The 72,089-nt window shown below is 32.0% G+C and overlaps 1 protein-coding gene across 1 annotated transcript; it reads right to left on the bottom strand.

The window, feature by feature from the left end:
* Nucleotides 1-34,570: 34,570 nt before the first annotated feature.
* LOC143043220 (carbonic anhydrase-related protein 10-like) lies at nt 34,571-66,030 on the bottom strand. The gene is made up of 11 exons (XM_076215632.1): nt 65,524-66,030; nt 49,931-49,972; nt 46,675-46,814; nt 45,621-45,812; nt 43,309-43,404; nt 42,247-42,313; nt 41,119-41,145; nt 40,709-40,857; nt 39,354-39,464; nt 35,802-35,841; nt 34,571-35,252 (listed from the first exon to the last, which is right to left on the bottom strand). The coding sequence occupies exons 1-11, from the start codon at nt 65,567-65,569 to the stop codon at nt 35,230-35,232; spliced, it is 933 nt and encodes a 310-aa protein (XP_076071747.1). The 5' UTR covers nt 65,570-66,030; the 3' UTR covers nt 34,571-35,229.
* Between the last annotated feature and the right edge of the window lie 6,059 nt (nt 66,031-72,089).

The following is a 72,089-nucleotide window of genomic DNA, read 5'->3' as shown; positions in this document are numbered from 1 at the left end:
CATTTCGACAATACATGTCTCTTCAGTGATGCTCGTGGCCAAAATATTTGAAATCCAAAGCTTATAAAAAAAAAAAGATGAAGAGCTATAATACAAAAGGTCCAAAAAGTATAGCCAAATCCGTATAAAGTGTAGCACTGAAGATGTAAATTCAAGCGCTGTAGATGTAAAGTCTATCGCTAGAAATGTAAAATCGTGTTTTATAGTGTGTTGCAAATAAGGATGCAAGAAAAGCCTCGGTCACATCTTACCGGATATCTCGAACGCACGCCTAACGGAAAACCTTTTTTCCATCCGTTCATGTCCGTTAGACGTCCGTTCTTATTCGTAAGACGTCCGTCCATATCCGTTGCATGTCCGTTAAGCGTACGTTTTATCCGTCGACGTCCGTTCTGTCCGGTCGAAAATTTTGAGCATATTCAAAACGTTGAACGGACGTCCAACGGATAAAATGTCCATTGAACGTCCGTTAGGCGTCCATTTTGTACGGTACTCGTCCGTTTCGTTTCCATTTTGTATACGTTACGTGTCCGTTATACATCTGTTGGTGGTCTGGATGATAAACTCACCAACGGACTTCTACCGGACGTATAACGGATAAAACGGATGTTGAACGAATGAGATCGGACTTCTACCGGACGTATAACGGATAAGGTAGCAATACACAGTTAGGAGTTTAGTTTCGCATTTTGGCCCCTGTGGATTTTTAAAATAGGAAAGTTATTGTGTAATAAAATTCATTTTTAGACAGATGAGTGCTAATTTAGCCTTCAAAGATGGTTTATAAGTTCATCAAGATTATTTTTTACATGTTTATGGGCTGTTTTCTGTTTGACAATCCGTATTTTCATAGCTAGACCGGCCATCGGTCCAGAAATTAATGTACTGTTTACAAACACTCTTTTTCTACGCGAAGTTTTTGACGCAATTTTACAAAAAAATGAGATGAAAGACATATGATTATCATTGGATTGGCTGAATGATATATGTACACAGTTTCAGAAAAGGTATTACTTCAAGCGATTGAAATTCTACTTTTAGCCAAATTTTGGGGAAATATATGACATCTTTCCCCCCCCCTTTTTGCAATATTTTATAACAAATAAATGCAGATTGTTGCCATGGATACACCAAAAAGAAATTATATTTTTCCATTTTATATATTGGATATAAAATCTATGGAAGATTCTGATTACATACATATGCCCATATATAACACAAACAGTAAGCTTGATATTGCAAGAAAGCAATGAAAAGGGGATGGTAAAATTCATAAGGGCAAATTTTAGTATTTTTCCCTAACTGTTTATTGCTACCTAAAACGGATGATCAACGGATCTGAAACGGATATATGCCAATTGAAATTTTCGTCAGAAATGCCAATTATTGGTATGTCAGATTTCTTAAGGTTCATGAATTCTTATTATTCATAATCAACCTTAAAGTAAGGGCGATTCTTCACAATCAAGCAGCTCTTATTTCAGACGCTGACCTTATGCGGTATTTTGAAGAATAAACCAAAAACAGTTACACCTAAACATTTTGAATATTTATGCGATGTACATGTATTATTATTGTTGCCTTTTATTTTTCCGTATATATTGTTCATCCGTTTTATCCGGTACGCTTCCGTTAGGTGTGCGTTTTATGCGGTACTCTTCCGTTGGATGTACGTTCGACATCCGTTCTGTCCGGTACGTTTCCGTTTCTCGTACTTTGCATATCCGGTATGTGTCCGTAAGGCATCTGTTACACGTCCGCTGTATTCGGTCAGTACATCAACGGACTCCCAACGGATTACAATTCTGTCAACGGACAACTTTTATTTTCATTCGTTAGACGTCCGTTCGTGCTTCGGTCACACCTTACCGGATAGCACGAACGGACGCCTAACGGATGAAAAAAAAAAGATGTCCAATGTATATACGGATGGTATGCTGCTTTCACGAAAAAATACTTTGGGTAGCACTTTACCAAAGAGAATAAGCCTTCTGCAAATCTCTTCGATCATAAGCTTAAGTTTTATAAAAATGTCCATGAACCAGAGTTTGAATGGTGTCGAAACTTTTATATTGACTGCTTTATTTGAATGAACGAATCAGTACATTGCTTTAAAATTAATGCACTTATATAATAGAATCGAAGAGTACATCGATAGAGTATGGTTATTAAATTGGGTATGTTGTAAAGGTTAGATGAAATTGTCTACGTTTTTGTATTCTTCTGTAATGTTTACTGTTTTCAGAGTGTTTTTTTGTTTTCTTTTTTAGCCATGGCTTAGTCAGTTTATTTTCGACTTGTGGGTTTTTATGTCCTCTGGGTATCCTTTGCCTGTTTTTTAGTTATGATTTTTTTAAAAGTAAATGAAATAGCGGATAAATGGTTTATTTTTAAATAAATTGTTACCTATGTCAAATTCAAAACATTGCCAGTGTTTATCTTATGAAAGCACCAAATGTTAGACATGTCTACCGAAACAAAAACATATTCCAATAAAATCGTTATCACGATATGATCGATTTTTTAATATCTTGATGCATTATAAGCATTTCCAAAATTATTTGATTTCATAATATTAATCCACACATTATGCTATCTTATAATATTATTGATTTTTATAATATATCTTAAATTATGGTGTACCATAATATTCGTTATGGTGTAATGTAACTAGCACTTTACCAAAGAAAATAAGCCTTCTTCAAAACTCTTCAATCATTAGCTTTAGTTTTTCAAAGATGACGAGAGTTTGAATGGTGTCGATAGAGTATGTTTATTAAATGTGGTATTTTGTAGATGATAAATGATAGTTATGGATTAACCGTTTTACAGATGATATCGGATATGTCCCTTATTTCATAACTAAAATCCCCTTTCCTTTTCACGTATATGACATACCGAATTAAAGTATTTACCGGGTTTGTAATAACATGAGCAACACGACGGGTGCCACATGTGGATCAGGATCAGCATACCCTTCCGGAGCACCTGATATCATCCACAGTTTTCGTTGGGGTTCGTGTTGCTCAGTTTTTACCTTTCTGTGTTGTGTATTGGGTTCTATTATTTGAATGTTTGTCTTTTCTTTTTTAGCCATAGCCTTGTCAGTTTATTTTCGATCTATAAGTTTGACTGTCCCTCTGGAATCTGTCGCCCATCTTTCACAGCGAGTGGTTACATGGTTTTAGTATTTTGTAAGCGCGACATTTTTGTAAACTTAATAGGAAGTAACATTCATATTATGTAATATATTATTGTATTAGTTTAAAGCAATTCAATGGGACGTCATATATCTTATATGAATTTACTCGTCTAAACTTAAATTGGAGAAAAACAGCTTCCTTACGACAAATCACGATAATACCATACCAACCCGGCTTTTTACTAGTCTTAAATGTTGACCAGGATTCAAGTCTTGCTAGTTCACAAAGTGTCAGTCTGTTGTCTGCTCTCTGGCTGGAGTGTTGTCTCTTTTAAATATATTCCCTATTTCGATCTCAATTTTATGTAATTAGACATGACGTCCTACTCGGACATATTATTGTGAATCCGGAGCAATAAGTCATTACTCTCAATAAAAAAATACTACTTAATTCGGAAATTAAGGAATACAGGTGTTATAGTTTTAGAATATTAGCCGAGATAATAGAACAATTTTTAAACCTTTATACAACATTTCTCGTAGCTTTTATATTATATTTTATTGTTTGAATCAACTGATTTACCATTCAATGAATTGCGATTAACACGTAGTGATTGATATTTGTTTGGAGTGTTCAAATCTCTATATTATAAATATTTAATATATTTATTTATATTATTCTATATTATATTTTGACTAACAAACTTCGTGTTTTGACTAGTATGATGTGTAAAGAAGTCAACGAATAAATTTGGATAAATAGAAATAGAATATTTTTTTTTTATTTTAATATTATATATTAACAAACAAAAATAAAAGTCTATTATAAATGTCGTCATGTATAAGTCATCATCCACATTTCATACAGTACTTATATCTTAATTTATTTCCAAAAGATTATTTTGGCAGGTTGCACTCCCATTAGTACGTTGTGATATAATTTCAACTAGGCATTAATATTATGAGTTCATTCTGCAATGTGTATAAATTTTCATATCAAACGTAAATTATGTCATCTGTTTCTTACCAATTAATGATACTGCTGAACTAAATAATATTGTATTACATATGACCTTGCTTCGAATTGAAATAGTTTAATATTTACAATTTATTTCTTCTGCTGTTTTTATACTTGTATATAAATTAATTTTGTGGTTCTCAAGAACCAATATGTTATTTTAATTTTTTAAGAATTTTTTTCTGCAGATATATAGAAGTGAAATGGACAATAACTGAATTTTGATATGCAACGTGTTATGTAGGAAAATAACAATGACCTTCTGCTGTTGTGTTTTTTTAATTTGGTCGGGTTGTTGTCTCTTTGACACATTCCCCATTTCCATTCTCAATTTTATATGTCAAAGTGCTGTTTTAAATACTCAGGTGTATCTATCATCAAATATTGACCGACGTCGAAATAAATATTTATTGGTAATACATCAAAATAAATATCTAATTTCTACCTGCCTATGTTTATAGATTATGATTTAAATTCTGTCTTGATGTCTCGATTTTTATTCTAAGATGTAATTTTTAATTACATGTAAGACAACACAAGAGACTTTTCTTTTACAGACACAATTTTATTTTTAAAGGATTTGAAAAGAAACATTTCAAATTTGATGGTGACAGAAAAAATACGTTGTATGCATGTGTATTCGAATTAATGTACCCACCTTACCCAATATACACAAATACACATAAGCAACATTAAAACGGTCTGCAACATAAACTGAATTTGAAACAATAACAATTGCATGTAATGAGTTTTTGTGGATCTGACCATTAATTAAATTTCGTCAAATCAAGACATATAAACACGTGAAAGTAATGTGTTTCTATACCTATTGTGTACATAGTCATTTATAATTTATAAAGACGTCTGAAGGATGTGTACTATTTTTTTATAACATTTCCCCTTGATAAAACTTATGTATTGAAAACGAGGTCAACTGACACACTTATTTTCTACATTTATTTTCTAAAACACGATTTATTCATTGTTTAAGGAACGATAATACACTTAACAAAAATATGGCTTATAAGACGACACGATTTGTCTCCCTGTACAAAATACTGATCTAGATAAAAGACATTGAAGACGAAAGCATTTTAAATATGACGCGAGAAAGGCGACAATTGTCGGATGAATATAATCAATAGATGATCATAAAAATAGCATTTCAAGATTAATAAATTACGGAACTTGTTAGCAGTACCCAAAACATTGTTTTTCGGACACATCAAATTTTATTTTTTCATGCATAATTATGAAATTCAATAATATTCAAAATTATGGACACACATAATATTACTGGAAATATTATTTAATCTCATAATATTATGGCTTTTCATAAAGCAGTCAAATTTAGCCAATTCCATAATATTATGGAGTTCGCTAAGTGCCCCGACTGAAGTCATCACAGAACAAAATGATATTATCGCGATAAATGTGTATTTCAATTAAATACAAAAGACAATGTGTTGGACGCAAGTTATCATGAATAAATTTAAAGTAAGATTGTAGCATACCATTATCCAAGGAATCGGAATTGCAGGTAGAAAATAACTAGAGGCTCTTAAGAGCCTGTGTCGCTCACCTTGGTCTATGTGCATACATGTATTAAACAGGAAAAAGATGAATTCATGACAAAATTGTGTTTGATGAAAGTGATGTGTTTGTAGATCTTACTTTACTGAACATTCTAGCTACTTACAATTTTCTCTACCTATAATAAATTTGGCACTTTAGTTACAGAGGAAAATATTTTGTCCAATTCATGTAAAAATTTCAGGGCAGATAAATATTGACTTGATAAACAATTTAAACCCTTATTAGATTTGCTCTCAATGCTTTGGTTTCAGAGTTATAAGCCTAAATCTACCTTTCCCCACTATGTTCTATTTAAAGCTATGACGGCTATCTTTGTTGGTTGGCCGGGTCACCGGACACATTTTTAAAACTAGATACTCCAATGATGATTGTGGCTTTGTTTGGTTAAATTTGTCCAGTAGTTACAGAGGAGATGATTTTTGTAAAAGATAACAAAAATTTACGAAAAATTAGTAAAAAATTACTATAGAGGGCAATAACTCCTTGAGGGGTCAACTTACCATTTGGGTCAGTAGACTTATTTGTAGATCTTACTTTGCTGAACATTATTGCTGTATAAAGTTTATCTCTATCTATAATAGTATTCAAGATAATGACATAAAAACGGTTTAATTTCCTTACAATTACCAATTCAGGGGCAGCAACCAAACAACCGGTTGTCCGATTCATCTGAAAACTTCAAAGCAGATAGATCTTTACTTGATAAACAATTTTACCCCATGTTAGATTTGCTCTAAATGCTTTGGTTTCAGAGTTATAAGCCAAAATCTACATTTTACCCCTATTATATGTTCTATTTTTAGCCATGGTGGCCATCTTGGTTGGTTGGCCGAGTCACCGGACAATCTTTTAAACTATATACTCCAATGATGATTGTGGCCAAGGTTGGTTAAATTTGGCCAAGTAGTTTCAGAGGAGAAGATTTTTGTAAAAGTTAACGATGACGACGACGGACGACGGACGCCAGATGATGAGAAAAGCTCACTTGGCCCTTTGGGCCAGGTGAGCTAAAAACCTCAAGAGAGTTTGTTTTATGCTAAATAAAAGTTGTTCTGGTTCAGTTATCTTCATATTCTTTGTTTTTGTTGCTTAGCTTTTAGCGTACACCAAAATATACAAAAAGCAAGGATGAATACGTAACTGAATTGAATTTAGACATAATTCGTTTGAAAAAAAAAAAATCTACTAATCTGCGCTAATGGTTCTATATAAACTAATCTCGCGTGACAAGATTAGGTATTATTCACTTTTACTTCTTTAGCCTTGCAACAAACTTATACAAGCTAAAAATATAAAAATAAATCACTGTTGATTACTCAAATGTATACAAATATTTAATCTTTTCAGTTGTTTCTAAAAGATAAAACATTAATTCTTAACATGAATGCAAAGACTCATTAAAATTTCAGACCTTGGTGCAAACACAGTTTACGATCTTCATCCCCATAGGATTGATTGAATAATAGCAAATGTTAAAACAACAAATGAATATTGTAAGATCAAACGAGCTGCATAGTAGATCTACTTTAAGTCGAACGACTATGTCGGTGTCTGCAGGGAAGCTATTGAACCGTATTTTCCATATGATGAAGTAAGAGTCGTTCTATCTAAAATTTTACGGACGCAATCATCAGTTGGTTTACTATAACGAAATATCGGTGTGACCACATTTTTGGTCTATTATGTCGCAGTCGAGACTCAGTGTCATTTATACTATACTTTACTCTTACATGGACACTGTGTCGTCTGATACGGCAGGTGTCCCCTCATCACCAGACATGACTAATATCTCAAACATGACTCATTTAGATCATTATACTAGCGACAAAAGTAATATTTCACATATACAGCCATGTTCAGTTCTCCTTAAAGACATTTTGGATTTTGATGACTCACAACAACACTGTAGCATTTCAAATGTGAGACCAAAGGCTGCAAAACTTGTGAAATTTTAATAACAGTTGCAATTTAACCAAGAAGTCATTTTTTACCAGAAGTTACGATAATCTCAATTGTTAATCAATAAATGTCGTCTACGGATTAGAGTGTAACCTTTGCGGATTGGTATACGTCGGTGAAATGAACGAAAGGTTAAACAAACGTATGTGCGGTCATAGATCAGACATTAACCTCAATGCTAACGACATTCTATACCAGCATTTTAATCAGCCCAATCATTCCATCGTTTCTATGACAGTTCGCATTATCGAAAAGATATACCATAGCTCTAACAATCGTAATCTTGCAACGCCTCTCCGTAGACAAAAAGAGGATTACTGGATTAGACTATTGGAAACTGCGACAACATATGGTTGCAATGACTAAATTGATGATAAAGGTATTCTATCTAATCCTTCGTGTAGATCGGTGAATGTGATGAATATTTTCAACTCTACTCCTCGACGTAGACACAGTCATGGTCATCGTCATTATGCATCACCTACTCTGCATGATGTCTCTAATAATGACTTGCTGCCATTTATACAAAAGCCATTAGGTATTCATCACATTCGCACGAAACTTTATTCATTACCCCTTTCTAAACTTAATTCTCTGTTCAATTTATGTTCGGAAACCACTGTTACAAACAATACAAAATTACAGCTATAATTTCGGATATTGCAAGTCACAGACTTTTCAAGCCAGTCCGCATTGGAAAAGATGGAAAAGAAAAAAGATCTTTCATTAGTCTTTCCTTGGCCATAAAAGGTCTCGATGGCGTCAACTTAGGCAATATCCTTCATCATAAATTAGTTCAATCGAAAATACCTCCTTATTTCAAAGATCAGTCTGTACCAATCATTTCTTATACCTATACCAAACCTATTGCAACTAAACTTTTCAATTACAAACAGGTTTTGCAGGGTCTCAATATTGACGACTTCAAGTCTAAACCTCCTGATTGCACTTGTGCTAGTTTCCAATTCATATATAATCCGGCTGGCCACGTTATTACCGGTGATCTCAACATTGTTAATAACACTTCCCTACGAAATGTGTTATCAAAAGGTCCGAAATATCGTGAGTCTAAATCCATTAATTGGAAATACAACTTTAAAATTTTGATGGATTCAGTCGAGGATTATGCAAGGCAATGGGCTAAGCGCAAGAAGGAAGACATAGACACTCTTTCAGAATGGATTAAGGCAGTGAGGTCGTTGATACAAATCAGAATTAAGAAACTGAATGGGTCTATCAATGCCCATGCTACTCAATCTTTAAAGACCCAAATGTTGCAAAACACTTATCCTACCTCCATGACAAATATGATGTTGTCCCCGCAGATAAAGCCCTAAACAACATCGTTTTAGTGTGTAAAACTCATTACATTAACTGTTTGATAAACAAATTAGGTATTGACAATTCACTTGGAAACTCAACATATACCCTCACGACACTTACCAAAGAGGAAATCCTGTATAATCATATCTATGTTCCTTTGGAATTTCAACCAAAGATGAAGAACTGGATCTTCCATCACTGTATTGGATACCTAAACTACATAAGTGCCCTTACAAACAACGGTATATTGCTGGGTCTTCCAAGTGCTCCACGAAACCTCTTTCTAAATTATTAACATCTATTTTATCAGCAATCAAAGACGTGCTTCAAAGTTATTTTGAAACTGCCTATTCTAGAGGTGGCGTCAATCAGATGTGGATACTTAAAAATTCCAAAGATCATTTAGAGTACATACAATCTAACTCTCTTTCATCTTGTAATAGTATTAAAACATTTGACTTTTCTACTCTTTACATAAGTATTCAACATTCCAAACTAAAAGACAAATTGAAAAAATTGGTATTGCTTTGCTTCATAAAAAAGAATGGCCAACGTAGAAACAAGTATCTTGTCTTACGAAGGGATAAATCCTACTTTGTAAAGGATCACTCTGATTCAAACAAAAACTTCTCTGAAACTGACATTAGCAAGATGCTTGATTTCTTGATTGACAACATATTTGTTGCGTTCGGAGGACGTGTTTTTCAACAGACTGTCGGCATCCAATGGGAACAAATTGTGCCACTCTACTTGCCGACTTGTTTCTTTATTATGATGAGGCTGACTTCATGCAGGAAGAAAGATAAGAAGTTAGCGATATCCTTTAACTCTACTTTCCGCAATATAGATGATGTTCTTTCACTAAATAATTCAAAATTTGGTGACTATGTGGAACGCATCTATCCCATCGAACTAGAGACAAAGGATACTACAGATAGAGTTAGGTCGGCCTCATATCTTGACTTACATTTAGAAATTGACAATGAAGGTCGGTTGAAAACAAAACTTTAGGACAAAAGAGCTTTCCAATTGTGAACCTTCCAGTTCTTAGTAGCAACAATCCCCAGCAGCACCTGCATAAGGGGTATATATCCCTTAATTGATACGATATTCCCGTGCTTGCATTTCCTATCATGATTTTCTTTATAGAGGGTTGCTGCTCACAAGGAAGCTATCAAACCAAGAGTTCCAAATGGTGAAGTTGAAATCAGCCCTTCGTAAATTTTACGGACGCCATCACGAGTTGGTTGACCGTTATGGAATAACCATTTCACAAATGATATCGGTTATGTTCCTTACGTCGTAACTACAATCCCCTTCCCTTTCATGAATGTGACCTACAGAATTAGACTATTTACCGGATTTATTATCACATAAGCAACACGACGAGTGCCACATGTGGAGCAGAGTCTGCTTACCCTTCCGGAGCCCCTGAGATCACCCCTAGTTTTTGGGGGATCCGTGTTGCTTATTCTTTAATTTCTATGTTGTGTCGTGTGTACTATTGTTTGTCTGTTTGTCTTTTTTTCATTTTTCCGATGGCGTTGTCAGTTTATTTTCGATTTATGAGTTTGACTGTCCCTTTGGTATCTTTCGCCCCTCTTTTATTCATATAAAACATATAGAACAACGCTGTATCAATTGAGTTCGTCTTGAACACTTTTTTTTTAATTTAGCATCAATCATAAACGGTTAAAATCTAAAATAAAAATTTGATTTAATTTAAAGCCAAGAACTTCAACGAAAAACAAATGAAAATGATTAAAGTTGCAATTGCATATTAAGTTTGATACACCTGCTCTCCATATTAACGTTTGGAATAGAGTTACAATCCTTTGTATTTCGTATGCAAATAATGAAAACATTCTTTCCAAATTGAAGCCTTTTATCAGTAATGCCCAAGTCGCATTTTTGAACACAGATATATGAAAACCAATTGAAGAGACATTCGACCATAAAAAGAAAAGCAAATAATAGTTAGATCCGTCTAAGGTCGCCTTAGGGAGTTTGTGTTAATATTTTAATAGTACTGCATTGCATTAATCCTTCAACAGGATAAGAAACAAGTTAAAACTTATATTTAGTTCTCTCCTTACAAATACAATAAACATATTTATCGGTATTTTAAGAAATTTTCCTTGGATCCTACTAATTGATGATTTCTTTTCTCAGCACAGTAGAGTGATATGAAAAATCATCGGTAGAAAATACGGACGCACGTTCTTGATGTCAATGAAATTAACAACGTCGTCATCGATAAAATCGTGATAACAGTTTATCATTGGTCATCTCAACGATAATCTATAAATATTGACAGTAAATACATAAATAATACAGTTTCTGATATAGAAAATTAAAAAAAAGCAGTCACATATTCGTATGCCAAAAGATTACAAAACTTTAAAAAATAAAAAAAAAAGTAAATGGGACAGAAAAGAAAAACAAAACAAAACAATTAACCTGGATTGTTAAAATATGTTTAACTGTTTAATAAAACATTGACGTCTGTTTATGTGATTCATAAGTGTTTCTCGTTTTTCGTTTTGATATAGATTAGACCGTTGGTTTTCCCGTTTGAATGGTTTTACACTTGTATTTTTTAGGGGCCCTGTAGAGCTTGATGTTCGATGTTCGTGTTGAAGGCCGTACCTTGACCTATAATGGTTTACTTTTATATATTGTTACTTCGATTGAAAGTTTGCTCATTGGGACTCATACCACATCTTCTTTTATCTCTTGAATATTATCAAACATTTTTGAGTAAATTTCGTAATTATTTGCATCTTTTCCAAACAATCGCCTTTCAATGTCAATATGTATACGAGGTCCATGACCTGTCAATATTTTTAGCTTATTTTGTTCCTTAACCGGTGCTCTTTCAAAATGTAGTATCAATTTTAATTTCTTGATTTTTTAAATTTCACCTAAGTACATCCTTAAGATTTGTAGAATCAATAACCAGAGACATGTTTTGCTTATACCATGATTGGCATTCTAGAAAGTAATGAATGGCATCTTCAACAGGAGAACCGGAGGACAATTTTAAATTATTTACTAAATTAATCTTATTTAGTGAACATCACTCGTGCTTTAGTCTTGTATGCAGTATATTAAATTTTTTGAACCCTTCCCCATAATATGTTAGCGATCTAAAAGATTCACACTTTATTGTTCGTTTGAATTGTGGGATAGTTGTTGGTTTTTGTATATATATATTTTTTTTTAATCATTCTACTAGTAAATTCTGACAGTAGATGGTACGAACGACGTTTCAGTTATTCGTCTACATCTAGGGATGTATACATATCCTTATTTCTGAGGTTGTATCAACTGACATAAGATATAACTGGAGGTAGACAGTCGATTAAACATTGGGGACAATAGTTATAATGTATTTACTACAAAACTGTTCATTTTCGTTTCTACAACTTTCTGCTACAGTTTCCCAAACCCATTTCAAAATATAAGGAATCTAAAATAAAACTTTTTTAAGCCTTACTTCTATCTTTGCAACCTCTAGTTGATTTTTTTCTAGTAAATTTTAGTTTCCTCGGTAGATTTACATGTTCTAATGCTGACTTTGTACTATTAACTATATGCCTGGTACATTTTCCGTCTGATGAAAGTGTGACACAGAAACGTTCAGATTTTAACGCGCGTTTCGTCTACAAAAGACTCATCAGTGAAGGCTCACCATTTGTAATTAAAAACACATACTATAACAGTATCATTGTCATCTGTTTACATATACAGACACATGAGGTACAGAAAACTTTTAAATCTGGCACCTATTGTGTTTAAAATGATTTATTATTTTTAACGTGTATGGTAAATTAGCAAGATCTGAAAAAACTATTTATTTATCTATTATGAGCTGATTAACAACAAAAAATAGACAAAATCAAACAAAAAGATTGCACCATTGAAAATTTATATAATATAAAACAAATGTGTCTTATGATATTTTAATAACAGGATACCTAGACATACAAACAGCGACAACAAATTTGCCCTTAATCCCAAAATCACTTCAAATCATTATCGTCTAAAATTGTGTTATTTCTTAATGAACTGATTGCAATTTACTCAATTTCACCAGTAATGATTTGATTTCAGGTCATTATCGCAGTGCTCATCGAAGTGTTGGAAATGCTTCCCTACCAGGGATATAGAGGAGATATAGAAGCTATTTTTTTTTCAAATTACACAGTTGAAATCATGTGTGCCTTGCCTTTGAAAGTTTAATCTGAGAACAGCTATAGAAGGAGAAAACGAAGTTTAGAATATTATCTATGAAGTCGGGAAATGTCCATAAGGAATGGGGCTGCAATTTTATTTTATTTTACATTTACACGAGAGTAATGAGTCGGAATGTTCATATATGCATAATAATGAAAGATTTGACTAGTATCTTTACTTTGATTTGTAATACTATATTAACCCAATTACCATAAAACCATCTTTAAAAAGTAAATTAATAAAAATACCGAACTCCTAAGCAGAAAGTCCGTAAGCGAAAGACAAAATCAAAAGCTGAAAGATATCAAACAATAGATAACAACTATCATAATCCTGACTTGGTACACCCATTTTCTTATGTAGAAAATGGTTGATTAAAACTAGGTTTATGGTTACTTAAACCTTTCATTTGTATAACAGATCAACTTGATTTAGTAAATGCCCGTACTAATAAGATATATGACACTTGTATTTTTACTAATCCTGTTGATTGATATGTTTGGTTTTGTAATTTTTTTTTATGGAACTCTATTTTTGAATTTACCTAAAAGTTTTTCATCACATTTTCTTGGATAATTCTGCAATATACATAGGGAGAGCCGGGAATGTGTTTTCCCACAAAGAAAGAAAAACATAACAATTTATGAAAAATGATAAAATGTTAGGAAACAATTTTATAATTCAGTAATATTCCATCGCGTGACAATGTCTCATGCAAACGATTTTTAAGATCATCTTCTCTTTTCATACGACAGAAAATTTATAAACACATTTTTTACAAATTTCACTTAGTATTTTTTTTTTCTTTTTATGACACCAGAACGTACCAGTGTCGGTACAATTTATTTCAATCAGACAAATGACAATTTTAAACAACTAAGCATCTATCATTTTTGAAACCTGACAACTTTATAACATATAATACATAAAAAATGGTATAAAAAAATTATGAATAATTCTATCGCATCAAGACAAATTACAAAACAAGACACATAGCAGTTTACCTTAATAAATTGTAGATCATACAATTAATTTATACAAAGATACAGTAACAGATCATATCCTCTCTTACCCCAAAAAGAAACGGGGACGTACTGAACAGATCCCATCATAGTTAACGCAAACAAACATCAAATAAGGTTAAAAACCAAAACCAAATTGGCCATTTTAAAGTAAAACAATACTTTTAATTGGCCCCAAATTGTTTAACTCATAAACCAGGATATTGTATATTTAAAGAATACAAATATTTAGTCCCGACGCATTTAAAATACAGATATATGAAGTTATACAACGAATTTGTTCTAATTGTTACCGATACTATGAAAACCGCAAATTGTTTGACAAATAAAGCAGGAAAATGTAAATTTAAAGAGTAAACGAAATTTTTGCAACGATCATATCGTACCATTCTACCCGCTTGACAATTAACCAAATACTACTATACTTCCCGGTATAAAACGATGTATGCAACGATGTAAGCATGCTATGTGGCCCAAGAAAAAATGATACCAGATCCTCGTTTTGCTCAGTTCTAAGTTTTCTGTTTTTGATAGTTTGCAGCTGATCTTTCCGTCCTTTTTTCTTATGTTATTTTCAGCCTTTTTATTGACAAAATAATAATACATGTACTAAAGACATTGACAGCACAAAATTCTGTGCAAAAATGCAAAGATATGAAAACATGTCAACTTCTCTGAGTTTGCATATGATTAATAATAAGAATTGATCATATAGAACAACAATGCTTGCAAAAGAGATCAATAGATAATAAGTTTACTGAATAAATTTAGAAAAGTTATAAAATAACTAGATAAAATTACACTTAAAATTTTGTAACGTTATATTAACAGCATCAGCAACATAAGGGACAATGTTAGTTGATACAATTGAGATGCATCCTTTGTTTTAGATATTCATCTAATATGTACACATCATATTGAATCTTTTTACAAACTAAATGCATGTTATATTGTAAGACAATAATAGATTATTCCATATCACAAAGCATAAGACATTTTAATGATACCAATGTTAGCGCTTCACCAGAGGTATAAATAATAAACAATCTAATTACAAAATCAACGGACTAGAAACACTTAACTATCGTATAAAATACGCCATATTTGTACTGCAAAATGTGCTTTGAATTATCTTCAATATCTTTCATATATCTTCAAACGCCGTCTTCATATCCCATAGATTGTATTATTCTATATGGTCTAAGGACTCAGGAAATAAAAGGTATCGCTTTAATTGTTTTACGTGTTCCCTAACATGAGTTATAAATGTACATATATGAATAAATGAATATAAAAAAAAAAATGAAAACTGTACAAAATTCTCAAATATATAATAATTATTTGTTTACCCCCGGATAAAAGAATGTTTTTTTTTTTCAATAAGGCAACATTGTTCAAAGTCATAAATCGATTGATAGAAAACAAATCCGGGTTACAAACTAAAACTGAGAGAAACACATCAAATATTAGTGCAAAACAACGAAACAACAGAAACACTAAAAGAGGGACGAAAGATACCAAAGGGACAGTCAAACTCATAAATCTAAAACAAACTGACAACGCCATGGCTAAAAATGAAAAAGACAAACAAACAACAGCACACACCACACAACATAGAAAACTAAAGAATAAACAACACGAACCCCACCAAAAAACTAGGGGTGATCTCAGGTGCTCCGGAAGGGTAAGCAAATGCTGCTCCACATGTGGCACCCATCGTGTTGCTTATGTGATAACAAATCCGGTAAATAGTCTAATTCTGTAGGTCACATTCATGAAAGGGAAGGGGATTGTAGTTACGACGTAAGGAACATATCCGATATCATTTGTGAAACGGTTATTCCATAACGGTCAACCAACTCGTGATGGCGTCCGTAAAATTTACGAAGGGATGATTTCAACTTCACCATTTGGAACTCTTGGTTTAATAGCTTCCTTGTGAGCAGCAACCCTCTATCAAGAAAATCATGATAGGAAATGCAAGCACGGGAATATCGTATCAATTGGGAGATATAAACCCCGTATGCACGTGCTGCTGGAATGTTGCTACTTAGAAATGGAAAGTTCACAATTGGAAAGCTGAAATCATCTCTTTTGTCGTAAAGTTTTGTTTTCAACCAACCCTCATTGTCAATTTCTAGATGTAAGTCAAGATATGAGGCCGACTTAACTGTATCTGTAGTATCCTTTATCTCTAGCTCGATTGGATAGATGCGTTCCACATAGTCACCAAATTTTGAATTATTTAGTGAAAGAACATCATAATGCAACAAAAAAAAAAAAAAAAAAAAAAACAAAGACAATAACAAATATTGCCATCTTCCTAACTTTGTATAGGACATTTGAAGAGAAATGGTGGAATTAGCCTGGTTTTGTGGCTAGCCAAGCCTCCTGTTCAAACTAACTGTTATTATCTATTTTGATTAACCAGCCTGAATATTTGCATTTGTCAAATGCTATTTCCACAGATTAAATAGATAAATCTTTTATTTATGAAAACTTTCAGCGTCAAGTGCACATCGTTAGTAATTAAATGTATTTGATATCATAAGATAGTTGCAGCAATTTAGTTCGTGAATTATTTGTGTGCCACACGGTTGTCAAAATTAAACAATAGTTCCAAGAGGGTGGTACCAGGAGATGCTTAGTCGAATGCTTAATGTGATCGTCGATATCCACGGGTAAACAAAGTAGATTCATATCCCAAAGAAAAACACACACATCGCATAACTGCAAGTGCATATCACAAAGACAATGTAATATACGATTACTTAAAGTAACCGAAGCAAATAGGATATATATGATATGTGACTAATTCATTTCAGTAAAACATACAATTACAAATTAACATACAAGTGTACGCTAATTGTCAACTAATGTTGAAATCATCCCTTTGTAAATTTTACGGACGCCATCACGAGTTGGTTGACCGTTATGGAATAACCGTTTCACAAATGATATCGGATATGTTCCTTACGTCGTAACTACAACCCCCTTCCCTTTCATGAATGTGACCTACCGAATTAGACTATTTACCGGATTTGTTATCACATAAGCAACACGACGGGTTCCACATGTGGAGCAGGATCTGCTTACCCTTCCGGAGCACCTGAGATCACCCCTAGTTTTTTGGTGGGGTTCGTGTTGTTTATTCTTTAGTTTTCTATGTTGTGTGGTGTGTGCTGTTGTTTGTTTGTCTTTTTCATTTTTAGCCATAGCGTTGTCAGTTTGTTTTAGATTTATGAGTTTGACTGTCCCTTTGGTATCTTTCGTCCCTCTTTTAATGCAAATATAATGTATAATGTCGACATTCCGATGGAACAGTATGACTTACAAACATAGCGAGACCGATTGAGTCGATAGATATGTTTCATCTGTTGTATTCACGTCGTCTTATTATCATTAAAGACATTACCAATTCCGAAACATTTTCTGGACCTTCACGTGGTAGAAATAACATAATTGGTACCACTGGTATATCAGTGCAGTTTGCGGTATAGTTTTTTGCTTGGGAATTAAGTATTATTTGTATGTTGGTCATTTGCCTCTTAATCATGTCGTTGTTTTGTTATGTCAGTATTTGATAGATTTCTTTTCCAGATTTAAAACAAAATTTGATATCACAACCCAGCTCAATACACAATTATAGCGTGATCGAACAACACGGCCAGAAATCACCTTTAAATTGTAGCCAACAAAGACAAAATTCAATAATAAAATTTAACAATATTTATTATACAAAAGTTTGCAAGAAGTATTATACATATATTACTGTCAACTTAACTGTCAAAATATGAGGCCAATCTTTATCTGTATCCTGAAATCTTCTCGGGAATCCAATCAGAATATTACGTCCACTACTAAGGTCACAATCTAGTATAATGTTGTTTATAGAATAAAAGTGTCAATCCAAATGTCTATGATCTCTTAGTCTGAAAGTTTAACTTAAGTGTCTGTTTATATATAGATGTCACGGAAATCTCTAAAACACTCTAGAAATGGAAAGTCCTAGAATACTACAACGGAAGTTTCCAGAAAAATGTAGAAGTTTAAATATCGCATATTTTACTAGGATCATTCTGGAATCGTTATGTAAGTCAAATGGAAAGTTGAAATCATTCCATCAGTATCTGTGATTGTTCCAGTGATTTCTTAACTGCACAGTTACAAGATTATTTTGTAAACAGCTATCAGGCCACACAATACAAATTAGGCCAATTTAAATTAATACAATAATTACAATATAATAACAATAGCAAAAGTTCTACCTAACCCGGGGTTAAGGGTCGTTTTAGATTGGCAATGCTGAGTTTTAGGACTATAATTTATTGAAGGTGTCACAGTGTACAATATAAATATATAACAACTTTAGGGTTAATAGTTTGATAACAATCAGTTTTATGAACAATAATGTTAAATAACGTTCATAAAAAAAATCATATTTTTCAAATATCATTTAAATGCAGTTTCTTATTTTGAAATGGCTTAATATTTTATTGATCTGATTTATGATATAAAATTATATGAATAAAAAAAGTCTTACTTAAATAAACTCGGATTAAACGATCTAAAGAAATATTTATTGTGTTAATAAAATATATCTCATCTTTTCATCATCAAATATGAACTTGGATTATACCTTGTTAGCTAGAGCAAAAGTTATAATTCCATTAGTTCAATAAAATATGAATACGGCTTCCACCTCATCAAATTATTTCAAAGGCAAAATTTACAAAATGTATATGAAAAGACTCTCATTTAGAAGACTAGTAAAATCATTAACGCATAATCATTTTCTGTTTTTATCGATATTTTGAATTGTATTTCCTACATCACGTGGAATAACCAATACAACACCTACATTTTCAAAAAGAAGCTATTAAATTAAGACTTCCTTTACTCATTTCTTTTCTCAGCTTTATTCCAAGTGGTGAATTTGGACCCCCCCTTTCGTAAATTTTACAGACGCCACCACGATCTGGTTGACTGTAATAGAATATCTGTTACTCATGACGACGGATATGTTCCAATTGTAACATCTACAAACTGGTCCCCTTTTCCACAAATGTTACCTACAGAATGAAACGTAGCAACGGGTTTGTAATAGCATGCACAAAACGATTAGTAAAACATGTGGAGCACCTGAGATCACACCCGTTTATTGATGGGTTTAGTGTAGCTTATAAAAAAACTGTTTACAAAACTTTTGAATTTTTGAAATACTAATGCTTTTCTACCTCAGGAATAGATTACCTTAGCTGTATTTTGTTTTTGGTTTCAAATTAACACAACCAATATCAAAAGTCTATTCGTCTGCCAATTTCGAGTTAGTTTTTGGATTCATCATCACGGGATAACGACTCCCTCTCTATTACTCTGGTAGTATCTTTGCAACTCCTATCATACATGGCAAAGATCTAAGATAGAATAAGATCTTTATTAGGTACACCATGTAGATTTTAGTCATAAAGGTATTCAATGTGTTGTACATGTGTTGCAAATGTTTTGTTATGAGTTTTCTGTTAGGGAAGCACGAATTTGATAACCTTGTCCTTTAATCTATTTAAAGAGGCTTAACTGGCTTATAACACAAAGAAATATATTTCCAAAGATTTTAGAACCATGAGTGCAAAAGCCTTAACTGTTCTGTCATTGTAAACTTGCCCATTAATATTTGTGCAATAACAACATATGTTATTGCCACTATAAGATCCCTCTAATGGATACAGTATATTTTTTTTGCTTTTCTTAACTTTTATTTCTTTAGATGGAAGCATATCAATCACGTCTATTGAACATGTCTAAAATACATTTGAATTGAAACAACGAAAACATTAGGCTTTTAGATACAGTGCAAACTAGTTTTGTATTTCAACAAAGCATCATTTAAAATCTCCAAATTGAAAGACGGGATTTTCCTTCTTTTAAGTCATTGCTTTCTAGACAATGATGAAGTAGTTACATTTGTATTTGTATATATATATATTATTCATAGCGATTTGACAGTATGGAAAATATGTATTCTTGTTTTGTTCTCGGATTTTATATGTTTTATTATTATCTCCTTATTAAATGATGTCTCGAAATTCAATTGACACAATGTGTCACTTCCTCAAACACTTTATGCTAATACATAAGAAAAAAATGCTATGAGCCCAGTCTCCGTGTTGAAGACCTTACTTTGACCTATAATGGTTAACTTTTATAAAATGTGACTTGAATGAAGAGTGGTTTCATTGGAACCTATACCACATCTTCTTATATCTATTAATTCTGTGAACCTGTACTATATTATAACTGTTTTATACAGCACAATGATGTGATCTGTTAATGCCAAAGATTTCTGTAAAATCATCAGTTCAACCAAAATATCGATCAATCAAATTAGATGGTTTGAATGCATATAACCTAAAAGATTTTATTATTTTGAAATTGATAAACAAAATAAAAATAACACGATAACATAACATTTTTCAATTCAATTAAAGCAAAATTTTATTAAGAAAAGAAAAAACAAACATAAACGGTACCAATTGTCTGCACCAGATGCGTGTTTCGGTAGTCAATATCTCTTCAGTGATGCTCAAGGCAAAATATTTGAAAATACAAAGCTTATTTAAAAAAAGATAAGTGGAGGGGTAGACACATGAGGTGTATCAATATCTCAACTCACTAGCGACATGTTTACACAAAGATAATGGTTAGATGTTACTTCACGTGATAGAGTGAGATGTCAGATATGAAATCTTGTGTATAAATAAAATTTCGATTCCTGAGTATTTCATTTCAAAATGTCATATTCAAAAACGTTATAAACTACAAAGGATGATTGTTTGACTTAAAATGTTAATTAACCAATTTATAATGGTCTTGTAAACCTGTGTTTAGACAATGTTAATGCGATCAGTGAGTAATTCGTTTCCGTCAAATGCGAATATTGATAAGCCTTATGAAAAGAATACCTAAAGGTTCTTTCCATTAGTGCAAGCCTTATTTTCAATTGATCTATGTGTTTGTATATGGTTCTTGACATGTCTTAATGTACATGTTCTCAACCAAAAGAATATTTTACCAGTACCATCACTCAAGTAAACAAGATTAATTCTAATTACAAAATATTAGTTTTTCCTGTAAAAGGAAATGTATTAATTTCAACGATGTAATCAAGTCTAGTTAAAATCTTATTTTTTTCTTCAATAAACGTAATCCTGCAAAATAAAGAGATGGAAGTGTTTCGTCATAATTTGGATAAAGAAAGTACAATTTTGACCAATTTTCAAAACCTTGTATTCGGTTGCAACTGAAAATGAAAAAAAGTTATTTCGAATCTTTAAATATTGATGTATAGCAAGTTAATTGCTGATTTATGAATTTTACAAACATTAGTTTAGTTAACGTTGGTAAATGTTAATTTTCATTTCTAACTTTGATAGAGTTATGGTATTAGTGGGGATTTTACTGCTAGTGCATTATCTTAACATTCTTCAGTTTAATTACTGTTGAAGTCAAGTCACATTTTCGTTTGTTTTCTTTAACTATCAATTGTTATTGTTTTAATTGACAGCGTGATTTATGGTTACTATATTTGAAATCAAAACTATACTAATAAGAAGTACCACTTCATTTCAAACTTATAAATCGCAAACTGTCTGGAATGTTACGTAACAATTTTGACGTTCTTTAATCAGTATTCACTCGTACATTTGTTGACTATAGAATCTAAATCCTAGATTTACAAATTGCTTTTCTTGCTAATACGGGAGGTCAAGCTTATTATTGGATAGTTTTGCGTAGACTTGCCACCACAGTCATGTTAATATTGATAAATTGTAACCTTATGGCCAATGGTAAATTTGCCGTAACTTGATAACTCTCTGCTGTCAAATTAAGATGTAGTCCAATCTAAAGAAATGATGTTCCTTTTCAGTGCTTGGGATATTTATTGCAATAGCAAATATTAAATGTGTAGATTAATTTCATACTTGAGGCAAACACAGCGCCGTTACATAGAATTAGGGCTAAGGTTACGTTTTCTCATAACTCAGACGCACAAATAATATTTTCGCTTATTGATTTTAGCTTTATCTCTTTCTATAATTCCTCACTATTTACTTTGCTTATTAGACCTTTGGATCGATTTATATCCGAATAATTTTCTATGCAATTAGATCGTTGATAAATTAGATATTGAAATCAAAACCTTAACAATTTTATTCCTTTCAGTTTCCTCAATGTTTGTACAGAAGTTTGAGAGCAAGACAATTGTTGGAACAGTAATCGAACAACAACACATTATAGTTAAAAACAAAGGAGTGCACAATTTCTTGTTTAGTTCCTTCTTTCAACTGAAATTTAGCTACGAAAAATTCATAAAAATAAATAGTTTTTGCCATTTGTGCTTTTTTTTTTTATTTCAAGAAACAGGCTTCCATATTAGAATTTATATTGTTACAGTAGAACAGTTTGTATATATCTCAATAGTAACTAGGTGATTTGAAAAGAGAGGATTACCAAAATGTTTTACACTTAGTCAGCTGTTTTTTGTGCCTTTCCGTAGATAGTAAACCTATCAGTGGATTAGTGCCCAGGGTATGATAGAAAGAGGCACCATTTTTTCATTTTCTGTTCATCTCTTAGCAAATTTCTGTTAAGTGGATTTAGATGCAGTTGTGGATTTATCAACCTGAATTTTAGACATTTCTACCTTTGGATGTAAAGTTTAGTTTTATAGATATATGCCAGAACAGATATTTAACATGTATTTCAATGATCATTGAACACAGAAATTTGACAGTACGAACATAGTATGTCTTTGGGTGTTTCTGATGAAAGTAAACCCAGAAAAGCACTTCGGACGCAAGACATGATTTAACGTGTTGTTTTCAATTTTTTACTGACATGGGGTCTACTCAATAGTACATGTATTTGTTTTGAAGCACAACATTTAAGAAGTTTAAAAACGTTAATGTGATACGCTATCATTTTAAAAACGGTTGCTCATACACATTTTACCTTCATGCAATATTGTTATTTTCAGTCAAATATTTCATCTATATGATATTTACATTCTATGACATTACTGATCATGAGGGACCGAATTAAAGAATTTGGTCCACTCATTGATAGAATTTTAGAATTTTGAAAGTATGTGTACATGTTATTGTTAATTATTTTCATGGTGAAAAAGATTGTCTCAATACTTCGCCATTAAATTGTTATCGAACACAATAGAACATTTATTGACAGTTATGTACAATTATGTTAGTAGGCCTACGATTCATACTTCGATTGAAAAGACTTAGATTTATAACTAAAAACATGAGTGACACAGAAAACGTATAATGATTGCCTTAAAAATTTCCATTAATGTGTAATTTTTTGGTGCTTGAGATAGGTCACCTTTAATCCGTCTTCGTTCCGTAATAGTTCATATATCGTTATTTTATATAAGCTCTTCAAATATTGTTTCCAGTAAAGAAAATCAATACTTTTAATCTTGAATCTTATGTTTTTGTTAATGAAGTAAGAGAGTCTAAGAGTCTCTTACGTAAATTAATTGAGGTCCGTTTATATTGCTGCAGTATATACTGATGATCGAGTTTGTGTTTATAATCGTCCAGCAGTATTTATTGTTGATTGAATATGCAAAATATGCTGAATGTAGGTTATTAAGTCTGGAGTGAATGATACTTGAATGCAAATATATGAAACAGAAATTTTGGAAGCATCATCGTTTAATTGCTTGGATGCGTCATTTGATGATAAATTTCAAAGTAATATCATCCAAAATAACGAATTTATTTAGCTCTGATATCTCTGGAGACGGTTATTTTGTTAGTATACGGTTAATTTAAATAGATAATCAATAAATAAGAAAATTAAGAAACATACCGAACTCAAAGGAAAATTCAAATCTAAAAGTATGTTATTAAATGGCAAAATCGGATGCCCAAAACATTAATTCGATGGATTTTTCGGTTTTTGGTGCTGTTAATTACGCTAACCTTTGCTGATGTCACGAATTTGTGCGTACTACTTTCACTACGTTTTTTTACAATTTCAATTGTACAACATTTAAGAAATTGGATAATCAAATAACACTTTCACACTTGTCTAAGTTAGCTATAAATCAAAATTTAAACCATATGTATTTCCTTCGAAAATGTGTGTACCTAGTCATGAACATGACGGTACTCTTTCAGTCGTTATGTTTGTCGATATAGTCGACTAATTGCTTTTTGACTATTTTCCCAGGATTAATTGACCAAATCCTCTTTTTGAGTTTACCCTTGAATTATTGTTACCGATGTTTTTGTTCATATTTCAGTTGGTAGTAAGCTAATATTGCCAAAAAAACACAATATGACCGAACACGAATTTCTTGCATGGTGGAGCTTCTAAGTGCAAGATTTTAACAAGTTTCATCTTAATATTTTCCATAATATAAAAAATAAAGCAACTGTGTTAGCTTGGAGTTTCTTCTACCTAACGTTTTTCTATTGATGTTCAATGCTTCAGGCTCCTGTCTTATAATACCAAAATCGATACAATCGAACCAAATGAGAAAAAAAATCGGCAACAGTTGCGTAAAAACAAGCGTAAAAGGAATAGATTTCCAATTTTTGCATTATCATTAAATAACGTTGTATTCGGTATACCATGTCACAGTACAAAATAATTAGTAACAGCTTAATGGATTTACGACTATTTGACAGTGGTTTACTTCTGTTGCCTTTATTGTATGCTACAGAAGCAAAGAGCTCATTTAAAAAAATGCATGATTCTTTAAATGGGAAAGTAGGAAAATACAACACAACAAAACTTATTTATGAACGTATAATTCGCGGGAAAAGAAATAAACCAATGAGTATCGATTAGAATGAAATTATGTAAATAAGAAACAATATTGTATAACTAAAAGCTTTGGCTCAGGATACCTTTAATAAAAGTGATGAAAGTGTATTTCCTGAAAAGGAATTATCACTTACACAAAACGTACTTTTCAGAAGTAAAAATCTTATATCTGATTTACCTAATCATTGTAAGATATTGTTATCCACGGGAATGAGTAATCAAGAAACTAAATTTGTCATCATTTGTCATTATCACTGCTAAGAATGCATTAGATAAGACCGATCAACAATTAGATTGTATTCATTAAGGGCAAAACTGCAGGATGTGTTATCCTTCCTTTTTAGCGGTTCATTGTTTTTCGACATCCAGTGTACGAACTTACTGTGTAAAGTACTAAATGCCCTTTGTCCAGACCTGTACAAGTATTCCAATAAAGATGTTGTTACAATTATTTGAGTTATTTTAGATATTTAACTGCAAAACTGACTGCAACAAAATCATATGACACCATGGCCAGTAAAAATAATCAAACAAATCATGTTGCATATAAAACTCTGGAAAATTCAAAATTATTTTCTTCTACTTCTACATGCACATGTCTGAACACGGCAAGTTGGGTTTTCTATTTTAGTATCTTATCTAATCATTAGAAAAAGACGGATTAGTAATATAAGATCTTGAGTGTCAACACCACGCCGATGTCTTTAACCCGATACATAAACCCCACACATATATTTATAATGAGTATATTGATAATATTGTTAAAATTAATTTATGAAAAAATACAAATTTCTCTGATTATAGCACTACACTGTCTTTTGAATTACATATAAACTGTGTATGGCTCTCGATATTTGATTAATTAGAGTTAAAAATGCATGAAGACACTTAAAAATCTAGACATCCGGCCTTGGTTATCTAAGAGGATATAGGATTACTTCGGGGTTACAAATATGGTGCAAAAAGATGCCATTTTGATTATTTTAATTTTCAGGTTCCTTAAACTACACTGTTTATTAGATATTAACCAATACAACGTTATTCTTAAATAATTTCAACTTTTCGATGATGTGAAAACGGCCTGATTTTCCTATTTTCATATGAAAGTGTTGTAATCTATATATTGATAAGCCTCTTTTATACGATGAGCAATAAATAACACCATGAAAAGAACATGTCAATCTGTCGGGTTCATAAATGTTTTGATTTGACAGTTGAGCTATTAACTAATGGTAAATAGGCAGCTGACCAGAAGGTTAAAATACATCAATAAGCGAACTAATGAAAACAGTTTGTATAAAAATATTTGATTACGAAAATGACTTACTTCATGTTACAAGAATCTGATTTTCAAATTGAACGTTGAATGTTACCGAGTCTCTGTAAATGCAACAATCAATGTACAAAATATATATTCTTATGTTAGAAATAAAATATACAATTTTCCTGTATTTCAATTTAAAAAAAAACTATTAAAGGAAGAAAAAAAATACAAAACATTCAAAAATAAAACATTGTATAACCCTGTTTTATTGTAGTTTCTTGTTTGTGACGCTTACTTTTATACCGATCGAAGATCAAATGAGTAATTCGAGATTACAATTGTTTAACAGTGGCGGATCCAGAACTTTTCCTACGGGGGGCCCGCTGACTGACCTAAAAGGGGGGTGCCGCTCCAGTCATGCTTCAATGATTCCCTATATAATCAACCAATTTTTTCCCACGAAAGGGGGAGCCCGGGCCCCCCAGGGTGTATAACACCATTAGTTTAACACTATAGTTCTACCTTTCCATGATTGGTCATTGGTTTTCTAATTCTTTTCTTCAGTTTTTTTTTTCCTTTTGTGGTATTTCACTTAAGATAATTTACAACTTTTGTAGACATCTAACAACTGAGTCCTTGACATGCAACATATATACTTCGCTTATATTTGACTCTTTGGATACTTTTTGATTTACTCCTTTTCAACTTAATAAATAATATCATAACTAAATTAATTCAGATGATAACTTGCAATTGACTATTATTGCTATAGGACAGTTGCTAAAAATCAAAATTAAATGGCTAGTCCTTTCAAGCAGCTAAATAGATCCTCATTTTAGTTGGGTCTTAATTGCCATATATTCATGAATGAAAAAGGATATCGCGTAAACACAAATACAATTTATTATAGTATTTTTCTGTGTTTTTCTGTTCGGTATTTGAAATGTTTTTGTTTATCCATATTCTGTCGATTTACGATTGAAATACTCCTTTTTTATATTAATAAGGTTTCATTAAGATATGAAATATTAATAAGGAACAGAAACGTATCTGAGGAAACAAAACATAATTCCGGTCTCACGCTTTACCGATTATTTAACTAAGTTTTGTACTTTACGACTCTATAGATATTTTTTATGTGTTCACATGTATGGTTAGCCTTTTTAAATAGTGGTTTTGACATGTCCATATATATCTGATGAATAGGTTTTGTACCGGTTCATTCTATCACTTGGTCGGTATTTGTGATAAACTATTAAAATTGATGTTCTTGCAGTTCAGTGTTTGTCTATGGTTCATGTATGTCATATTTGTTTTTCGTAAAACAATTGTTTTGTTACAAACTAGGCCGTTTGTTGTCTGGTTTGAATTGCTTCATATTTTCATATAGGGCTTTTTTTAGCTGACCATACGGTATGGGTTTTCCCATTGCTGAAGGCCGTGCGGTTGCGTATAATTTCTTATCAACTTCATGCGAATAGTTTTCTCATTGACAATATTGATTCCACGATCCAAAATATGATGACTCCTGATCCACCAAGTAAAGTTATTTTATCCACATAAGGATTATTTTGTTGGAATAATTTACTTTTCTGTTATCGTCTAGATCGATGATACCTCTTCTTATTGACCAATAGTTTCCAAGCGTTTTTTATTTGATTTTGCTTAATGATCTTGGGCTTTATTTTTCAAAATGTGAATTTTAAAATTAATGAATTTTTCAATCTCTTAAGCATTGATGAGAATACAGCCTTTTAACTCTTTTAATTACGGACAATAAAAAGTGGCCACAGTCTAAACTATCGTGATTGAAATTGATAATATTTAAACATAATAACTAAGCCTTGAAATCAGGAAACATATTTTGGCAGATCATCTTTTTGAACAGATACATCAATTAAAGTACACAAAGTTGTGTTAACTATATTAGACACGATATCAATTTATAAGTAATTGTCGATACTTTCATAAATTACTTCATCCTTCTTTATTTATTTCATCTAATTTTCACAAGTTTTTTTTCGGTCACTTTGATTGTTTTTATATATGTTTTTAATTTTAGTTGTTTAAAATAACATTTCTTATTACAAATGGATTTCATAACAAAGTTAAAAAATACTTCAGAATGTAAAACAAATACCTTGACATAAATAGTATGGAATATTTAAGCTTTTATCACGCAGGTTATAGTTAGACCAGTACAACCTGAAAAGGTTAAATAAGTGTAAAACAGTTTCGATGATAAAAATGTACCACTTAACTATAACCAAGTAACTCTCCGATTGTGACGTCGTGTCTAAATTATCTAGTTTAATATAAAATTGGAAATTACCAAACGCTTAACAATAACTTTAACAGATTATTGAATTACCCCCTTTCAAATTTGGTTTTATTTTTAATTTTGTATACGTAAGTTACTTCTATTCTTAATTTTGGATGGGTTCTTTTTGTGTTGCTTTGTTTTATTGTGTTTTCGTATGATTTCTTTCCTTAATATTTCTTTGTATTCATTTCAAGTATTGTTTTACAGTTGTTGATTTCACCTTTTTTTTTGCTTGATAGTAAAATTTTTTTGTATAAAATGGTCGATTTCTTGTTCACATAAGTATTTCTTACATATGTACTCACACATCGAACATTTTATCAGGTAAGTTTTATGGAAATTTCTGTAAACTGATGGACAATTATTGTTTTACTCATCATTGTTATTATAATGGATTTTTATGCAACTGTCATACCATTGACAGGTTAGCTAACTATTAAACCAGATTTAATCCACCGTTTCTACATAAAAAATGCCAGTACCAAGTACTCACATATCGAACATTTTATCAGGTAAGTTTTATGGAAATTTCTGTAAACTGATGGACAATACTTTTTTACACATCATTGTTAAATAATAAGAAATAAGAAATATGATAGTTGTGACCATTGGTTTTATGTGTATGAGCTTTTCATTTTGACATTTGTTGAAGGTCTTCCCGTTTTTGATTTTCACCGGAGATCGGCATCTTTGTTATTTTATTTTTTATATACGTTACAATCTTATATTGAAACTTGATTCTCTGCACAATTACATTTGTTGTATTTTCTGTTTTTTTTTTTTTTTCTGATGCACTTTCGTACTATTCTTTTAATTTCAATATATTCTTATTTGATATCTCCTAATCTGAGCATACTTGATGTAACAGTACATTGTCTAGTTTTGAATGCAAACAGAGATCTTATACAACATCTTAAGCTGATTATCTTTATTTGGAAATAATCAGTATAATATGTCATTTGATGTTATATTTTGTTTCCATTTCATATGTTACGTTTCATAAGATCCAATCTTGTTTGACTGGATTATAAGTTCTTAGATTCTACTTCTCCAGTCATGCAATATTCACGAATAAACCATCAAGTAAACATTATACGCACGACAAAAATAGACAAACAATGTACCAAAGTTTCAGGTCATTTTGAAAGAAAAAAACAAAATCTTTTTTCACGCAAATGACAGATAATTGCAATAAATGATATATGTTTTTGTAAAATAATTTTATCGTTAGTATTTATAGCGGATACGGCTGTACATAGATTCACTTGATTGTATTCTGATAGCATTGAAACAACGTCATTCAACTCAACTCTTAGACGGTTTCCCCCCTACTGCATTGCAAGCCTCGTGAACGTCAACAACTTATTTTTAATGCGAAATTGAGGTAAAGACCTGATACAATTAGGTTTATAATTACCTCAAGTAACCTTCTGTAGGTTAAGTTTATGTGAGGTTTGTAATTATAACTGCAACTCCAAGTAAATACAAAAAGGCAGACACAATACCGACATTGATATGTTGGTTTGTCTGAAGCTGAGAACGACTTTTTTACAATCTGATCTATCCTTGGAAAAAAATACATTATTGTTCTTTAGGGAAATGAAATCGTAGCAGTGACAACTAAATTGGTAGCTGACACTTCTACATTTATACATTGTCTTGGATTTTTACAAGTAAATTAACTGGAAAGACTGACAAAATGTCTCTTTATCGTTTCCAACGTGTAAGACATGTTTTCTATCTCCTTTAAATCAATTAGATTTGCAAAGCCATGTAGAATAACTATACGCTGCCAATCGTGCATCACCAATATAGTCTAGGAGTCTTGGGGAATAAGTAATAGTTGTCATGTTTATAATCTTGAAGTAATCTATATACATATTATAAGACACTGAACCATTAGCTGTTGAGAACAATCTGTGAATGAAATTGGCATATTTTAGAAAGCTCATACTGTTGAAATTTGTTGCTTTAACACGTTTTAATGAATAAAGCGTTTGGAACTCCACATGATTGTAATGCTTCTAAAACTCACAATCAATGTATATGATTAGATATTATATTTGAATGAAACCACTGTAATTTACTTCTTTTCATCGTTAATGATTAAATTTTAGTTTGTTTCAAGAACAAATTTAGAAAAAAAGCGTTTTCTTTGATTCCTTTCGATAATTTTGGTTTTTTTTTCTATTTCCAATCTGAAAATATTCCCTCTTTACTCCTAAGACAGACTTGATTTGTGCTTATAGAAAAGAAGAAAAATAATAATGGTAAAGTTCGTTTATTTCATATAAGAAATAACGCCTATGTCCTGTCACTGAATAACTTCTACGTCATAGAATCTTTAAATATTTGTCAATAAAGACATAACTGACAAGAGTGTATGTTTCTACTAAAACCATACACGCTTCACAGTCGATCAGTCCACATTTTTTTAACATTTGAAAATGCCTGTACCAAGTCAGGTATGACAGTTGTTGTCCATTCGTTTGATGTGTTTTGTCATTTAGTTTTGCCATGTGATTAGGGATTTTCCGATTAAATTTTCCTCGGAGTTCAGTATTTTTGTGAATTTACTGTATCTATAGGTTACACTTCAGTAATATAAACAATGCAATTTCCCATATGAACTCTTTTTACTACTTACACTGTACAAGTTTACTATGATGTTTAGAAAAAAATACCTCCTAGAATGAAAAAAAAACCCAAAGATGCGCTTCTTTTTATTCAAAGGACAAACATGGGGCTGTTTGACATACTTCTATATTTAATTGCCTCAAACATGTAAAAGTTTAAATATACTCAAATCCGTAACCACCGTTCATTTAACTTTGATCTTACTTAGAATTCAATTAGACCGCTATCCATAAAAACAACAGTTAAACAGGTGTTCAAAAGACGCAAAATTCGATTGAGACCAAAACGAAATCCGGGTTACAAGCTTAAACCGAGGGATACATATAAACAATAAGAGGAAAACAAATAAACAACAAGAACACTGAAGTGCAACAAAAAACTAACACCAACTAGTCCATTTGTATTTTTACAGGTAACACAAGTTGTGTCTCTAAGAGATGAAGCCTAAATATCATATCTGGAAACCAGCAGGTTAAAAAAACAAATATCTATGAATTATCAATTTCTCCCCAGAAGAGTTGTGGCCTGTAAAACATATGTACTTAGTAATTACAAAGTACAATCTTTAGCTACCATAAAAGTGGTATTATCTGTACTTCGCTGATTTTGTCTTTTTCTGATAGGAGCATTATGACGGTCAATGGATTTGCATTATCGGTAAAAGATTTGGACATAGGCAAATTATCATTGCTCCCAATTCAAATCCACCTAAAGTTGCTTTAATTCAAGAATATTTAGCTTGAACTATATCCAATACATAAGGTAAATTAACGTACAAGTAATCTCTTAAGCAACGGTTACTCTTTATACAAAGGATGCAGGCGAACCCCTATCCCGCACATAACAACGTGATAACAAAATTATTTTCTACATTTGAAAATGTTTGTACCAAGTCAGGTATATGACAGTTGTTGTCCATTCATTTGATGTGTTTTATCCTTTGATTTTGTCACTTGATTAGCGACCTTCCGTTTTGAATTTACCTCGGAGTTCAGTATTTTTGTGATTATACTTTTTACAAAACTTCAAACAAAATTTTAAAAAAAAAATAAGAAAGTCTATAAAAAAAACAAAACCCAAAACAACATCAACCAAAGGAACGATTGGAAAAACTATCATTGTTGAACTAAAGGAAGGGAATTAATCTTCTGTATGGAACGTATCAAATCGTCTGAAAGGTAATTGTCCTTAAATGAATATCACTAATTCGCATTATACACCTGACTGCAGTGTTTAGCTAACGATACGGCTTTTTAAAATCTTATTTCGTCTAGAAATTTTAAACCCAATTGTTTAACTATTTTTTTTTAAATCTAAGTAAACCAAATTCGATCGGAACTCATGACGTGTTAAAAGTAAAATAAAGAATAATTCTTTCATACATTTGACAGGAATTAAACGAGTTTTTATTCCCTACAATTGGTACATGTATATGTAATTAAAATTCCATTTGTAAATCTGTGATGGACTGAATTTGCAAAAACTTCATTTTTTATTCCCATGCACCCCTTTATAAATATAAAAGTATTTACTGTGGAAAAACTATATTTGATATCGATGCAGATCTCAAATTATCTTAACGTGTTGACCTATCTTACGAACAATTAGGGTACTCTGTTTCTACGATGATCGTGAACATTGTTTTTGTTACATACTTTCCATACATGTATCCTTTTCCAGACATGCTGATATCTTTTTGAATCAACGTGTGGCTCATTTATTCCATATCTTCATTTACAAAATTTTCTTTCTTCCCTGTGAACTCCTGTTATGACGTCAAGAAAGCATGCATCTTTTTAAAGGCAATTGGAACAGAAGGGTTAGGTTTGTCTGTATATCAAAAACACAGATGCTACCATAAACTCTCGTGCAATACGATATTAAACAACATTCGACGGTTGAATTTTAAATCTGAAACAGACTAATCTATGCCATACACAATCTTCTGAGCATATATTACCAATGCTATTTCAACTGATCGGGCGGAGCTTACGTTTTGATTGGCATAAGGACAATCTATTTGAAAATGTGTGTGATAAGGACGATTGCCGTTATAATTATTATTGATTTCTAATCACCTATTAGTGTCATCAAAGGAATTTACAAAAGAATGACTGGACACTTCATTGATGAGTTTATCCTAAAACACCTATCTATAGATGGACTGGTGTATTATAAGCAGAGCGGTCTAGCCTCGCCCAATCAAGTAAAATTAATAGAGTAATAATAGAAGTGTAATTAGTGTTCAAAAAGGTATAAAAAAACTACAAATTATCATAATAAAATAAAACAAAATTAAAATTGTGAATTTCATCTTAAATTTTGAAACTTTTGAAACAATGTTGGGCATATTTTGTTTTAGTATGCTGATCTCAGTTAGATATAGTGCTTTTCAGCAATACAAACCTTTTTCACTGAAATTGTTTTTTAAATTGGTATCGGAATTACGTTGTATGCTTTTACACTGTTAAATATTGAAATTAACTTATGAGATATACTGCTTTATTCAATTAGAAAACTGTTTCACGAGTTGAACTTGATTTTGACGTATATACTTTTGTGTATTTATATGGATTTTGTTTAATTAAACACGGTTATTATTACATTCAACTGTTATTGATTATGCAGTATTCTTTCACCGGATGTATTGATGTTCACATAACTAGAAACTTATCAAAATATGTCTTAACAATTTTCCACATTGTCATACAAAAGTGTTTGCTACTTTTGGCTGAAATTATCATTTTTAAAATTAGAAAAACATGATTTAATAAAACAAAACTGGAGGAGATAAATGTTTAAGAGAGAAATAAGAAAACAAAAATGGAGAATATTCTATGAAGTTCTATAAAAAAGAAGATGTGGTATGATTGCCAATGAGACAACTATCCACAAAAGACCAAAATGACACAGACATTAACAACTATAGGTCACTGTACAACAATGAGCAAAGCCCATACCGCATAATCAGCTATAAAAGGCCCAGATAAGACAATGTAAAACAATCAATCAGTCAATATATCAATCAATATACTACGAATACCAATGGAAATCCTCTGGATGTATCACTCCTTTAAAAGGAAGCAACATTAAATCAATTCGGACATGTTGTGCATCGGACGTTCGATTTCCCCTTTAATATTAATACACACACTGTGTCTCTAAATAACAATGAAATAAGTAACAATTATACTTTATTGTTTTCAAACAACTTTATGAATGATTGGTTAAGTATACATTTTAAAGTTATATTTTAGCTTGAATATATAAAACTCTGTTAAAAACAATACAACGCGTACAAGATATACAGTATGTAACAATTTGTTGTTTAAAATTGAAATATTAACTTTTCATAATGCAAATCGCAAACATTAGCATGATTAGTCTTTGTTACTTTATTGATATACAAATACATGCACATATTGGCTATGATATTTTGAACTTATACAGTTTGTTTTGTCCAATAAAAGTAACACATCGGTCAAATCAAAATAAACATCATCTTAAAGTGTCTGAACCCGCACACAAATGTTGTACAAAAACTATATTTAGATTCAGATGATAGATGAGTATATACCTATTGTTCATCACTTAATGTACAAAAATGAACGACACTAGCGGATGTTCTAAATCTTAATTAAAATTTTACTTTTCATCACATTATTTTGTCATATTCACTAAATATCATTTATGTGTTTTATCATCACATTTAGTCAGACTTGGAAGACTACAAAAACTTCTTGTATAACAAATTCGTGTACCATTTTATAATAGCTAGTGTTGACTCCGGTATGATTCTGACTTCTTAATGAAAGCACCTATTGTTGTGAAGCTTATTCTCCATGTTCAGTGTCAGCTGTCAAGGAAAGAATTTACTGAAAAACAAAGCTGTAAGTCTACACATTTATCACCTAGACATTTTCGTTATGAATACATTTTGGAAACGTGGTTAACAATTTGAAACGTACCTGAAACCATACAGAAACTTCTTAGCAAGAAAAAAAAAGAAGCTAGTAATACCCTTTATCTCTACTTTCCACTATATAGATGATATTCACTCAGTAACTAATTAAAATTTGGTGACTATGTTGAACGCATCTATCCCATCGAACTAGAGAGAAAGGATACTATAGATACAGTTAAGTCGGCCTCATATCTTGACTTACACCTAGAAGTTGACAATAAGGGTAGATTGAAAACGAATATTTACGACAAAATAGACAATGTCAGCTTCCAAATGGTGAATTTTCCATTTCTCTGTATTTATCTGTTTGACTTTTTCTTTTTTAACCATGGCGTGTCAGTTTATTTGCTATCTATGCTTTGAAATTTTTTTAATAGAGGTTTAATAAATTAATTGTAAAGTGTAAACCTTTTTTGTTAATCAACTGAATATTACTTAAATCTCTTTTCTCAATTCTCACCTTTGTAATTCACTTTTCTCTCCATTGAGCAAAATCGAGACTGTAAAAATAAAAATAATAATTCTTACGTGTAAATTGTAGCAGAAGACGGCATGTATCTGTTGCCATGTGTCATAACTGTTATTCGATTAATATTATAAGCATACATTCAGTTGGTCAGCTTTCTCTGGGTTTATATTGTTTAACATTTTGGTATTCGAGGCATTTTATAATTGCTAATTGGTATGGACTTGATAAAGGTCGTACAATGACCTATATCTGAAAACGTATTTAACCTTTGACTCATTTTGTATGTAGTTGACACATTTGTTATCATACATCATATTCTTTTTCTTAAATTTTCATCCATGATAAACTAGATTTTTTTTTCGTACGTGTATTATATACTTTTTGTTCATTTTTTGTCTCCTGGTAAAATGTTTGTATTCTTGTCTTTCACTTTTTTAATGTGCTTCTTCTATATGCATTGATGTGTTTCTTTGTTTCCTTTTTTTTTTATTTTATACTGATTAAAAATATAACACAATAACGACTGCTATAATCATTTTTAGCTTTCATATCTGTTTATTTTGTTCACACATCCTTGTCAATATAATGGAATTTTATGCAACTGTCATACAAGTGAATGGGTTTGCTAGCTATAAAACCAGTTTTCATCTTTCATTTTCTGCATAAGAAAATGTTTGTACCAAGTTAGGAATATGACAGGTGTTATTCATGCGTTTGAGCTTTTAATTTTGCCATTTGACGACGGACTTTCCATTTTAAATATTCCTCCGAGTTCGTTATTTTTGTCTTATTTTATGACTAAATATTTTCTGTTTCCTCAATGGCTAAAAGCATAGGAAATCTTTTTGGTAAAACGTTATATTCACTGCGTCAAGAATCACGAGAGGTTAGTATAAGATTTGGAACAACGTCCGTGTACCCAAATATAGATTTTCCCAGGCAACGTCAATGTCGTAGGTTTATGACGTCATGTAAATTCCTGGTTTGTTTTCTCTTTTCTTCTTGGGTTCAGTGTATTTTTTCTTGTTTTTGATGTATTTGTTTTTAGTAAACTTTTTGGAAAATCATTGTATCAATCTCATTAAATAAAAGTCAATAATTGTATAATAATACTTTTTACATAATATACAACAAGAATGAAATAAATACCAAATTGATAAACAAAACGCATTATTGGAAGAAAATAAGAAAAAACAATGGTAAAAAAAGATGAAAAGTTCAAAATCAATCAACAATACTGAGGGCAGAAAAATTTGATGATAAATTATTCAGTGATTTCATAATGAGGAAATTAAAGATGATAACAGTAATATAATAGGAACTCCTCCTCATACTCTCACGTGTAAAATCAGTGAGTTCCTACTGTTAACCAGATTATTCAACTAAATACTAGTGGTTCTTTGCATTTGACTGCGATATAGCCATGACATTAAATGTGAGTTTTACTTCAATCTAGAAATAGAAACTGAACAGTTTAATTTTATCAACTCATTAATATATTGTGTTTTAAATCCTGTATCTAAGGCTCTGTTTTTGCATCCATAAATTACTAATTGCCATTTAGTAATGTCTTGATGGAACATAAACACGGTTTATCTGTTTTCCCAAGAGAGGTTAAACTTTTAAGATTTTGAAAGAATCCATGTTTAATTCACATTCGTTTATCAGGTCATGTAAATAAGTAGCTGAATGTCAAGTTAAAGAAATTCATACAGTTGGTTTCCACAAAGATATCTTTATCAATTTTAGAAAATCTTACATTGAAAAATATTCTTCTTTAGAATGAAAAAGTAAGAGTTGATTTTGAATGAAATATCTTTAAACCTAATCGTAAATGTATCATTTTCATTATTCAAAAATTCTGAACTACGTGAAAAATTCAATCGGAAAGTCCCTAATCACATGGCAAAATCAAATGACAAAACACATAAAAGAAAACGAATGGTCAACAATTGTTATATTCCTGACTTGGTACAAGAATTTTCAAATGTAGAAAATGGTGGATTGAACTTGTTTTTTTAGCGCTAAACCAGTCACTTGTACGACAGTCTCATCAAATTCCGTTATATCTACAACGATGAGATATATATTCATTCATCATTAAGAACGCCTTTGATACTGAAAATGAATGTAACATTTTTGAAATGCGGTGAGCCAAACGAAAAGACCCATTTAAAGTAAAATTCTAGCTACAAAACCAGTTGCACCTTTCCTAAGTGAGGAGCCCGGTGTTCGGTGGTTGTCGTTTGTTGGTGTGGTTTATTTACTGTTTAGTTCACGCATCATTGTGGGGCCCATTATAGCTTGGCTCTGTGTTGAAGGTCGTACTTTAATCTATATATTTTTTACTCTTTTAACATTTGTTCATTGTATTTTGCATGGAGAGTTGTCTCATTGGCACTCATACAACATCCTATTTATATTCATTCACCTTTTAATGTATGGAAAATGCATGTACCAATTAAGGAATGTGACGTTAATTTTCCATTGTTTGATATGATTGGCCTTTTGATTTTGACATTTTATAAGAACTTTCACTTTCAACTGTGAATTTTGCCTGGAACTTGGTATTTTTTAATTCTACTTTTTACACTTGTACGAAATTAGTCCGCCATTATTCAAAATCAAACAGATTTCCAACAAAAAGTGCATCACAATTTAATACATTGACGCAATTATTAAAAACGTGATTGTTTTGTGACGTCAAAAAGTTATTAGGTGACAGATCTAGGGTACGTCCAAGAAATTTCAGTACAAAAGTTTGTAAATACATGTATGTCTAATTCAGCAATTAAACTTCATCACGTATGCTAAAGCTTAGAACTGGAAAACCAATAACAATAGAGATTAGAGTGAGCTATAATATTTCAGACATGAAGCTACAAACATCAAGATGAAATTGAGAATGAAAATTGGGAATATGTCAAATAGACAACAACCCGACCAAAGATTAGATAACGGCCAAATGCAACCAACAGATTTTCAACGGAGTGGGATAATAGTGCTCCCGGAGGTGGGCCTGAGCTGACCCCTTCATAAAAATGTATTCTAGTTCAGTGAAAAGGGACGTCATACTAAACTCCAAAACATATAAATGAACTAAAATAGTCAAGATTTATTTAGTATTTTTTTTTCAGTAGTGTGATTCTCTTCTGTGTAAAATTCGTATCACTGAAGAGTTTTACAACTATCCAAATATTTATCAACTCAATACAAAACGTTCAGCTTCTTTTTAATAATGATTGCGTGTTAGTTAGGTAAAGTCGTTTTCCATTACACGAACGTTTGTTTGACTAGCTCAAAATGGGACAATTGATAACGACACTGCATAGAAGCAAAGATCAGACTTTTGATGGTCGAGATTTATCATGCATGTTTAACCGTAAAAATAGAAGAATGAACATACATCTGTAGTATTTCAACGATTTAATCGAACAACTGTAATAATGGCCATAACAAAATAAAAGCAATAAAAACATCTCTGGTGAAGAAACCATGTAACTTAACCAATTAATGAACATAACAAGCTTTCTTTAATCTTACCTTTGATTTAAAATTTATATTCGTTCGAACAGCTCTCTGATTAATGGACTGAACTGGTCGTGTGTTTTTATAATTCCAATCACCTTTACCATGTGTTCGTAATAAGTCAAGCTGAAAGATAAACCTGTCTACTGACTACTGGTGGATGCAACTTCATAAAATGATTAGTATAAAATGTTGTCGCTATTTTCGTCTCGACATTTCACTCTTAAATAATCAATTCGAAGATGCAATGTCATTTTCCAGTTATTTTGTTTATCAAGTGTTTTTAAAATATGTCAGAAACACTTTTCAATCAAGAATAAATAGTAATAGAAAAAAAGTTAATGCTATGAGTTATCTTTTCAAATGAAACAAAACACGATGATACTTGTGCTTTTTTATGTAGGCAAAATGTTCTGATAAAAACTATCTGTGTATAGATATAAGAAGATGTGATCTGAGTGCCAATGCGACAACTTTCCATCCAAGTCACAATTTGTAAAAGTAAACCATTATAGGTCAAAGTAAGGCCTTCAATAAGAAGCTTTGGCTCACATCAAACAGCAAGCTATAAAGGGCCCCAAAATAACTATTGTAAATCCATTCAAACAGGGATGAGTCCATGTATGATAAACATAAAAATGAATTATAGAATGAATTACAAATAACTATCAGGATATGTAAAATGAATTAAATGTGTCTTGTCAGGAGTTAAAGTGAAATAGAAAGTTTAAACGACAGCTTTATCGCGGCATTTTTTCTGTCATTAAATATAAATATCTAATTAAATAAATATTATCGTTATTATTTTTCTGCACTATACGACGATAAAATTTAAGAATTTCATTTTTATTATAACTGAGAATGAGATAACAAATCACTAGAGACAAATGATCGAGGATCGTAACAATAGGTATATAGCAGCAATGCATAGCCTCAACAACAAGCAAACTGTTTTTAATATTCTAAACTTCTATGTATAAAATGCACCTGTATGGCAAAATTATAATGATTCAAAATGAAATTTCAAGTTGGCAACGACCTAAATTATGCTAAAACAACATTCGAAAGCACCTCGACTTTATTACTTCCCAGTATGTTTCTTTATGATATTGCATGTATACTGGTATATTGTATATTATCCATGAGACTTACCTGGTTTTCTGAGACATATACTGGTTTATTGTATATTATCCATGTGACATACTTTACTTTCTGATACATATACTGGTTTATAATATATTATCTATGTGACATACCTGGTTTTCTGATGCATATACTGGTTTATTGTATATTATCACTTTAACATAAATATTTATACCTGGTTTTCTGATGCATATACTGTTTTTTTGTATATTATCCATGTGACATACCTGGTTTTCTGAGACATATACTGGTTTATTGTATATTATCCATGTGACAGTCTCCTGACAGCCAGGCTGAGTAAATGAGCCCTCGTATGTAATATATTGATCTGTATTTGGTAGGAGGTGAGATAGATCCCAAGAACTTATAAATTGCTCTAAAAAGTAATAAATATTCTATAGTTAGGAACATGAATAATTTGACACATTAAAGGCTAAAAATTTTGTTGGATTTAATTTCTTTACCTTTGAAACGTAGAATAAGTATGATTGAACAAAACATATGTCACAAAAATACTGCAGAATATTTGTGCATGGAAGATTTTATACTTGTTTAGAATTTAAACACGAGGAACATATTATTTCGATGATATTTTCATACTTTTAGCAAGATATATATTAGAATAACTCTAACTTACCGTAAACTGTGTTCATATCTTTGTAATCTGAAATATTTAAGTAATAAGATTAAAAAAATCCCAGTGTTTACATACTTTAAATTTGTATGACAGTATTTAAGATGAAGTGGCTTTAGAATTTAGACGCTTTACTTGAAAGTCGCTTCCAGTTGGTCCAATAGATGATTTATTAACTTGTATATAGAATGCTGTATATGATAACACTGTTTGGATGCAAAGTTAAGACGTTTAGACAATTCAAATTTTTAACATGTAACGTTATGCATCTCCAGACTAGTTCATTTACATCAAACAGTATTACATGGAAACTGGCGGTTTTATTTATAAAAAGTAAAATCACAAAAATACTGAATTCCGAGGAAAGTTCCTGACTTGGTACAGGCATTTTCAAATGTAGAAAATGGTGGATTGAACCTGGTTTTATAGCGCTAAACCGCTCACTTGTACGACAGTCGCATCAAATTTAATAATATTGATAATGATGCGGGAACAAAACAAACAGACACAATAGGTAAAAATGTCACAAATAAAGGTAAAAAGTCTATATCGGTAGGTCACATTCGTGAAAAGGGAACGGGATTGTAGTTACGACATAAGGAACATATCCAATATCATCTATATAACAGATATTCCATAACGGTCAACCAACTCGTGATGGAGTCCGTGAAATTTACGAAGTGATGATTTCAGCTTCCCAATGTTATCGCTATTGGGAAGCTGAAATCATCTCTTTTGTCGTAAAGTTTTGTTTTCAGCCGACCGTTTTTTCTATAATAAACAGGTATGTAGCACCAAAGAGCTACTAGTTAGTCATACATGATCATACATGCTTCACAATGTTAATATCCTTAATATCTAGAAAATAAAAGATCATAAAACAAAATGTATTACTAAGATACCAACCTTATCCCAGATCCTATTACACCATAATCATGCGACAAATTTATAACTCCAGCTAATTCTATTTTAGTCTCTGTAGCATCATAATAAATAACTAACGCATTATTAAATTTATTCTATATACTTATTGTTCTTAATAATCATGAATCAGTGTCCTAAGAAATTCTCTACCTTAACTTCTGTTATATGTCAAGAAACATTTTAAGGCAGAGGAATCGAAAATTTTACCTGTTTTTCTCATGCCAGGGAGATGATCTACAATTTCGTCCATTGCATAGTTAGGTTTGCTTCCAATCTACAACAAAACAATTAGTGCATGTACATGACTATGTTATTAAAGAAGAGTGGCGAAAGTTACCAGAGGGACATTTGAATTCATAGATAGAAAATAATCTGACAACGTCATAGCTAAAAAGAAAAGAGAAAAATAATAGTACTCAAGACACATAGAAAACTAAAGATTAAGCAACACGAACCCCACCAAATACTAGGGGTGAGTTCAGGTGCTCTAAGCAGATCCTTAATTATTAATTAGTAACATGTTTATCGGTAAGACTATGACAACCATTCTGTTTTCTTTTCTGTTGATACAAATACTACTTTACTCTTTGTAAAGATTTTTACTATTATCGACTTTAAGGTTTTTTCTGTAGTTTTGATTTTATTTTTGCTTGTTTTAGTCTAATCCAAAAACACTTGTATAATAATAAGGGTGCGCGATAAATTGCAACATTACTATCCATTCAAGACAAAAGCTCAAAGATGTGCACAGTTTCTGTGAATGGTCTCCGTACCGCGTTCAACAATGAATAAACCCCTGGACGTAAAGAAACAGGATACCGGGTGACAATGTAGTAAATGTAAAAAATTCAACAATAGAATTAAGAATAGAAATGAGGAATGTGTTAAAAAGACCAAAATACGACTTTGCAGTACGACCAAAGAGCTGAAAAGAGCCCAAGATCACTAATGGGTCTTCAACGAAGCGGGAAAATCCCGCACCCAGAAAGAATTAACATGAAAACATGTAGATGTGAGAAAAAATCATAATGCATGTAAATGATGATAATTCTTGATTTTTGTATTGTATCTTTATAAAAAAGAAGATGTGGTATGATTACCAATGAGAAAACTCTTCATTAGAGAACAAAAGACAGTCACATAAATTAACAACTATAAGTCACCGTACGGCCTTCAACAATGAGCATCTTTGTTCATCTACCAGTAAATCCAGTTTAAGGTTTTCAACATGTCTGTTTTCAAATAATTATAATGTCATATGAAACATACCTCTAGAAAAACAGCTATAATTACTATTCCTTTAGCACCAATCTCTGCCTCGGGTTTACTTTTATATACGTCGTCGTTGTATCCTATCATGTGTACCTATATACGATTGAAAAGAAGAATAAAAAAAAAATATTGGGTTTTTATGTTGCCAGCAAAAATGCAAAAGGTTAGACATAACAGGTCTGAGTATATAACCTCTTTTTAGTGTATAAAGCATTGAAATCATACTTTTCGATTTACGATAAAAACAGGAAGTAAAATATAAAAATACTAATTAATTTAGTAATTACGACATTCCTTCTTTATATCTACAACAATTAAGTTGAGTAATGAATTTCAATTTTATAATATATCCTTGTTCCAAAAGCTAATTAGGATTTATGATTAAAATGTTCCCTTTTTCCCATTCGGATGTTTATCGCATTATCTGAACTTCCGTATAGGCGACAAAAACCAATGAAAAGTGAGACATTTTAAGTTATAATAACTCATTCAGACCCAATCCACCATGTATGATACCCGTTAGCTATTGCAGATATGAACTTTGTAATCAGCGTACAGTTTGAATTTAATACAAAAACTATTTCCAGTGATATTAATTGACTTGAAAATTGAAATCATGTCTGAGAATAATATATGACTTTCATTAGTAGTAACTTACTCATCCAAGTGATTAAAATGTATTGATTATTTTAGCAAAGAGACAACATAAAGTCTTATTATTACAAGAGCTCTTTAAATATGCATCTATATCTGTTATGGCCTATTTCTAACTGTACGTGCTATAATTTAGAACATTGAGCAACAAAACCTGACACCCCCCTCTTCCTTTTTCTCTTTCAATTTTAACCACCTTCATTTCAAGTGTTGTATTGTATACTAGTTTCAATTACTTTTAACTTAACGGCATGGTAAAAAGAGGCAAAAAATACCAGAGAAAAATTCGAATAAAGTCGAATAAAGAAAAAAATGACAAACAACAGTAATAGTAGGAATGCCGTTTTGCAGAATTTTGATGCACAATGTCACCAGACTTTCAACAATTTACCCCCATATCGTATGCCTATGAGTGCTCTAAATCTTCTGGAACCAAAGAATTGTACGAGGCACGGAAATAGGGTCAGCTCTTATCTTCTCATGTACTGCAGTAAATTCTTGACAAAGGAGTGCCTCCATTCGGTTTTGCAGGATATAAAACACACATTCATGCTTATATTTATCTAGTGTGCATGAAAAAGCTATGTCCGTGTTGGTTAAGTCTCATGTTTTTTTGCGAGTTGAGAAGTAAAATCACAAAAATACTGAACTCCGAGGACGATTGCAAAACCTTTCTGAACACTTATATTATGCAAGCAGAAACTGCAAAAGTTTTTTTTTATCTGACTATTTAATTTTTGTGAAATCATCCTACACCGTATACATCCTACCTTCATCTATCCATTAATGATGTTAACATTTAATAAAGGCTTACAGAAGAGTTGTATACAAGTTTGTATCCAAAACTAATTAGAGCAAATATATTACAAGGATACAAGAGGCTCCTGTCCAAAGTCAGGAGCCTCCGGTCTTTGTTAGTCTTGTATGATTTTTAATTGTAGTTTCTTGTGTATAATTCGGAGTCTAGTATGACGTCCATTTTCACTGAACTAGTAACATATTTGTTTTAAAGCAAGTTGAAGAACGCCTCCGGATGCGGGCATTGAAGACCCATTGGTAGCCTTCGGCTGTTGTCTGCTCTATGGTCGGCTTGTTGTCTCCTTGACACATTCCCCATTTCCATTCTCAATTTTATACTTGTAGTCTGTATTATTTGCGCATTGCAGGCATCAGTAGAATATATTTCATTTTAACCCAAATGAAATATTTTATTGAAGCACAAATAGAACATTTTATTCTACCGCAAACAAAAAACGACTTATTGTACATTTACAAGGTTAATGTTGAAGAAATGTGATCCCAAACCTGGAACTTACCCCCGTAAGTAATATGGTTCTTATTGCTACATTTTCAGCTTCCTGTTTCGTATCGCTTTGTTTTGTTAATGGTTGTTTGTTTTTATTTTATTTTATTTAATTTTTGTTTTTGAATTTCTGTCTTTTTTACCCTAAGAGTGGCTTTATGACAAATAAAAAAGTATATTGTCAAATGAGAAAACATTAAAAAGTATTTGAACGTTTTTGGAGCAACCAATACCGAAACACATGTTTACCAATGCGGTTTATTGAGGACGAACTCGAGTACGATGAAAGTAAGTATCTCAATGATCACTGGGGGGAATATTTAATATTCATTATTACTTTATGCATTATTACCTCAGCTGGAAATGTCCTGTTTCCAATCTTATGTTCAGATCCCGCATAACCTTTGATCCCATAGTGAAACTTCACATCTGTAATTTTATACGAATATGACAGCGGACCTCCGGTTATATTAAATAAGTGTTGTGTGTCTTCGTCTAAACTAAATGTAATATCTAATCCATTCGTTTCTAATCTTCCATTAACCTGAAATTATATATTTATGTAAATGTATTAGGATTAAAACTACATAAGTTGAGTACACATCAAATTAAAAACAACTCAAAGACACAAAAAGCAATACGATGTCAACATTTTGGTTTCAATGATAAACAGATGCCTCTGGTTTCAGAAACATAATTTTATGTAACATCCGTTTGTCCTTGTTACTGGGCAACACGACGGATATCAAATGTAGATCAGGATCTGCGTATCCTTCTTGAACACTTGAGATCGCCACCAACTTTTGGTGGGTTCATGTTGCTCATTCTTAAGTTTTCTATGGTGTGTTGTGTGTTTTTTTATCTGTTTGTCTTTTTCTTTTTAAGCTATGACATTGTCAGTTTGTTTTCGACTTATAAGTTTGAATGTCCCTATCGCCTCTCTATTGTTATAATTTTCTACTGGTTCTGTAAAATTTCTTAGCCAAATCTTTGTAATTATGAAATAGTTCAATAAAAATTGTTTTTCAAATTGTGGCAGCAAAACCCTGACTTGATAATTTACAAATAATACATAGATATTCATATAATTGAGTTCTATAACACCCTTACAGAAATAAAAATAACAAATGAATAGGTATATATAAACACCGTAAGACAAAGGCAGAGGAATATCACCGTCCGAAAACTGAAAATTAGCAATAGGAAATCAGAATTGTCAGGGTTAGTCTAGAAAAGTGCACTAACTGCATTAAAACTTTAGATTTATCGTTTGTGTTATTTTCTCACGGTGTTTAAGACCAATTGGTGACCTTCGGTTGTTTTCTGTCCTTTGGTCGGGGCTGTTGTCTCTTTGACATATTCCCCATTTCCATTCTAAATTTATTTTTATTATATGATGAACTTACATTAGCTGTATTGATATGCAGATTCGTTAAGTTTGGATCAAACAATAATAAACTAGGATCTATTTCTATAGGAGATTGGTGTTTACCACTTTTGCATAGATCCCATTCCTTGCCGTGTAATTTACCCCAATATTCTGGTGCTACAAGAAATATGTATAACATAAAAAATAAGATATTTCCCTAGCTGTGGGTCGAGATTATTTTTTGTAAACTTACTTTTACAGATTATAAACCTAGTTCGTACGTAAAATAAATATGTTATGGCAATTACTTTTTTCTGTAATATATTATACATGAACTTTTCAATATGCTATAGTCTTCGACTATAATAATTGATACCAAAATATTTTTTTTAAAGTTAAAGAAAGCGCACAAGCTAACCCTTGAATCCAAAAAAGGACACACGTATTTATTTTCTGCTAAGTTAACCTTTATATGTCTGAAGAAAAGTACAGTGTTTGTGAGAATCACATTAAAAAACTATTCAATCCATAATTAAAAACTGGCTAGAACGTGTTTGCAGGCGTTGAAATATTACCTTCAGTCTTAATAATTTGTCTGGCTTACAGTCATTTCAAACAATAATTGAGATGTAAGATTTGAACAATTAAACTGTACAGTGCTGTTTGAAGCGCATTTGTTCGGAAACAGGATGAAAGAGGTATAACAATGTATTCATTTATAAATACCGTTAAATTATTTGCAATTATAGACAGCTAGCTAGACACATTATACTAACTAAACCTCTCAACCTCTGTTCAAATTTATTCCAAAGAAATTCTTTACAAGCATTAACGAACATTTTTTTTTATCGTGTTCAAAGCAACATCAGTAAACACTACAAAGTACACGAATACATTTGATCAACAAATGTAACAATCATGTTACATAGCCTGACAATATCTCGTCAATAGAACGTTTGTGACTTCATTTTTCATCTTATGTCAATAAATTGCTACAGAGTTAAGAGTTCTTAGCAGCAACTTCCTGTCACATCGTGACATGACAAACTTTCTTGTTCATTTTTCCTGTCCAGAAGAATGAACACTTTACACATCGATCATTAGGAAGCACATTTATTCTCTAAATTGCTCGCTTAATTGTAAAAATGTGTCACTGCTGACATTTTCGTTCGAAATCTAACTTAATAACGATTCAAGCTGTTATTAAGTAAACCAAGTAGAAAGAAATTGTGAAATTTGAATTTTAGATTAAAATACCCTTTTTATTTATCCTATTGGTTAAAAGATCAGACAAAAGTACATGATACAGAAGGCATATTACAATAAATCGCAGGTAAATCCATTGGAATGACGGAGGGATGCATGCGTCTATCATCCTTATGTTTCGAATCTTTATATCATTTTGTTTTATTTCTCTTGTGGATATCTTTAAACTATAATACTTAAATTAATAATATGTTTACACTATATGATATTTGCATAAAACGGTTTATAAGAAATATCATTGAAAAATAAGGTCTTTATGACGGTATTACTTGTACAATGAAAATAAGTCGCTTCCAGAATCAATTAAAATCTGAAATGAAATATTAATTATCATATACATATATATTTAATGTTTCTTCATAAAGGCTTGTGGGAAGAAACTTATTTTGGAATATAACATTTCATCTTTACAGTACTCAACATTGTTTGTCGTGCATGATTAAAAACAGATCGCGAGTTAATACGAAGCATATACTATTCTGACAATTCTCCTTTCGGGTAATTATATCAGCCAATAAATGATTGAAGAAACGTTGGATTACGATAAAACCAGAGGATGCCAAATTAAATTTTTTAAATAGAACGAGAGCGGCATTGTTCAAGCATACTGATGCAGTAGACAACGAAAATAGCACGGACATTATTTTTCATATTGATTTACAATATTATCCAAAATGTAGTACTTCTAGAAATAAATGAAGTTTTATTATTTGCTACAGTACAGCATTATATGATGTATAAAAACACTTTATTCCACATCACAAAGCAGAAGACATATTAATGATATCAATGTTTACGCGTCACCAAATGTATCAAAGTCATAAAACCAATTATAAAAATAGCAGACAACATTCAGTCTAGTGTTCCGCCCGAAGTCGTTTGCAATTGTTGGAAAAGACAAAACCTCATTTATTACAAATGTAGTAACTCTTTCATATTAGTTAGAAATAAAATAAAAAAAACTTCTCCAAGAATAAACAGAGATAATTCTTTCTATACATATGTTTTCTTGTCATAAAATGAACTATTAAAGGCAATTTGGTGAAAAACGTACAGAAAACTGAGTATGACTTTTTGCATGGCCTTTTTTACGTGTGCGAGTATCTTACTTCATAGTTTTGATGGTAGATGGTAGTCAACTTATTACGACACAAAGTTAATGAAATATAGTTAACCTATGAGAAAACGAAACATGAAGATAGAGAGAAAACAACAGGTCAATCAAAAGTCAAGTCAATACAATATAAAAATAAATCTGCAAAAAACTAAGGAAAAAAAATCCTTACAAATCCCACCTAAAAGTAACATGGTAAAAAATATCAACTGTTATGTGAAAGGATACCATCTCTTAAGGAAGAGGGAAGTTCAAGGACGATACTTTCAATTTATCTTGAGAAGCTGTGTTAAACTACGTAAAACGTGACAAAACTGATCATAACACACATAACGATAATGGACATGTGCCAGGGGATCTAAGACAAAGACTAATATAAAACACATCACATAACTTGCTACTATATTTAGTCATTTTACGCTAAGAGATTTTGTCAATATTGCGAAGTTATCATCTGTGTTGATATTGTATGTACAGAAATATCCCATTTCATGACAAAGTGGTTGTGAACAGATTTCACAACTATACACAGCCACATACGGGTTCTGTCACGGATAAGATACCTAATCATAAAAAACAACCAAATAAGTATTACATGCTTTCTAAAGAAATATTGAAAAGGTCGTGCATTGTACGAATAGCGACCAGGGGCAAACATTAGATGTTGCTCATTGTTGCAGGCCGTACAATGACATATAGTTTCAAAATTCTACGTTATTTGGTCTCTGTGGGCGAGTTGTTTCATTGGTAATCATACCACTTCTTCTTGTTTTTATATAAATTATTACAAATTAATGATCACAAGAAAAAACAAATTAATATGGAAATCGTGATACTTTTGCCTCGTGCAAGGCCATTTGCAAGATACATGTATAGTTATAGGCTATACATTATTGCACAAAGAAAAACTTACCAAGATGTGAATCGTATCCCCAGACCTTTCCTAATTCATTGGCTGAAATAGAGAAAAAAGTTCAAGTACATAAATTTCGTTTTATTTTTTCATATGTAAAAATGATTTCTTTCACTTTTAAGTATACTCATCAGATGTGAAAGATTTGACCTGAATTTCAAAATGCAGTTTTTAAAACAAATAAACAACCAGCTGGTTTTCAAATTATGAAATTTCTAATGTAAGTATAAGGCTTATCAAAGGTCGCTTAAAACAGTAAAACGATGCAAAACAATGTTAAAAAACAAACTAGTCAAAGAAATCGGACAACATCAAAGTCAACAGATAAAAGACGAATAAAACAAAACTTTCTCGATTTATTTCATACATCACAAACATGACAAAGTTTCATTGTAAATAAAAACATATATGTTCTCTGTTGCTCTATCATTTGTTATGTCGCAAACTATGTTCTTGACGCTAAAGTATTCTAATTACCTAATAAGGAGATGATCTTTCACTTTAATTACAATCAAAAATTAAGAGTGCAGAAAAGAAGACATTTTGAAATTATTTCAAACTGTTATGATTGAGGACATACAAGTAATGTTATCACCTTGCAATAGCTTCTTTCAAACTTCTAAACCATATCTTTAATGTTTGTTTGGTGGAGTTTAGCAGAGTTTGGACAATATAATAGACTATAACAACCACAAACTCCATGCTCCGCCAAAAAAAAAAAAAATAATACCAAAGTATGGAACGCCACAGCTGTCTTATGTGGAACTCTGATATTACTTTATGTTGTTTTAATATTACTTAATTATGGAACGCCACAGCTGTCTTATGTGGAACTCTGATATTACTTTATGCTGTTTTATCATTACTAAATAACAGTTTGTCTTTATTTGATATGGTTTTGACATTACGTAATGATGTTTTAATATAACTCAATATGGAATAGTCATTACTTAATGATATTTCGATATTACACGATATGGTTTCGTATTGACTTGATACAGTTTTGTTATTACTCAATATGGTTTTGTCATTACTCGATGTGGTTTCACCATTATTTAATATGGTTGTGTCATTAGTCAATGTGGTTTTAACATTACTTGATGTGTATTTGACTTAACGTAATGTAATTGTTTCATTACATGATGTGGTTTTGTTATTTCGTAATGATTATTTGTCTATTCTTTATATGGTTTTAACATTACGTAATGATGTTTCAAAATTTGACCATTTTACACTACTTGATGTGTTTGTTTCATTATTTGATGTGGTCTTGTCATTCTTTGATGTGGTCCTGTCATTCTTTGATGTGGTTATCCCATTACTTGATGAGGTAAAACCACGTGACCAATTGGAAAAACCTGTTCTATTTTTAGATAGATTTCCATGTTGTATCTGCCTTTAATGCGTTTGGCCATCCATCTAATTAGTGTTCAAATTAAAGTTCGGGTTACTGTTTACGTTTAACTTTTAGTTAGTTTTCGAATGAAAGTCATACTTATAATTAAAGTTCTAGTTAGAATTGATTTTCGAGTTGGACTTCGAGTTTGAGTCACATTTAAAGTCAGAGTTCTAGTTACAACTTTGAATTTGAGTCATTTCTTGAGGTAGAGTTTGAGTTGGATTGTATTTAAGTCTCATTTAGATTTATTAAGATTTCAAGTTGAAATTCGAGCTATTTTATATGTTTTTTTTTTAGTTCGTAATTAAGTTTTCAATCGAGGAACAAGGGCTTTTGCTCGGGCTTCCGAAAAGAGGGCTCCTGGGTATGCGTACTTAATAAACAATGTTGCAGTATACAAAACGCAACATAGGAGTTGAAATAAAGTTAGATGTGGTGTGATTGCCAATGAGACAACTATCCACCAGAGTTTAAATGCAGTGGATGTAAGATCATATATCGGCAACCGTACAGCCTTCAAAAATCCGTATAGTCGTCTTCAAAAGGCCACCATGCACTATGTGAAAAAAATTCAAACGAAAAAACTAACGGTCTATTTTACAAAAAAAAAACAAATATGACACATATCTATACAACGACAACAATTGAACTTCGTTCTCCTGACATGGTACATAAAGAAAGTGCACGTGGCGGAGTTTTATATGTATGTGAGAGAACATCGAACTGTAACAGTAGTGTAACAGCACAACACGAGAAACAAATGTAAACTAGACAAATCGATGCCCACGCACTCCACTCATTTAACCGCTTGTATCCCATGAAGGACAAAAAAAAGTTCAATTTTTCTCCCAAAAGAGGAAAAATAATTTAAAAAAAAGCCTGACCACATGCACACCATCAATACATGTACAAACAGCTAGCAGAGTGATAAATTCCTAGCATTCAATCTGATGGAGGAGTTATCTGGAAACGCCCTACTTTTGCAAGTAAATTTCCCCTAAATGACAAAGTTCAACTTTCTCCCGAAGAGCACATATTAATAAAAATTAATTAAAATGACCACATGCAGCACACCTTCAATATATGTACAAACAGACAGTAAAGAGAAAACTTCCTAGAATTCAAACTGTTGGAGGAGTTATGCGGAATAACTATATACCCATAATGGGACGGAAAGACGGACGGACGGACAAATGTTAACACTATGCCCCCAACTTTCAGTTGCTGTAAAGTTGCGGTGGCTAAAAAACCATTTCAATTGGCTGGCTAATTAGATCGGTATGACTAGGTAATTTAAATCCATCGGGGTGATCTCGGGTTCCCCTGAAAGGTAAGGAGATTCTTCTCAACGTGTGGCATCCAACTGGAACATGTTCGCCGTCACATGTGAAACAGATATTCCAAAAAGTTTATTTTTCAATTAGTGCGAGGTAGATCAGAGAATTCAATAGATTAAAAGTAAAAGATTGATATTCGTATATATGTTCAAATGATCATTAATTTTTTTTTAGAGAATTCTTATTCTATAGTATTGATGCTTTGTCGCTTAGTCCGAGCCCCCCTCTTCCGATTTTCCTGTGACTTAAGTGTGAGTTGATTTGAAGTGTCTCATTTTTTTTAACAAACATGTATTAGTCTTTTGATTTGTGTCGAGCCTGCGACATAAATGTAGCGGCAGTGAGACACAACAACGTCATCAAAAGTGGCGTTATTTCGGGACCTTTTATAGCTTACTATGGGGTATTGGTTTTGCTCATTGTTGAAAACCATACAGTTTTGTTTTAGTAAAATAAAACCGAATTGAACTGTTTTGACATGATAAATTTATTATCTCCACGAAGTGTTTTAAAACTTGTATAGGAGTTTTTCTTCAATATCAAGAAAAAGTATCTACAGAAAAACTTTTTTTTTTTATATTTTTTGACCGATGAATGTACAGCCGATCAACATTACGCTTTTACACTGAAAGCAGCAATATCAGGCGAGACACAGCGTTCCGTGGACTGTTTTACAAATTTATTATAATACTGCTTCTATTTGAAAACTTATAGATCAAATAACAGGACCAAGTGGTTTGGGAATATCCCAATTATGTCCGAAATACTGTAAAATTTTTAGGATTTTATTTTTTTATTATTGTCTTCCGTTCCCCTTTTTCATACCAAATAGCTCTGAACAACCACTCGAATTTTAATTTGATTTTTAACTTTGGCGATACCCATCCAAAGCACATTAAACATGTCGGGACCACTACCTTATATGGAAATGCATAAACTAGCATACTTATGTTCTCGCACATGTAATTGTTTATTTACATGTGACGCAATTTATTTTTACCTAGGTTTTTGACCAATCAATTAAATGAGTAACAATGCATGATGGACTACTACGTGTTTACAATCAACCGAGAACACGTGTTATTTACTGTAATACAACACATTTTTTCGTGCAATGCAGGATTCACAATTTCGCTTATTTTTTCATTTTGTGTATCCTCATTTATAGTTTGTGGTACGAAGTATTCCTTCCATGCTCAGATTAACGAAGAGTTGTTTCTATGCGAAGAAAAAAGGGTTTGAATTACCCGATATATAGCCATTAATATGTTTGATGATGGCACGGAGATTTCATGTATTCATCCACCAGACAGCAACGAAACAACAGCGAAAAACACCATTACCCATGAGACAAACTTACTAGGCAGTAGTGTATAGTAAACCGTCGATAACAGCCGGTGCTAATATTCACGAGTACATCAATTTCCGTATAGATAATTAAAGGCAAATGTGTGATCCTTGAATTTTGTGTTCATGAAAAAGGCGAAGAACTATTTACATACATGGCAGTGTTAAAAGAATCTATAAGACTAGTATTTATTTTTGTCACATTTTAGTATATGATATTTCCAAACTGTTCCCTTTGTTTTAAAGGTAGTGAAGTTAGCAACTGTAGTTTCATTTTGTTTTCGTTTTTTAACGGGCTCGGACATTTGCCAAACTGAATAAAACCATTACAGCTGATTTCCTAATGCTTGCAAAGTAAAACTTTGGTTGGCTTGCTTGCTTTGTGTGTATAGTTGTTTATACAAGGTTTGAAAATAAGATTGACATCTTTAAATAATATATATATAAGCATAGTTTAACTTGTATATTTTATATTTGAATTTAATTGGTTGTTATCCTAATATGATTTATCATTACTTGATGAGGTAAAACCACGTGACCAATTCGGAAAAACCTGTTCTATTTTTAGATAGATTTCCATGTTGTATGTGCCTTGAATGCGTGTGGCCATCCATCTAATTAGTGTTCAAATTAAAGTTCGGGTTACTGTTTGAGTTGAACTTTGAGTTAGTTTTCGAATTCAAGTCATGCTTAGAATTAAAGGTCTAGTTAGCAATGAGTTTCGAGTTGGACTTCTAGTTTGAGTCACATTTAAATGCAGAGTTCTAGTTACAACAATTTTGAATTTGAGTCACTTCTTGAGGTAGAGTTTGAGTAAGATTCGAAAATAAGTCTCATTTAGATTTATTAAGATTTGGAGTTGAAATTCGAGCTATTTTATATGTCTTTTTTAGTTCGTAATTAAATTTTCAATCGAGGAACAAGGGCTTTTGCTCGGGCTATCGAAAAGAGGGCTCCGTGATATGAGTACTAAATAAACAACGCTGCAGTATACAAAACGCAACATAGGAGTTGAAATAAAATTAGATGTGGTGTGATTGCCAATGAGATAACTATCCACCAGAGTTTAAATGCAGTGGATGTAAGAAATCATATATAGGCAACCGTACAGCCTTCAACACTTCGTATAGTCAGCTACAAAAGGCCACCATGCATTATGTGAAAAAAAATCTATTTTTTAACAGATTTCAATATGTCGTTTTTTAAATGTGCTTTGGTGGGTATCGCCAAAGTTAAAGTTCAAATTAAAGTTCGAGTGGTTGTTCAGAGTTATTTGGTATGAAAAAGAAGAACGACAGACAATAATAAAAAATAAAATCCTAAAAATTTTACAGTATTTCGGACATAAACTGGGATATTCCTAAACCACTTGGTCCTGTTATTTAATCCGAAGTTCTCAAATAGAAGCAGTATTATAATGTAAAATAGTCCACGGAACGCTGTGTGTGACTGATATTGCTGCTTTCAGTGTAAAAGCGTTATGTTGATCGGCTGTACATTCATCGGTCAAAAAAATAATTTTAAAAATGTTTTTCTGTAGATGCTTTTTCTTGATATTGAGGGAAAACTCCTGTACAAGTTTTAAAACACTTCATGGAGGTTATAAATTTATCATGTCAAAACAGTTTAATTCGGTTTTATTTAACTAAAACAAAACTGTATGGTTTTTAACAATGAACAAAACCCATATACCCCATAGTAAGCTATAAAAGGTCCCGAAATGACGCCACTTTCGACGACGTTGTTGTGTCTCACTGCCGCTACATTAATGTCGCAGGGTCGACACAAATCAAAAGACTAATACTTTTTTGTTAACAAATGAGACACTTCAAATCAACTCACACTAAAGTCACAGGAAAATCGGGAGAGGAGGCACCATAATACCTTCATCTTTTACTCCAATGTGAACTTCCAAATAAAACCAAATCACTCGGTTTGTAATTCCGCGAATAACACTACGGGAGCCACACGTTGAGCAGAATCTTCTTACCTTTCTGGGGAACCCGAGATCACCCCGATGGATTTCAATTATCCAGTCATACCGATCTATTGAGTCAGCCAATTGAAACTAAGTTGGGGGCATAGTGTTTAACCTCTGTCCGTCCGTCCGTCTTTCCGTCCCATTATGTGTATATAGTTATTCCGCATAACTCCTCCAACAGTTTGAATCCTAGGAAATTTTCTCTTTACCGTCTGTTTGTACATATATTGAAGGTGTTCTGCATGTGGTCAGGGTTTAATTTTTATTAATATGTGCTCTTTTGGGAGAAAGTTGAACTTTGTCATTTTTGGGAAATTTACTTGCATAAGTAGGGCGTTTCCAGATAACTCTTCCTACAGTTTGAATGCTAGGAATTTATCACCCTGCTAGCTTTTTGTACATGTATTGAAGGTGTGCATGTGGTCAGGGTTTTTTCTTTTTATTATTTTTCCTCTTTTGGGACAAAAATTTGAATATTGTCCTTTTTGGGGGTATAAGCGGTTAAATGAGTGGAGTGCGGCTAGTTTACATTTTTTTCGTGTTGTGTGCTGTAACACAACTGTTACAGTCCGATGTTCGCTCACATTCGTGCACTTTCTTTATGTACCTGCCCAAGTCAGGAGCATGAAGTTCAATTGTTGTCGTTGTATAAATATGTGTCATATTTGTTTTTTGTAAAATAGACCGTTAGCTTTTTCGAATGATTTTTTTTTCACATAGTGCATGGTGGCCTTTTGTTGCTCACTATATGGAGTGTTGAAGGCTGTACGGTTGCCTATATATGATTTTTTACATCCACTGCATTTAAACTCTGGTGGATAGTTGTCTCATTGGCAATCACACTATATCTAACTTTATTTCAACTCCTTTGTTGCGTTTTGTATACTGCAGCGTTGTTTATTTAGTACGCATATCACGGGGCCCTCTTTTCGGAAGCCCGATCAAAAGCCGTTGTTCCGCGATAGAAAATTTAATTACGAACTAAAAAAGACATATAAAATAGCTCGAATTTCAACTCCAAATCTTAATAAATCTAAATGAGACTTAAATTCGAATCTTACTCAAACTCTAACTCCAGAAGTGACTCAAATTCAAAATTGTTTTAAACTAGAACTCTGCCTTTAAATGTGACTCAAACTCGAAGTTCGACTCGAAACTCAATGCTAACTAGAACTTTAATTCTAAGCAAGAATTGAATTCGAAAACTAACTCAAAGTTCAGTCAAACAGTAACCCGAACTTTAATTTGAACACTAATTAGATGGATGGCCACACGCATTCAAGGCACATACAACATGGAAATCTATATAAAAATAGAACAGGTTTTTTCCGAATTGGTCACGTGGTTTTACCTCATCAAGTAATGGGATAACCACGTCAAAGAATGACAGGACCACGTCAAAGAATTACAAGACCACATCAAATAATGAAACAACCACATCCAGTAGTGTGAAATCGTCAAATTTTGAAACATCATTATGTAATGTTAAAACCATATAAAAAATAGACAAATCATCATAATGATTACGAAATAACAAAACCACATCATGTAATGAAACAACTACATTACGTTAAGTCACATACACATCAAGTAATGTTAAAACCACATTGACTAATGACACAACCATATTAAACAATGGTGAAACCACATCAAGTAATGACAAAACCATATTGAGTAATGTCAAAACTATATCAAGTCAATACGAAACCATATAGTGTAATATCGAAATATCATTAAGTAATGACTATTCCATATTGAATTATATTAAAACATAATTACGTAATGTCAAAACTATATTAAGTAAAGACAAAATATCATTAAGTAATAATATTAAAACAACATAAAGTAATATCAGTGTTCCACATAAGACAGCTGTGGCGTTCCATACCAAAGTCACTGGTCATTTAAATTATTAACAATTTAATTATTTAAATTATGTATATATCTATGACTTGGTCAAACCCATACATTTTTTAATACGACAGATATTATTATAAAAGAAAATTTCTTTCATATTTGTCTTCACGTATGATCTTTTAAACTTACATCAGTGTGACAATGTCATATCTACTGAACGAAGATGTTAAAATGATGATTTTTTTTTCATAAAGGTCATATGATTAATTATAAGTTATAACAATCTTATTGTCAACGAAACAGATTGATAATTATTTCGTATCTTAGCAGTGGCAGCTCCAGGGGGGGGAAGGTCCTGGGGGTTGGAACCCCCCTTTTTTTGGACGATCAATGCATTTGAATGGGTACATGTACATGTAGTTGGACCCCCTTCTGTCCTGGGTAAGGACCCCCCTTTTTAAATAGCTGGATCCGCACTGCTAAGCTTTACATAGTCACCAATTAGCCAATAGCTGCATGTAATATTTTAGTACACAGTGGGAGTGTGGTATCATATTTTAAAAGTATGTATAGTTAGTTGTAGGTTGACAATTCTATTATTATCTTCTATTGTATTAATTTGTCATCTTCATTTTCATGACTTTCATTTAAGAATTATAGATTTTAGAAAATGACAGCAGACGACATATGATTAAGCATTCCATATCTGCATCCTACGTTAGTTGGTTTTAATTATGATGTAGGACTTCAATCTTTTATAGTATAATAAAATGTAAAGACAGAAAGGGAAGCTTAAATGGAAATCCTTGTTTTATTGTATACTCATAATATTTGCAATCCTCTTACCTCTTTATATAAAATCTAGTTCTTGGTTATTAATTTCTAAGCTATTTAGAAAGTGAAAGCAACGAAATCCTAATGATGTATGGCATGTATGGTTTTAAAGTATTAAAGAAATCCAAAGTCAATAGTAGGGAAGGACATGTCTAATAATAGCAAGTAACATTTAATATGTTTACTTAATTGTAGCTCCTGTTTACAATGATTGACATAATTTTCCGTTAACTCAATGACCATTTCAAAAGAAAATGTATATGGGAATAAGTAAATCTTAGTTATGCAATTCCCCAAGTATTCTTAAGAGCTTGATTTATATCTTTCCCTGCTAAATGTAATATTGTCAAAACATTTGATTTAGTCATGATACTATATAAGTTTTGAACTGTTTACTTCTATCAAATAATTTTTCACTATTTTGTTGAGTTTTTTATTTCATAATTATGCATTCCCTATAATACATATTTTAGTGTCCTTTTTATGGAGAAAATAAACTAATTCAAATGTTGATTCGTGTGGCTTTCGTTGCTTTGAATGTTTTATTCTTATATTTCTTACTCATAAAATAAATAGATTGTTTTTGCAAGTATTGCTTATCAATGAAGGTTACATTTATTTTTTAATGCAACGATGCAAATCAAGTCTGTTGTTCGACATTCAAAGCATCCAAAAATAATTAATCGATTGGTTGCTATTCGTTTAACGCTAAGAAGCAAATATTTCATTCATATTCAAGATAAGAATAGATGGAAAAGAGGGGCGAAAGATAAGAGAGGGACAGTCAAACTCATAGATCGAATATAAATTGACAACGCTATGGCTAAAAATGAAAAAGACAAACCGACAACTAGTAGTACACATGGCACAACATAGAAAACTAAAGACTATGCAACATGAACCCCAACAAAACTAGGGTTAATATCAGGTACTCCGGAAGGATAATCAGATCCTGCTCAGCATGTGGCACCCGTCGCATTGCTCACGTTATTACAAACCTGGTAAATAGTCTAATTTGGTAGATCACGTTCATGAAAAAAGAAGGGGATTGTAGTTAAGACGCAAGGAACATATCCGATATCATCTGTGAAACGGTTATTCTATAACGGTCAACCAACTCGTGATGGCGTCCGTAAAATTTACGAAGGGATGATTTCAACTTTACCATTTGGAACTCTTGGTTTAATATATTCCTTGTGAGCAGCACCCCTCTATCAAGGAAATTATGATAGGGAATACAATCACGGTAATATCGTATCAATTGGGAACATTCATGAAATGAATAATTTGTCAAAAAATGGACGACTAGGATTTTTTCAGATCATAGTGACCTTTTTCATATTAAGATTGTAAACGTCTAATCACGTACAATTTATCTATGTATCTGTCTAGTCCTTTTCAAAGGGGAATTCAGTACATACAGTGACAGGTTCAAATTACTCGACTGTTTTTTTTTTTTTCTATTTTAATACCCTTCGATCCTGGTGAAAAAGTCTCGAAAAAGTATGGTCATAAAGTTGCGCGCTAAGTCCACCATTTGGGTCAAGTTTCGTCATCGATGAAGGCCATACTGTGAATTTAGTTGTTAACATCTTTGCCCTTTGGTCTGTGGTGGACAGTTTTCACTGGCTTTTGTACCACACACATTTAAATTTTATCAAAATAAATTGTTCAATGATATGAATATTTTAAAAAGCAAACCTGTTTATTTATACAAGTTTACAAAACGATATATCTTTTTTTTTTATCTGTTCAATCAAATACTAGTACAAGCAAGTAACGTTAAATTAATCATTTGTAATTCCATCGTACTTTCAAAATGATCTATTAAAACTTTGTAATAAAATAGTTACATTCCAAATCGAAAATTTTACAACGGGAATTGACAATTTGAAAGAAAAAAATGTTAATACAATGCGGTTGCATAATGCATTGCGAATAGTGTTCCTCAACGGAAGAATAATCAAGAGAAAAATCATTGACAATTTCATCTCAAAGGGAATATTTACTGAAGAGCAAAATTGATTATAAAGAGAAAGATCACGAGTTATGTGGTATTTAGTAAAGATATTTATTTTTTCATTAAATGGCAAGGGCAAAATAAAACATAGTTTGGATGAGAATAAGAATTAAATTGATCATGTTGAGTTCATAGAAACTGTAAAAGAAATATTCGTTTGTATAAGAGAGAGATCATGAGTGTGACGTGAATATTCAATGTGTTAATTACTGTAAAGTGTTCAACATTCATTTATTAATTATTACCTTTGTTCCTTTGTCAATATCATTACCATGAAACACTTTGTATGCAGTATCTGTTTAAATCCAATTTATTTCTACATGTATTTTGCAATGCAGAGTCTCAAGTCATCAGCAGTTGAGCAATTTGGTATTCAATAATTTTAATAATTTTCATAAATTTTTTGTTCAAGTGACAAGTGTGCAAACTAAACATTAACTTTTTCAGCGCGAAATCATGCTATAAACGTGTTTACTGTCTCAACGTTAGGCTTTTATTTATAATCGGCCATTCTCTACGCCTTTGTCACCTTGCTCAGTCGCTCCGTAATCGACCTCTTTTGAGTTGTCCTTTCGTCAATTATGCCCGCCTTTATTACGCCATTTACCAGATAGAGTGAATCGCCTGTATCCCTGCACTATTAACGTTCATCAAGCGTCTTAGTGATCGGCGTTGTGCATTAAGAACTAGAAATGATGTTTGTTACGTAAGTATTAAATCACAATTTCCTTATGACAGCAGTGCTAATTGTCAATTATGATAATTCAATTTGCCAAATAATTCGTGCAATATAGCGGCATCATAGTTTTTCAACCACTCGCTCAACATAGGATCGGAAGTAACGATAGCCCTAAACGCACGAATATGATGTTCACTTAAACCAAAGTTTTTGACGGAAATGCATTGAACTCGAAAGTTGTCTATTCTTGTATACATCACGGCTTAGAGATGAGAACAGGCATTATCAGCGACGTCACAATGTCTGAGGAGAAGTTATCGGCGACGTCACAATGTGAGAGGAGAGGTTATCAAATTTGCTTTCGTCAAGCGTAAAACTGTCTAAGGGAGGGGAAAGCGACAAGTTATAGAACGATAAACAGATAATCTTGTTTTTTCGTATAGATATTTTAGAATATCAGCCGCTCCACACAATGTGAAGTTTTTTGGTCGTTTGCTGGGCTCACTCGCCAAAAAAGTTTACATTGTGGCTCATGGCTGATATTTTACGATAGCAATATGTAGAATACCCGATAATCTATACTTTGTTAGTCTTAAACTATTTTTAATTTTAGTTTCTTGTGTACAACTTGGAGTGTAGTATGTCGTTCATTATCACTGAACTAGTATATTTGTTTAGGGACCAGCTGAAGGACGCCTTCGAGTGCGGGAATTTCTCGCTGCATAGAAGACCTGTTGGCGACCTTCTGCTGTTGTCTGTTTTATGGTCGGGTTGTTGTCTCTTTGACACATTCCCCATTTCCATTCTCAATTTTATTATTGAGTTTGAATTACATGCAATTTTGACGGCTTAATTCCTTTCTGTTTTCCTCAGTCCTATGTATTTGCTAATTTGGGCGTATTGCCACTCCCTATTGCTGGACTGATAACTTGTTACTTATTTGTTCCTAATTTGAACATATTTTTCATCTCATGCATACATGTTCAATATTCAACAATAAAAGTAGAAGGCGTACATTCAAATGGATATAACTTACGAACATAAAAAGTAGAACTGTATATTCTTTGAATTTTTAGATTCACAACTGGGATATTTTTTTATGACATTAAAGCTGATAATGCCAAATTTGTTTTTATAGTTTAGAATTAATGAGGAGTATTTATGATTCAAGTATTCAACAAGGCTTTGTTTTAATATTAATACTTTTTAAAATGTGAATTCAATAAAAATGTTTCACGCGAAAGTAATCTATAAATCTTCATCATGGGATTATTTCATTATTATCAGAATTTGGCCTATAGATATTATTTAATATCAGAATTTGGCCTATGGATATTATTTAATATCAAAATTTGGCCTATGGATATTATTTAATATCAAAATACTGTCACTAATCTAAATATTTGTTTACTTGAAGTTAGGTTTTCCTTGTACAACGCATCACAAAACTACTGAACTTCGAGGATAGTTCCAAACAAATGTCAAAATCAAAAGCTCAAACACATCAAACGAATGAATAACAATTTTTTTGACTTGGTACGGGCATTTTCTTACACATGTACAATCAAAATAGACCATCAACTCACCAAAATTCACCCTGTATTTCTACTAGTTTTATTGTGACGTATTCGTTAATGACTCGTGTTTAGAGCAGTCAGAACTGCACATAAGTTAGTTCCCATGCATGATGTAACAAAGTTTCAGAATTGGTACATTAACTTTTTTTCTTCAAAATTATAGGTTATTTACATGTATGTTAGTTTTTCAAATGTTAATGAAAGACTTTAAAGTCTTTCCTTTACTCAAGTAAACTTTGGAAGATGTAAAGTCTTTGTTGGAACAAAAGAAAACACAGACAGATTTTAAAGTATCACATTGCATGTGTGCTCCTTATTTACCTTTAATTTATTGTTAATGGCAAACCTAAAGAGGTAAATAACAAACACATTGATTTCCAATTAAAATGTTTGATTTTTGATTGCTTTGAAATTCTGCACATTAATGGACTATAAGTAGTCAATACGGATATGAAATTTGTATCAAATGACTGTCCTTACTTAAGTATTTCTTGAAAGGAAATCTTCTGACGCCAGTCTTTTCATTTTCGTGAGATAAAAACTGAAATAAACTTAAGAATATTTGTAACTGTACCGAGATGTTTGATATATAGTAAATGTTGCTGTGTAGGTGGAGTTTTAAGGATTGATGAATTGCGATAGTAACTTTATATTCATCAGAATGCTACAATAATAAAATAATTGAATTGCCATACACGGCGTAGTAATTTGAAAATAGTTCCAAAACAAATAAACGTGTGCCTGCTGTAAACTAGAAGCAAATGATAATAGCGTACATGTATTTCCATTAACATAATTCTTTCATACCTTACATGTATGTCATTTTTGTTACTTTTTCTTGTATGTATTACATATCTCACTGTTCTGTCTCTTGATTTATATTGTGAAAACACTAAAAGGATTTCCTAAGGATTTCTTAGAAGCTGTATAAATTCTTAAAACATTTTATGAGAAGCAGGCATATAAAAACGTCTTATTTCCCCGTTTTGTAATAAGAACAAAGGTATTTCATTAAAAGCGTGATATTCCCAGATAGACCAATGACATGCAAGGATTGCTTGATAAATATTAAATCAAAGTAGAAACTGGAGACGTCAGGTAGTGCAAACTAAATCTTCACAAAGTTATACAGGAAAACTTCAATAAAAATCCGGAGATAGCATCGTGAAAGATTAGCGAAGAGCATCTTTGCATAATGAAACCCATTAAAAGCCTCCTTACAGATACACACATGATTTCCCTTTAGAAATTCCTATAACAATATTAATGTTAACATCATTGCAATATGATTGACTTCTGAAATTATATGTTACTGCCGAACTGAATACAAATTGAATGATAAACACAAAACAGAAAACATATGATAAAGTATAAGTTCCAAAAATTGCTCTGCATATTATGATTGAATTGTTTCTATATTTTCTTAAATCTTCAGTAAAACAATTAGAACATATGAAGGAATGGTTTTCATATATCTAAATATGATAATAATAGGGAAGACCCTGAATTAACATATGAGCAGTTAAACCACTAAAACCTATACGTTCATGTATTATAATTTTGGTTTGATTTTCACGTTGCAGTGTCCCCGTGTGATGTAGACATATTTAAACATGTGCACTTCAAACATTAAAAAGAAGTTTCTTTTCAAGTACTGGATATATACTATTTCATAAAAGAATGACAAAATTTACCATCAAGATTTTTGACTATAAGAAAACACACCCATTTCAACCATCCACGTCCGATTCTTAAACAGATAGACATTTACACAAATACAAGCAAGAGTGAACATACATGTTTCATGGTCAAAATAGTATGGTTTGATACAGGCACAAATTGTGATGAGGTTTAAACAAAATGAACGTTCTGAAAATTCGCACCGTGTCTATCTATACCGCAAACGAAGAAATTTGAATACGGCAGCTTCTTATGAAAAATGTTACAATGTGCGACGTGAGTGTTGAAATTTGCCGCTTAATTAAAGAATCTGAAACATTAAATGTAAGAGCAGAGCTGTTTAAATAATTCTAACAACAAGTCGAAACCCAAAAGAGGGACGAAAGATACCAGAGAGAAAGTCAAACTCATGGATTGAAAATAAACTGACAACGTCATGGCTTAAAATAAAAAGACAAACAGACAAATAATAGTACAGAAGACACAACATAGAAAACAAAAGACTAAGCAACACGAACCCCACCAAAAACTGGGGGTGATCAAGAAAGAAAATCGAAATTAAGACCATAATCATTTTTTAGTTGGGACAAATAAATTAAGGAGTCGTTGATTGCTTGAGTTATCATAGAACTTCAATCAGGTGTAGATGGAACTGATAAGGATGCATATCACTTGTACACAATATAATTATGTGACGTATTTAGTAATAAAAACATAATTGCACAATTTTGAAAGAAAACAAAATGCTAACATGATTTTACTGACAATAAACCGAGCATTTTATATTTCAATATTTTTGTTTTAAACAAAAACTATAATGATTGGAAAAGATAATATCAAATGTTCCAGAGGGAATTAAAACAACATAAGAAAAAAACTTACCAAAAGATTTTGGAAGTATCAAGGCAAATAAAACCATCCAAGACATGACGGTATGTTATAGCGCTGTTTAAATCCGTTCATTTGGGATGTTTGATAATTCTGAGCTTTTAAGTACGTTTTCTTAGTATCAATCTTGGACTTCCTCATGCGTCAAAAATCATATTTGATAGATGAATTGTTGATGTTTTTATTGAATCACTGTATATCATCAATATCCATAAGTGAATTTTGTCTCGTCTTTTCCCGTTCAACATTTTAATTATGGGGCGGAGTCATTTGAAGATGCGCGGCTTAACATTAGACAAATAGAAAAGCTAGTTTCGTGTCAACAAATAACCGTTCAAGATTTCAAATGAAATGATGAGATCTTAGTTAGATATCGGTGTTACAGTATCCAAGTCGCATGTAGATGCAATTAAACCTGTATAGTTCAAACAGTGATGCTCTATAAATGAAAAAGGTCCATCAACACAGAAAAACTATTAAATATTGATTGAAAGACAGGAGTAATTCTGTGACAGTTGTAATCTATAACGGTTTAATTGGAACAAGTTCTTACATCGTATAACGATAATATGCTTTGTTTCTTATCGGTTATAATGCTCTAATACACGCAATTGATCCGCGTCCATTAAGTGCTTCCCAGTATGGAATTGTATCGCCTCAGATAAATTCCTAAATTGGCACTTTAACATGATTTAGTATATGCAGGTTTATTGTTATTGTTTACTTTTACAACAGTAATCAATAATAACAATAATAAATTGTAAAAATTAAGTAAAACATAGTACAGCATTGTACTTATTTAGGAAAACATGGATTTTTAATTGTTAATCGAGGTCTTTTCAGTTTATGTCAATAAAACATCACTCGCATTGATAGTTAATTGAAGCAAACGCTAACTTGATTATAAGTTCTTTTTATAGTTCATATGAATAAAAAGAGATGTATTTGTTGAAACCCTGAAACTTCTGGCAATACGAATTTCGATAGCACGTCTGACTCACGAAGAAGATCGAAAAACAATAAACAACATATACATAATGCTGGTTGGGAAAGTAATTATTTAACTCATTTTATATATCCGTTCAACATTCTAGGAGTCTATTCATTGGTTGCGAAAGTCTCCAGTGTTATATTTTTCCATGAATCTGGTAATGAATAAAATATTGCTTTCGCCCGAAATGTTTTTCGTTCAATTACATAGTAAGTGTAAATGTACTTAAACGGATACACGAAAAAACGGGCAGCATTGTTTTGTATGCCTAGTTTCTGGTGCATATATATTGGTGACTATGCGTTGCTGTGTCAAAAATGTATTCTATTTACATATAATCTCCTTTGAAAAAAACATTGAGAAATTCAAGATACTTATAATCATGACTATTTTGTTAAGAGAGAAAAAACACCTTTTACTTAGCTTTTATACCGTCTTTTTAACATATTGACATATATGTTGTAATACTTTTCTTTATAACATATATCTGATTTCTCTCAGCTATGTTACAATGTAGCTGTAGTTAAATAATGTCAGTTATTTTCCGCTCTTGCAATTGTTAATTCCACTGACGATGAGTTTATAAGGTAATAAGAGCTCAGAAGCAGAGGAAATTTGAACATTAAGGCGAATTTTACAGGAATCTAATTGAGTTTTCTTCCAATGTGATGAAGTTCAGAGACCGTATGCAATTTCATTATGGCTCTAATCGTTTATTTGAAGTAATTGCTCCAGTTTACTGCATCGTTTTATAGTTTGTTTATTAGATATCGTAAGCCGTGGAAATTACGGCGGCCAATTTGCAAAAAATGTCAAAGACTCGCACCTGATGATTTGTTTATGACCTGAAATGGACAGTTGTGTAATACTGTCAATACTTTCTATGTTCATCTGTTCAGAGACAGTTAAAATATTACCTTATGTTGTGGGCGCATGTACACCTACAAGTAAATCATATTTCAAGGTAAAAAGAGAAAGAAAAAAAAACTATTGACGTCACTATACATTGTACTCTTTCGAGAGGATTTAACTTTAAACGTGAATCATTTGCACATTGGTGATTTTGACTTGCTACGTATACTTTACAAACGGCTGTGGTACAATGCACGTGAATAAATTATGTGTAAAACAGGAGCTTCTAATCATCCCAATTTTAAGCAAGTTTCATTTTAGTTTCAATCATCGACAAAACTCCAATACAGACTAAAAAACCATAGTGAAAGTACATATCCTTGAACTGGAATCGTATACTGAAAGTTGTTGCGTCAAGTATGAAAAACAATTATAAAATTGTTTTCCAGAACAATATCGTTATACTGTTATTCGGGTGTTTCTAGTTCAAACTTTTTCAATATTGTTTTCAAGCAGAATGTGCAGTTTAGGCACTATGGAAAAGTTAACACAAATCTTGAGGATATGTAATGAGTACATAGAACAGCTCCGAATCACTTCAAAAGAGGGGCGAAAGATAACAGAGGAACAGTCAAACTCATAAATCGAAAATAAACTGGTAACACCAAGGCTAAAAATAAAAAAGACAAACAGACACATAATAGTACACATGACATAACATAGATAACTAATGACTAAGCAAAACGAACCCCACCAATAACTGGGTGATCTCAGGTGCACCGGAAGGGTAGGCAGATCCTGCTCAACATGTTGCACCCGTCGTGTTGCTCATGTTATTACAAACCCGGTAAATAGTATAATTCGGTAGGTCATTTTCACGAAAGGGAAGGGGATTGTAGTTACGACGTAAGGAACATATCCGATATCATCTGTGAAACGGTTATTCAATTACGGTCAACCAACTCGTAATGGCGTCCGTAAAATTTACAAAAGGATGATTTCAACTTCAACATTTAGATCTCTTGGTTTAATAGCTTCCTTGTGAGCAGCAGACCTCTATCAAGAAAATCATGATAGGAAATACAAGCACGGGAATATCGTATCAGTTGGGAAATATATACCCCGTATGCAGGTGCTGCTGGAATGCTGCTATTTAGAAATTGAAAGTTAACTATATGTACTATTGGGAAGCTGAAATCATCTCTTTTGTCGTAAAGTTTTGTTTTCAACCGACCCTCATTGCCAATTTCTAGATGTAAGTCAAGCTATGAGGCCGACTTAACTGGATTTGTTGTATCCTTTATCTATTGTTCGATGGGAAAGATGCGTTCAACATAGTCACCAAATTTTGAATTATTTAGTGAGAGAACATCATCTTTATAGCGGAACGTAAAGTTGAAGGATGTTGCTAACTTCTTATCTTTCTTCCTAAGAAGTTCCTGTATGAGTCAGCCTCATAATAATAAAGAAACAAGTCGGCAAGAAGAGGCGTACAATTTGTTCCCATTGGAATGCCGAAAGTCTGTCGAAAAACACGTCCTCCATACGTAACAAATATGTTGTCAATCAAGAAATCAATCGTCTTGATTACGTTAGTTTTAGAGAATTTTTTGTTCGAATCAGAGTGATCCTTTACAAAGTAGGATATATCCTTCCCTAAGACAAGATACTTGTATCTGCGTTGGCCATTCATTTTTATGAAACAAAGCAATACCAACTCTTGCAATTTGTCTTTTAGTTTGGACTGTGGAATATTTGTGTAAAGTGTAGAAAAGTCAAATGTTTTAAATCTGAAGTGTACATGCGCCCACACCATAAGGTAATATTTTAATTGTCTCCGAACATAGAATGTAATGACAGTATTACACAACTGTCCATTACAGGTCATAAAGAAATCATCAGGTGCGAGTCTTTGACAGTTTTTGAAAATTGGCCGCCGTAATTTTCACGGCTTACGATATATAATAAACAATCTATTTATTTTAGGTATTTTTGACATATAGCTCTTCAACGGTTTCGGTACTTATACATCTTCGGATTTCAAATGCTTGGCTTTGAGCGTTCTTGATGAAGGTAAATCCAGAAAAGCGCTTCGGATTCAAGAAATTATCAATTTTTAAATACTATTGTAAGATGAAAGAGAGTTAGATTGTATGTACTCTAAATGATCTTTGGAATGTTTTAAAATGCCATCTGATTCACGCCACCTCTAGAATAGGCAGTTTCACAATAACTCTGGGACCCGGCTTTGATTGCTGATGAAATAGATGTTAATAATTTAGAAAGAGCTTTCGTGGAGCACTTGGAAGACCCAGCAATATACCGTTCTTTGTAAGGACACTCATGTAGTTTATGGTCGGGTTGTTGTCTCTTTGACACATTCCCCATTTCCATTCTCAATTTTATTTTAGGTATCAAATACAGTGATGGAAGATCCAGTTCTTTATCTTTGGTTGAAATTGCAAAGGAACATAGAACAGACCAATGATTATCCAGGATTTTCTCTTTGGTAATTGTCGTGAGGGTATATGTTGAGTTTTCAAGTAAATTGTCCGTGAGGGCATATGTTGCGATTCCAAGTGAATTGTCCGTGAGGGTCTATATTGACTTTCCAAGTGAATTGTTCGTGAGTGTCTATGTTGAGTTTCCAAGTGAATTGTCCGTGAGGGTATCTGTTGAGTTTCTTAGTGAATTGTCAATGAGGGTATATGTTGAGTTTCTAAGTGAATTGTCCGTGAGGGTATATGTTGAGTTTCCAAGTGAATTGTCCGTAAGGGTATAATCGGCCTCATTTTTAGACTTATAGTTCGAATTTGGCATAAGCGGTCGTCTCATTTCCACAATTTGTTACAAACAAAACAATTTTGATTTTGAAATTATCCATTCCCCCACTTTAGTAGCAATATCTCAACTTCGCCTGCATATAAGATATTTATATATTTTCCAACTTATTCGATATTCAAGAGCTAACAGCTTCTACTAGAACTTGTCACCAGTGTCTTGAAAGTCGATAATCATGAACCAGGGATTCGTCAAAGAACTCTCGTCCATTTTCTAAAAAGGTTCGTTGAAAGATATCAAGACCTTGATTATACATATTCCTTATCAAGATTAAAAGTTATACACGTTGGTCTTGAAGTGTAGATTCTTGGTACTAACGTTGTTTATAATCTTTATAATGTTTTGTAGTATTCTTGTCTTTGTATTCGTATATATTACTTTTTACTTTTTAGTCTATTTTTGGTAATGTCTATTTGTCGTAGATCGATAGTTTTACATCCCGTCAATGTGTTACTCTGCTATGTTAAGCTTTTGTATTCTTGTCTATCGTTTTTATTGGTATGCAATATGTGTATAAAACTGAGAATGGAAATAGAGAATGTGTCAAGGAGACAACAACTCGACCATAAAAGAACAGACAATAGCAGAAGGTCACCAACAGGTCTTCAATGCAGCAAAAAATTCCCGCACCCGGAGGCGTCCTTCAGCTGGCCCCTAAACAATATATATACTAGTTCAGTGATAATGAACGCCATACTAAACTCCAAATTGTACACAAGAAACTAAAATTAAAAATAATACAAGACTAACAAAGGCCAGAGGCTCCTGACATGGGACAGGCGCAAAAATGCGGCGGAGTTAAACATGTTTATGAGATCTCAACCCTCCCCTATACCTCTAGCTAATGTAGAAAAGTAAACGCATAACAATACGCACATTAAAATTCAGTTCAAGAGAAGTCCGAGTCTGATGTCTTTTTGTATTTCTTTGTTGATATTTGTTTGTTTTATAGTGATTAAGATTATAACACAATGTTGACTGCTCTTCCCATATTTTTGACATTTTTACCTATTTTGTTTGTTTGTATCATTCACACATAGTTGTCAATATAATAGAATTCAATGCGACTGTAATGGAAGTGAGAGGTTTAGCTAGCTTTAAAACCAGGACAAGCACTCCGGGCTCAAGATTTCTTTTTTTCCGGAATCCATGCTTTCTGATTGTAACTATTATACTGAATCTTGAATATGTACTTTTTTGAATATGTTTATAAGAAGGTTAATAAAAATATGCCGGGAGAATTATTCTAATGCGTAGTTTAACAGTTAATCTACGTTGCCCTCAGTCTAGACAAATTTGTCGAAGCATCAATCAATGACAATAAAAGACCTGTCAGAAAAACCGTTTTGTATCGTCCTTTGCCCAGTACATTCGTAAGTTTTAGTGACGAACTACAGACAAAAACAATACAGACATTCAGAGAATAGTGTCCAATTAGAATTGAGTGAAGTCACAACAAACATAAATCATAACTGTGCAGGTTACTTATGTATTATGCATTTACATTATTGCTGCCATAATAATTATTACAAAATGATAAGCATAAACCACATTTTACTAATGCATACCTATTTTGTACATTTTGTATATATATTTATTTGATTCAATTGAAAACATTTCCCCACCCAAGGTCAGTGGATATCTGCGGGCACTCCGTTCTCTTCCACCAATAAAAACTGACAACCATGAAATAGCACAATAGGGCTGAAAGTGACGTTGAAAACCAACCAATCAATCAATGAATAAAAACACACAGTGTATCGAACAATTCCAACTGTATTTGCTCCATAGTGAAGGCCTCACTGTGACTTTGAAATGAAGAACAGCAATAAAAGCGCTGTTCCTTTACTTTTTTTGTGTTTTTTTGTTGTTGCTG

This window comes from Mytilus galloprovincialis, chromosome 8 (assembly GCF_965363235.1).
Source record: "Mytilus galloprovincialis chromosome 8, xbMytGall1.hap1.1, whole genome shotgun sequence".
In the NCBI taxonomy this organism is placed as follows: Eukaryota; Metazoa; Mollusca; class Bivalvia; order Mytilida; family Mytilidae; genus Mytilus; species Mytilus galloprovincialis.
The sequence above is the reverse complement of the archived record's forward strand: the minus strand, read 5'-3'. Positions and strand labels throughout refer to the sequence as shown.

Bases quoted from the DNA above. Each gene is read 5' to 3' on its own strand.
- LOC143043220 (XM_076215632.1), bottom strand. From the start codon at position 65,569: ATGTCTTGGATGGTTTTATTTGCCTTGATACTTCCAAAATCTTTTG. The intron at 49,973-65,523 runs GTAAGTTTTTTT...TCTCTATTTCAG, and splicing joins GATACTTCCAAAATCTTTTG to CCAATGAATTAGGAAAGGTC. The intron at 41,146-42,246 runs GTAAAATTTTCG...TAAATATTTCAG, and splicing joins CCCTGGCATGAGAAAAACAG to ATTACAAAGATATGAACACA.